Source organism: Drosophila virilis, unplaced genomic scaffold (genome assembly GCF_030788295.1).
Source record: "Drosophila virilis strain 15010-1051.87 unplaced genomic scaffold, Dvir_AGI_RSII-ME tig00001625, whole genome shotgun sequence".
Classification (NCBI taxonomy): Eukaryota; Metazoa; Arthropoda; class Insecta; order Diptera; family Drosophilidae; genus Drosophila; species Drosophila virilis.
The window spans coordinates 566,029-638,117 of NW_027212850.1; the positions used below are offsets into that span (position 1 = coordinate 566,029).

The following is a 72,089-nucleotide window of genomic DNA, read 5'->3' on the forward strand; positions in this document are numbered from 1 at the left end:
ATACGTAACATAGATAGCGACACAATAATAACATAGCTAGGGCTACACATGATGATCTTATCCTGTTACAATGTCAAACAAAACGGCAAATCTTTCGCGCTCAAAATTTATATTTAAATCATCGTATGGATATGTGTCTAAGTTTAAATAAACTTTTAAATTTAATAAATTGTTTGTAATCTTTTTCCCTCCGAAATAAATACGAATAATGCAAATCGAGGATGTTCTCTATTAGCTGCTAGCTTTACATTCCAAGTGTGTTGAGCGCCATCTGTGAGTGATGGATTCATATAACAGTCCCAGCTGAGGAATGCTATTGGGAGAAAATTTCCACTTTTAACCACATTAAACATTTGGAGTTTTGCTTGATCATTTAATATTATATGTGGAATTTTCCAGGATATCTTGAAATATTGAGCATATACTCAACGGTGCCAACCTTAGTTTGAAATACGCCACTCATATTCTTATTCATGAGCAGTATCAGCTCATGTTTACAATTTAATAGGATTTTGTTATAGTCTTCAGCAAACCCGAGTAAACATTTAGGAGGTACATTAAAATTAAAAAACCCCTTATCACTTATTTTCGATAGTTCGCGACTTTCATCTTTAAGCCATCCAGCGTTCTCAAGCATTTCACTCTCTTAATTTAAATTTATTTAAAGAAACATAGTTTTTTATAGTTGAAGTAACTCCAACCAATCGAGTGCGATCAATTTCACTTCCATTTAGTTCGTATCGAATTTCATCAAATAAATTTGTCATGCACTTATTTTTAAGTGTGCCTGTATCAACTGATGTATCAGCATCCGTAGTAGCCGTAGCAACCGAACCTTCTATGCTATGAAACTTTCATGTGGTAAAACATACAAATGCTGGTTTTGAATTGTAATTCGAACTTCATCGTTTACATTGAATGATTGAAGATAGGGTGTATAAGTATGACTTTCCTTTTTATACCCTGAACCCATTAAAAATGGGTATAAGGGTATATTGTGTTTGTGCGAAATCCAAATGTATGTAACAGGCAAAAGGAAGCATCTCCGTAAGTATATATATTCTTGATCAGCATCAATAGTCGATTCGATCTAGCCATGTCCGTCCGTCCGTATGTATGAACGCAAGGATCTCAGAACCTATGAGAGCTAGAGACTTGAAATTTTCGATGTAGGTGCTCCTAGTTCCTGCGCAGATCGAGTTTATTTCCGATAATCGATAACTTACTCCGTTTCGAAGCAATCGATATCGTTATCATGTTTTTTCGGCAATTTTGGTAAATAATAAGAGCTAGAGTCACCAAACTTGACATATGGCTTCTAAAATAGAATTTATATGCATTTGATGTTGGAAGAAGAGGGTTCAGGGTATCCCCTAGTCGGGAGCTCCCGACTAGAACCTCTTACTTGTTCCTTATACTATCGTCGGAATAAGGGTTTTCACGAACATTTAAAATGCTGTTGGTGGCCATTGTTTTCTAGCTTTAAAATCTAGAGATCTTAAGAATATTTTATTTGCTGGTGTAAGTGCTCTCCTAGTTGACCCTCGTTCTACAATGGAATATGAGCGACTATTTCGTATTACTGGCTTCCACAAGTTTTTATTATTGTAAATTATCATTCTCGTGGTCTCAAATGTAAGCGAAGAGTTACTTTTTCTTTACGCAAGTTAATCAAGTCACAGTCTTGATCAATTATTCGTTTCGTTAATGTGTTTATCTCTCTGGTGTTTGATGGCAAGTAAATAAGGTTGTGTGGGAACTCATTCATTTTACATCCCGGTGCAACGTTGAGAGCAAATTCATGAAGCGTATGCGATAAGATATTGTTTACATATGATCCGTTAATAATATTACACTCCAATCGAGATGTATTCACTTTAAAAATATTTACCCCTAAATCTGAGGTATGAGTAACGTTCGGTACTAGAACACTTTTTTAAATCCAAGTAATTGACCAATCGAATGATTTTTATTAAAATGTTTTGGCATACTTTTACTCATCACCGTCACTTGAAGTGTATTGTTATTGCTTTCAATTGTGAGATCAGAGTGATGAGTATTCGTTCTATCAAATTATCTATGATGAAATCAACAATGTCCTCAAGCTCGTATGATCCTACAGGTATCTCAAACGTATGTTGCCCAAAATGAAATAGATGATTAGTCCGATCAACATTTGGAATTGAATTGTACATATGAATACAACTAGACAGCATTCGTAATCTTTTGACAATTCAATGGAAGGAAAGCAATAAGTATGCAGTTAAAATTGCCCCTTTCCTAGTTTATGTTATTGTTGTTACCATTTTGAGAAACGAATGTTAAATGAATCAAAATTTATTTAATTTTATAGTTTTATAATATAATTTTATTATAGTGAATTATTTAAATTATAAAGAAATGTATCAAATCCTATTCTATATCTTCCATTGTCTATTGCGTCATCCTTGCTTATCAAAAGAAACCCATATTTATTTTTCCAGCATAATTGACAAATTTTTATAAATGTTTCGAATTCATATCGACACCCACATGATCTTGATAAATGTGGATCATATTAAGTTGATTTTGATTGAATATTATTATTAAATTGGCATTATCGCGCACAAGATGCTTTGGTATGCGTGTATACGTTTGAAATAAATAAAATGAGTCGATGTTTTTATGTCGACCCATGCAAAAGTATGAACGTATATAATCTTGTTTTTCACATGCTACATCATCAAATATCATTACCAAGCTATCCTTAGCTTTCTCAGGTGGTATAACACCTTCGTTCTTAGAAAACGTGAAATATCCCATTCCTTTTATTGGGGTCACTAATTTTGGTTGATATAATGATTTTGAGTATAAGTAAATATTTTTAAATTTTATTATTATTATTAAATTATCCATTTAGACTCTCTATTAATCTGATCATAAGATTTGTCTTTCCGCAATTAGATGGACCTACAATTATTTCTCTAATTGAGTTTGGTAATAGCACACTGTGTCGAATATTATTTTATTTGGAAGAAAAATCAATAATTTTCACTTCTATACTCTTTTTTTGGTTCTTTAAATGCATATTTTATGATTTTATTCTCGCTAAATGAATATAATTCACTGATATACCTTCACCGATTAAGTATCAATTAAAATGTCTCTTTGTTTTTTTTAAAACCAAACCCCTATTGTGGAGGTAGTCTAGTTAATAACATAATTAATAGCCTTCCGATTGAATTGCATTTACCGGGCTATCAATTTTGTGGCCCAGGTACGAAACTCAAAGAATGCCGACAGCGTGGTGATAAAGGCATTAACCCATTAGACGCAGCTTGCAGGGAGCACGATATGGCATATTTAGAAAACAAAGAATTAGCCAAACGGCACATAGCTGATGTAAATTTAGCCGATAAGCTTTGGGAGATAGTCAAAGCGTCTAATAGCAGCATTGGAGAAAAAAGTGCTGCATATTTCGTTACGAACGCAATGAAAACAAAAAAAAAATTCGGTATGGGTATCACTAGAAGAAATGAAAAAAAAAAAACAAGAGGTTCTAGTCGGGAGCTCCCGACTAGGGGATACCCTGAACCTTCTTCTTCCAACATTAAATGCATATGTATTCTATTTTATTAGCTATGTGTCAAGATTGGTGACTCTTGCTCTTATTTTTTACCAAAATTGCCCAAAAAACAGGATATCGATATCGATTTTTATCGATTGCTTGGAAACGGAGTAAGTTATCGATTATCGGAAATAAACTCGATCTGCGCAGGAACTAGAAGCACCTAAATCTAAAATATTAGTCTCTAGCTTTTATAGGTTCTGAGATCCTTGCGTTCATACATACGGACGGACGGACAGACAGACAGACGGACATGGCTAGTTCGACTCGGCTATTGATGCTGATCAAGAATATATATACTTTATGGGGTCGGAGAAGCTTCCTTCTGCCTGTTACATACATTTGGATTTCGCACAAATACAATATACCCTTATACCCATTTTTAATGGGTTCAGCGTATAAAAAGATTCGCACAAAAAGGAAAAGGTTCATTGAGGTGGTTAAAGCATCTGATAAGCTATTGAAAAGGGAAAGACCCCTTGATGTTGAGAGTGCAATTAAAATAGCTCGAAAAGCTATACACAAATCAATTGATTAAAAAAAAAAACAATGAAATAGCAGTTCCTCGAGTGATTAGCGTTCCCAAATTTGGTGGCTTCTGACCGCTAATGCCCATCTTAACAGCCTTAGGAGCACTTGGTGGACTTTCATCGGGTGGCGCATCTATTGCAAGAACAATTACAAACGCTAAAAATGCCAGACAACAACTAGAGGAGAATAAGCGGCATGACCGCTCAATGGAAGCTATTGCGTTAGGCAAGGGATTATATCTAAAGCCATATCGAAAGGGCTACGGAATAACAACTAATCATTATGCAAAAAACTTCTAAGTCAACTACCCAATAAGCCTCTCTCAAATATTGATATAATAAAATTTGCTCGTAAGCATATTTCATATTTCAGAGGTGTATATATGAGAGATTCTCTTTCCAAAAATAAGTGTGAAAATGGGTGTGGTATTATAAATTTAGACTCATCGGCTGGAGGTGGGTAGCTTATATTAAAAATGAAAGAGAGAAGGAATATTTTGATAGTTTTTGAAATTTACAACCTCCTCAAGAATTTATTCATTATTTAGGAAAAAACATTAAATACAACTATAATCGGCTTCAACTTTTGAACAGCTATAACTGTGGACATCTCTGTTTACAGTTTTTATTAACACAATAATAAACGCTGCAGTGTGCAGGCAGATATTTAAAGGGAAGCTCTCAAAATGTTTTGGGTGCAAAGACTTACTGCAGATGATAGATACTGCACTTGTTATGGAGGATGAGCAAAATTGTATATTGCTCAACGGAAAGCTACTGCTCTATAGCTACAGGTGTATTCCACCTGAAAATGGACAGAAAACTCTTATATTTTCTCTAAGGCGTGGAGAATCTCCACCATATTTTGTTCCATAATCATTTTCAGTTAAACAATGTCAACATATTGCAATTTGCGTTTAGGGTGGCTGCGTAACGTTTGTTGACACAAGCTATGTGCCAGAACAACGTTACAAGATATATAAGAATCCCTAGATATGTTTGAAAAAAAATGCTGTTCCACAAAAATATTACTTCAAAAATAATTCCAGAGAAATATATAGTAGAGGCAGACCTTTAAAATCAGTGCAACTCAGAGTAATATTTCAACATTAAGAATCGCTCGAGATGTATGAAAAACTAATAATTGACAACTCCACTTAACAAAATGCTGTTCCTCAAAAATAATTTCAGCATACAAAGGCAGGCCTATAAAATCAGTGCAGCTCAGAGTATAATTTCAACATTAAGAATCGCTCGTGATGTTTGAAAAAATTATTTCAACATTAAGAATCGCTCGAGATGTTTGAAAAGCTAATCGTTGAAGACTCCAGGCAGGACTATAAAATCAGTGCAGCTCAGAGTATTACTTCATTAAGTAAGAAACTATTTAGGCAGCATCATCTTCATCCTCAAAAGTTGTATCAAGTGGCCACCCTCGTCGAAGCTCCCAGACAGTTGGAGCATCAACATCAGCATCAGCAGCAGCCGCAGTAGTAATCGCACCAATTGGAGATGCAGGACATTGATGTCCTTAATGATTTTTATTCAAAAGGGGTTTCGCCCAACCATGGAAGAAAATGTGATGTACGATATTGTACGGGCATGGATAAAGAAAACAAAAGAGCTGCAGGCCGCAGTTTTACAATCTGTGATTACACATCGCAGTCCCAACAGCAGAAACTGTTGATTATTATTATACAGGATAAATAATATAATTTTGTATTATCTTTTATACCCTGAACCCATTAAAAATGGGTATAAGCGTATATTGTATTTGTGGGAAATCCAAATGTATGTAACAGGTAGAAGGAAGCATCTCCGACCCGATAAAGTATATATATTCTTGATCAGCATCAATAGTCGAGTCGATCTAGCCATGGCCGTCTGTCTGTCCGTCCGCCCGTCCGTCCGTATGTATGAACGCAAGTATCTCAGAACCGACTAGAAACTCTTACTTGTTTATATATATAGATGAATGAAAATAAAAGACATTTAAACATATATTCAAAATCTCTTTCTTTTTTTCTATACATATATATTTACAACTTACTCTATTTCAGTAGAATTTAATATTATTTATCATTATTTTCTTACAGACAAAAAACACTAACTGTTTTTTACAGAACAAATAGCAAATATAAATATAATATATAGTGACATATCCAGAGTCGCACCCACCCTTTAACAAACATTTTCCCGAATACGTATCCGCACAAGAACCTTCGCGTCACTAGTAGTCTAATAACATTGACCCTTTGGGTAATAAAGCTACTACAGTTAATAACGAAAAAAACGAGAAAGAAGGGCTATCTTCGGCACGCCAAAGATCTAATACCCTTGCAGACCCAACCCTTTCATAATGTTCATAGTGCTTTGCCCCTATCTAAGAAGTACCGGGAAAATAGTAAATGCCGAGTTTGGTCAAAATATCTTGATAAACAAAATGTTTTTTCATACAACTTAATTTTCGACCGATCATTCCTCTGGCAGCTACATGATATAGTGGTCCGATCTTAATAGGATTTTCCACACATATGAGGAGTAAAGTAAATCTAATAAATGCCGAGTTTGGTCAAGATATCTTGAATAACAAAATGTTTTTTCGTACAAAAACTTAATTTTCGACCGATCGTTCCTATGGCAGCTATATGATATAATGGTCCGATCTTAATAGGATTTTGCATATATATGAGGAGTAAAGTAAAACTAATAAGTGCCGAGGTTGGTCAAGATATCTTGATAAACAAAATGTTTTTTCATACATAAACTTAATTTTCGACCGATCGTTCCTATGGCAGCTATATGATATAGTGGTCCGATCCAGCTGGTTTTCACATAAGTGCTGCGTGCAACAGAAAGAGGGAGTTCTGCAAAGTTTTATTAAGATAGCTTGAAAACTGAGGGACAAGTTCGCATAGAAACAGACAGACGGACATGGCTATATCGACTCGGCTGTTGATGCTGATTAAGAATATATATACTTTATGGGGTCGGAGATGTCTCTTTCTATGCGTTACACATTTCACGACAAAATTATAATACCCTCTGCAAGGGTATAAAAAAACATTTAAACAATATTCCATCACAAACTATAATCTAAAAGAAAGTGCAAAGAAATAAAAGTGCAAACTCAAATAACAAAAAAGTTCAAAAACTACAAACTCAAAACTATTTAAACGAGAAAAAAGGACTATCTTCGGCACGCCGAAGATTTAATACCCTTGCAGACCGAAGCTTTTCTATTAAGTGCGAATTTAAGCTTTTTGGTCTGGCTTCCCTCCATGTCCATGTCAAAAAAAAAAAAATGTGATCGAGAGCGAACAGCCGAAGAATATTTTTATATATATATATATATATATATATATATATGTTTTTGATCCATCACACAAAAGATAAATTTATCAAAAGTTTCCTAGCTATTGAAAACAAAAATACCATCGTGGTAGCGATATGCCGTTTCATACACCTGGGCTCTTTTATTGTCCAGTCCGTTAGTCGAAAATACCCAATCTATTTCAGTTAGCTGTTTTGTTGTAGATACCCCACGCAAAAGAGATGAAATACCAAGCTCGTTCAATCTAATTTCTAACTGGTCTCGAACTCTAGCCCGGCATGAATTGAAATCTCCCAAAATAACTATTTTACTGTGCCTATCAAGCTCCTGCTCTAAGTGTTCTAAAAATAATTTACGAAATTTGGAAAAGGACGGGTTTCTATAAACAACTACATATTTGGTATCTAAGTGTTGAAATATAAGGATCTGGCAAACTTTATTATGTTCCAGATTAATATTTACCACAGACAATATTTCAGCACTTTGTGCAATGTACAACTTTGCATAAACAATTATGCCACCTGGTGGTCTAGTGCTACCTGTACACATGCTACCATCGATTCGACCGAGTATGTCAAAGCCGTCTATATTATATACTTGCCCTTCTCTACTCCAAGTCTCAACGAAACATAAAATATCTGCTGCTTTTATTATAAAATCATTTGAAATGTCTAAACTATCATTATGCAATCCCTCAATATTATGGAAATATGTCAAAATATTTCCTTCTACTCTCTCAAAATATATCTGATGGTGGGTGGTCAATTTTTTCTCGCCCCAGAGTTTTTCCAACTCAATATAGACGGGGTCGGTAGCTTGTATTTCTCTAGGCGGATTAAACTTTCCTATAAGGAAAAGCCCAGATGCATTAATCGCTGTGCTACAAGCTACGTATAATGCTGCACGGCTCACGCCATCTTGCAAATGCACTGCAACTTTTTTGTAGGTTGCTCCCTGACTCTTGTGGATGGTTATGGCTTCAGCAGGAACCACTGGAAATTGCAAGCGTTCAATTGTTACTTGGTCATTTTTCCTATATTGAAATGTTCTTAAAACTCTTTCAATTGGTGTCCAATCAGACTGCAAAGGATTTGTTTTTTTTTTTCTCTTGCTTGCGCTCCCACAGTTGCTTCTGTAAATTTAAGCCAAAGCGTCGAAACTAACACATCAGATCCGCAGGCTGTATAGTCAATATGCCTAAGCTGTCCACTTGCTCCATTGACCAAACCAACATTGGTATTTATATTGACGGTAATCACATAAATAGCTGTGGTTTTGAGCTTAAGCAGATGGGGAAGGCCTTGGGTTTCGGAAGTCTTGAATGCCTTAATATTTTTTTAAAATATTTAGCTTGTTCCTTTCAGATATTGATTTGGCCTTCAGCATATCTTTAGATTTTGAAGTATATTCTTCAGTAATAATTTGGATAAGTCGGATATTATTGTAGTCGCTCGCTTTCTCATTTGAGTTACAAGTTGTCGAAAATAATCAGATCGGGATATATTTATGCTATACCTTCTCCACCGAAGAATAAGAGAGTGCCTACGTTCTCTCAAAATTCCTGATCTATTTTTGAGTACCATGGGACTCCCGTCATTGGCATTGTCCTCCCGCTCTTCATCATAATTTTCCTCCTCGTAGTCTCCTGTTGAATGGGCATTTAGCGACTTAGAATATTTAAATTTGGCAGCAAAGTCAGCTAGGCACAAATTATTTAATTCGTCCGGTCTTTGAACATAATGATCTAGAAAGTTTGGTAAGAAATAATCTTTTGAATCTGAAGATACTGTTTCTAAATCTCTCTGGGCTTTCACCATACCAACTCTTTGATCAGGATGCGAAGTGTTTACAAAAATCTCGCCATGGCTACATCCTGACATACGGAGTCCAAGGATGTTGTATGAAGCCTCCAGCGCAGATATTTCTGTTCCATTGATGAACTTATTGCCGATATGTTGTAGTTTTTGCTTAACTGAATTGTTATTACTACTTATCTCGCTCATGGCTTCTCGCAATAATTGAGAAACCCCTCTATTCGATTTGTTTATGTAGTTTATTATATAACTTCAACAAGCAAACGCATCTAGTATGTATTGAATATCCATGTTGGCTCTATATAGCTTCAATATATCTTTATTATATGCATTCAACATTTTGTCACAGTATTTTCTACGCAAAAATATTTGCGGCTTTTTAAGACTCGATCTCAGTGCAAATTTATATCCAATATAATAAAACTATCAAAATTATTTAAGCTTAAGGCTTCAGCGCCCGAAACTGAACTATCCAGTAGCTCTTTGATTTTCTTCCACATGTCTTGATGCCTTCTCAGATTTGAATCTTCCTCTTCTAGGGGGTATAGTATCTCAGTCTGAGGCATGGGAGGGTATGGCATGTTAAAACGACAAATTGTATGCCTATTTATTTCTCTTTGGCATGAAAAGCTATGTCTGTGCTGTTGGTACTTAATTACCTCTTCCAAATCTGGATTATCTCCGTTTGTTGTAATGAATCTGTCAATAAATTCTATAACCTGACGGCTACTTTGGGAACTATTCTCATTAAGTTTAGGAGCGCTGCTTAGCCAATACATGCCATGTGAATGTGGCGATCCCCTATGTTGGAATTCAATTCTCCAACAAAAGTGAGAGAGTTGATATTCTCCAAAATATCTGTTTTAAATAATATCAACAGCTGCCCAAACCTATAGTCAAAATATCTTGAGCAAGTCACAGGATCAGACCGAATTAGTCGAGCTTTTTCGGAACTTGAAAGATTCGCTGCTTCTTCCTCACTAAGGACTCTATTATCCAAAATGAGAGATAGAATGACCTACAGCTCACTCCATTTGGTTTTAGCAGCAGAAAGCGTTATGAAAAAAGTTGGTAGTCCAAACTGACGAATCATTGCCAGCACTTTTTTCTTCTCAGCCTCCCAATGTGCTGAAGCAGATCGCAGGCCCTTAAGAGCATGATATCCGTCATCATGCTGCACAAGATTGCTGACAAAACCTTCATCTCTCAAGTTACCAACGGTGATATTGGCGTTTCTTGATTTTTTCCGAAGGCAGATAGAAATAGAACTTTTTATGCGTGTGAGCTAATAACATTTATACATATACAGAATTTTTGGTACTTTCGCGCAACGACGATCGTAATACCGAATCTGTGATTTGGCCTTTCGATAATAAGTACTTTTGCTTTTACAAATTTCGCCACATGAAATGGTTGGGAGCGATAATTCTTCAGCATCCTCATCTGTCGTCATATCAATTGGTCGTCGACCCTCACCTGGAGCCATTGCAATACGACCAATTATAGCATTGTTTTCTATTGACTCATTATCCAACAAAGTTTCCTGTCCACCTGGATTAAGATCAGAAGTGTCGTGTCCTTCTGAATCTGGTTCCATTCGGCAGCGAAGAAGGCTATCCACAGCTGTTATATCAGCTGGATCAGCAACAAAAGGGACTTATTCATTGTGAGCATTTACACCTAGCCAGTTGGAAGCAACTGAAATATTGTACTTAAGATATAATTCTCTGTTTATTAAATACCGCAACGCTTCGAGCACACGAGCGGGCCTAATTGTCTCAGTCATGAAATTATGCGCATATTCCAGCTTACGCTTCAAATGAATTTGTACTACATGACTGTTTTCAAAGGTGCGCGGAAGAGCTGTCACAGTTTCCGAAACAGAAATTGGTACGTTGACCACAGCTCCTCTAACTGCACATTGCCGCTCATAGCCAAGAGAAATTATCCGCATAAATGGGATTCTTGGCGAAATTAAACGCTCTTCAAGACACGTTAAGTCTTTAAGACAGTCTGGAATCTCAGGAAAGTTGAACCCCTCGGACATACAGAGACTCGGAATCTTGCCGGACGATATGTGTCGGCGACAAGTGGAGCAAAACAAATAGTCTTCAGATAGACTTGGGAACTTATTGGACAGATAAAATGCTTTTGAAATATCCATGTTTGGAAGCTTTGCCGATAGGTTTATTTTATTCAAAAGCTTTACTTGGAAAGGAAACCAAGTTCCTCCGCATGATATGCATATTTCTGTAGGGCCTTTCTTAATATTTTCCAGGTATTTATCTCTGGCAGAAAAAACTCTACGCTGTCTTTGCAAGTCACGCTGTTGCTCGCGCTGTTCAGTTGACATTTCTTCTCTAGCATCTCTATTTCTCTGAGATTGCTGAGCTGACTGTATGGCACGATTTTGAAAACTATTTCTAAAGTTTATAACTCGAGCTTCAGCCATATTTCGTAATTCGTTCTCTCTTATACGATCCTGGTTTCTAGTAACTCGTCTTTGAGAGGAATTGACGACTTGTTCTCTGCGTCTTGCAATAATATTTTGACGAGCATTTCGCCGATTTAAGACGTCTCTTTCACGCTCTCTAGTGCGATATGCTTCATTTTGCCGACGAATGTTATGTTGAACTGTATTAGCGTCCTGCTCTAGCTCTCGAACATTAACATTCAGTCTTCGCGCTACATGAGCAGAAGCATCACGTATACGCTCAGATGCACGATATTGTTCATTTTGTCGACGCACAGTGTGTTCCACTGTGTTAATTTCCTGCTCTTGCACTCTAAATTCTAAGTTCTGTCGCCTGCATCTCGCTGGCGTTCTGATTCGCGGTACTCCACGTTTTGGCTTCGCACAGTGTGTTCCACTGTGTTCAATTCCTGCTCTTGCAGTCTTATTTCTAAATCCTGTCGCCTTGTAACGTGGGCTGCTGCATCTCGCTGGCGTTCTGACTCGCGGTACTCCACGTTTTGGCGTCGCACAGTGTGTTCCACTGTTTTCAATTCCTGCTCTTGCAGTCTTATTTCTAAATCCTGTCGCCTTGTAACGTGGGCTGCTGCATCTCGCTGGCGTTCTGACTCGCGGTACTCCACGTTTTGGCTACGCACAGTGTGTTCCACTGTGTTCAATTCCTGCTCTTGCAGTCTTATTTCTAAATCCTGTCGCCTTGTAACGTGGGCTGCTGCATCTCGCTGGCGTTCTGACTCGCGGTACTCCACGTTTTGGCGTCGCACAGTGTGTTCCACTGTTTTCAATTCCTGCACTTGCAGTCTTATTTCTAAATCCTGTCGCCTTGTAACGTGGGCTGCTGCATCTCGCTGGCGTTCTGACTCGCGGTACTCCACGTTTTGGCTACGCACAGTGTGTTCCACTGTGTTCAATTCCTGCTCTTGCAGTCTTATTTCTAAATCCTGTCGCCTTGTAACGTGGGCTGCTGCATCTCGCTGGCGTTCTGACTCGCGGTACTCCACGTTTTGGCGTCGCACAGTGTGTTCCACTGTGTTCAATTCCTGCTCTTGCAGTCTTATTTCTAAATCCTGTCGCCTTGTAACGTGGGCTGCTGCATCTCGCTGGCGTCCTGATTCGCGGTACTCCACGTTTTGGCTACGCACAGTGTGTTCCACTGTGTTCAATTCCTGCTCTTGCAGTCTTATTTCTAAATCCTGTCGCCTTGTTACGTGGGCTGCTGCATCTCGCTGGCGTTTTGATTCGCGGTACTCCACGTTTTGGCGACGCACAGTGTGTTCCACTTTGTTAATTTCCTGCTCTTGCACTCTAAATTCTCTTGCAGCCTTATTTCTAAATCCTGTCGCCTTGTAACGTGGGCTGCTGCATCTCGCTGGCGTTCTGACTCGCGGTACTCCACGTTTTGGCGTCGCACAGTGTGTTCCACTGTGTTCAATTCCTGCTCTTGCAGTCTTATTTCTGAATCCTGTCGCCTTGTAACGTGGGCTGCTGCATCTCGCTGGCGTCCTGATTCGCGGTACTCCACGTTTTGGCTACGCACAGTGTGTTCCACTGTGTTCAATTCCTGCTCTTGCAGTCTTATTTCTAAATCCTGTCGCCTTGTAACGTGGGCTGCTGCATCTCGCTGGCGTTCTGACTCGCGGTACTCCACGTTTTGGCGTCGCACAGTGTGTTCCACTGTGTTCAATTCCTGCTCTTGCAGTCTTATTTCTAAATCCTGTCGCCTTGTAACGTGGGCTGCTGCATCTCGCTGGCGTCCTGATTCGCGGTACTCCACGTTTTGGCTACGCACAGTGTGTTCCACTGTGTTCAATTCCTGCTCTTGCAGTCTTATTTCTAAATCCTGTCGCCTTGTAACGTGGGCTGCTGCATCTCGCTGGCGTTCTGACTCGCGGTACTCCACGTTTTGGCTACGCACAGTGTGTTCCACTGTGTTCAATTCCTGCTCTTGCAGTCTTATTTCTAAATCCTGTCGCCTTGTAACGTGGGCTGCTGCATCTCGCTGGCGTTCTGACTCGCGGTACTCCACGTTTTGGCGACGCACAGTGTGTTCCACTGTGTTCAATTCCTGCTCTTGCAGTCTTATTTCTACATCCTGTCGCCTTGTAACGTGGGCTGCTGCATCTCGCTGGCGTTCTGATTCGCGGTACTCCACGTTTTGGCGAAGCACAGTGTGTTCTACTGTGTAATTCCTGCTCTTGCAGTCTAATTTCTAAATCCTATCTCCTTGTAGCATGGGCTTCTGCATCGCGCTCACGCTCTAGGGTACGGTACTCCAGATTTTGTCGCCGAACAGCATGGTCTGCTGTATTTTGTGTCTGCTCCAGAGCTCGCACATCCTCATCCTGTCTTTGCGTTGCGCGAGCTGCTGCATCAAGATCCCTTTCATCCTGTCGAAATCGAGCATTTCTTCTTCTTTTAGATCGGGCCAGGGCGTCAGTATTACTCACGAGTGTCAGCTAAACCTTGAGAATTTCGAAGGCAAACGCTTTCAGTATTCTCTATGTAGTAGACACGACTAAGATTAATGGCATCTTGACGCCTTTGATTAGCGGATTTTTTAGACGCGCGCGGCATTTTAAAAAAACTGAAGAAATTATTCCCAAATATTTCGAAAATTAAAGTTATGTTAAGATAACAAAGAATAATTAAATATGAATCGAAACTTAAGATAGATACTGAAAAAGAAAATAATTATAATATTAACTTATTTGTTAATTTAATTGTTAGTTTGAATATATATATATATTCTATATATATATTATTATATTTAAATATATATAAATATGTATTGAAAAAGGAAAATAATTTAAATCAATAAGTTTTTAAAAAGACTATCTAAGCTTTTCGAATAAACTTGCGATTTTTCCAGTTAGATAAAATCCAGTACAACAGGTGTAGTGCAAACATCCAGAAAATATATTGCAAAGCAATGCCAGAGTCACAACGCTTACACGAACACCAACACTCACGTATTATTGGTCCACCGCTAGCAAGTGCGCCTCACACTCTTGCACAAAATGTTTACACACGCACACACACAGGTTGTTAGTCTAAGGGGGAGGTGAGGTCTAACGACGAATCAACGCACACATACACACACAAATGTTCACTAGCACTGGCGGGGAATAATTGCCGATTTTTCGCCGCAAACCCGATTATAGATTGTTATATTAAATATTCTTCAAAGAACTGAAATAACCGAAGAACAATAAGTCCGAAGACAATCAGAAAGCTCACCACGTGTTCCAACAGAAATTAAGTCAAGATAGATCCCAAAATCCTTTAAACTATCAAAATCAGTCCCATTCACGCTTGAATGCGCCAAACCCTCCGACTAAACGTCAAAGAGATAGCCACAGTTGGCAGATGAAAATGGATACATCCGAAAATTTTCATCAGCAAGCCTCGGAACAAACAGAAGAAATCCATTCATAAAATTGATTATGAATGACGAAGTTCTTAAATGTGTCATTGATACAGGTTCAACCATAAATCTAATGAAAACAAACCGCTTAAATTTTCCAGTTTACAACGAAACATTAAAGGGTCACACCATAAATGGTGTTATTGAATTAAAACAAAATTTCTCCGAGTAAACAAAAATTCTATATTCACGACTTCTCAGAGCATTATGATGTTCTGATTGGGAGAGAATACCTTGAAGCATGTCAAGCAAAAATAGACTATGCACAAGGATCCGTAACCTTAGGAGAATTTAAATTTTGTTTTACATATAATGACGAAGAGATCGAAGAGGACATGACCGCTCAAGAGTGCCTTGATCCACCCTCAACAGAGGACCATTTAACTTCGGTATTAATAATGAATTAATAGAAAACATTGAGTTTAGGCTAGAGCACCAAAACTCAGAAGAAAATTAAAAAATTAAAAAAGTTTTACATGAATTTCGTGATATCCAGTACCATGAAGGTGACAAGTTGATTTTCACTAGTACAATTAAACACAAAATTCTAACAAACCATGAGGACCCAATTTACAAGCGTCCATACAAATATCCTCAAATATACGATGAGAAAGTAAATAAACAAATAAGCGATATGATAAAACAAAATATCATACGTAAATCTAAATCCCCTTACTGCTCACCAGTAATAATCGTTCCAAAGAAAAACGATGCATCTGGAAAGCAAAAGTTCCGGTTAGTCATAGATTACCGCAATCTCAATGAATTAACTATTAATGATAAATACCCTATCCCGATCATGGATGAAATATTAGACAAACTTGGAAAATGTTAATATTTCACAACCATTGATCTAGCCAAAGGCTTCCACCAAATCCAAATGGATCCTGGTTCAATACCCAAGACCGCATTTTCGACTAAACATGGCCATTACGAGTACACTCGCATGCCATTTGGTCTTAAGAATGCACCTGCAACGTTCCAACGTTGTATGAACAATCTCTTAGAAGATTTAATTTTTAAGAATTGTCTGGTCTACTTAGACGACATTATTATTTTTTCCACTTCATTGGAGGAACACATTTTGTCGCTACAAAAAGTATTTAAGAAGCTTAGAGAAGCTAACTTAAAACTACAGTTGGATAAATGACGTCTCTTTCACGCTGTCTAGTGCGATATGCTTCATTTTGCCGACGAATGTTATGTTGAACTGTATTAGCGTCCTGCTCTAGCTCTCGAACATTAACATTCAGTCTTCGCGCTACATGAGCAGAAGCATCACGTATACGCTCAGATGCACGATATTCTTCATTTTGTCGACGCACAGTGTGTTCCACTGTGTTAATTTCCTGCTCTTGCACTCTAAATTCTAAGTCCTGTCGCCTTGTAATGTGGGCTGCTGCATCTCGCTGGCGTTCTGACTCGCGGTACTCCACGTTTTGGCGTCGCACAGTGTGTTCCACTGTGTTCAATTCCTGCTCTTGCAGTCTTATTTCTAAATCCTGTCGCCTTGTAACGTGGGCTGCTGCATCTCGCTGGCGTCCTGATTCGCGGTACTCCACGTTTTGGCTACGCACAGTGTGTTCCACTGTGTTTAATTCCTGCTCTTGCAGTCTTATTTCTAAATCCTGTCGCCTTGTAACGTGGGCTGCTGCATCTCGCTGGCGTTCTGATTCGCGGTACTCCACGTTTTGGCGACGCACAGTGTGTTCCACTTTGTTAATTTCCTGCTCTGGCACTCTTAATTCTCTTGCAGCCTTATTTCTAAATCCTGTCGCCTTGTAACGTGGGCTGCTGCATCTCGCTGGCGTTCTGATTCGCGGTACTCCACGTTTTGGCGACGCACAGTGTGTTCCACTGTGTTCGTGTATGCTTCTGCATCGCGCTCACGCTCTAGGGTACGGAACTCCAGATTTTGTCGCCGAACAGCATGGTCTGCTGTATTTTGTGTCTGCTCCAGAGCTCGCACATCCTCATCCTGTCTTTGCGTTGCGCGAGCTGCTGCATCAAGATCCCTTTCATCCTGTCGAAATCGAGCACTTCTTCTTCTTTTAGATCGGGCCAGGGCGTCAGTATTACGCTCTACTTCACGAATATCACCGTTGCACTTACGAGTGTCAGCTAAACCTTGAGAATTTCGAAGGCAAACGCTTTCAGTATTCACTATGTAGTAGACACGACTACGATTAATAGCATCTTGACCCCTTTGATTAGCAGATTTTTTAACGCGCGCGGCATTTTTAAAAAACTGAAGAAATTATTCCCAAATATTTCGAAAATTAAAATTATGTTAAGATAACAAAGAATAATTAAATATGAATCGAAACTTAAGATAGATACTGAAAAAGAAAATAATTATAATATTAACCTATTTGATAATTTGATTGTTAGTTTGAATATATATATATATTCTATATATATATTATTATATTTAAATATATATAAGTATGTATTGAAAAAGGAAAATATTATAAATCAATAAGTCTTTAAAAAGACTTTCTAAGCTTTTCGAATAAACTTGCGATTTTTCCAGTTAGATAAAATCCAGTACAACAGGTGTAGTGCAAACATCTAGAAAATATATTGCAAAGCAATGCCAGAGTCACAACGCTTACACGAACACCAACACTCACGTATTATTGGTCCACCGCTAGCAAGTGCGCCTCTCACTCTTGCACAAAATGTTTACACACGCACACACACAGGTTGTTAGTCAAAGGGGGAGGTGAGGTCTAACGACGAATCAACGCACACATACACACACAAATGTTCACTAGCACTGGCGGGGAATAATTGCCGATTTTTCGCGGCAAACCCGATTATAGATTGTTATATTAAATATTCTTCAAAGAACTGAAATAACCGAAGAATTATTTAATTTCAGTTGCACTGGATCTTATTATAACGAATATTAAGTTTGATTTGTTTTAAATTTAAGAAAAACGCAAATTCTTAGAATCGTAATCGCAATCGAGAATCGACGACCGCACAAATCGATGGTTGGTTGAAGAGTGAATGGCAATTTCGTTTGTCTCGCCTGATAATAGGCGAATTCGCTTTTTCAAAAGCTCCCTTTGAAAGTTCACTGAACATTTTCATTGCGCGCACTTCCAGCGACATTTGAATGCAAAAGATCATTTATCGAATCAATAATATAATAGTTTTATATTACGGTTGTATAACTAAAAGCATACATACTTATGCGTAAGTGTAGATATATATTTATATATATTACGAATATACAACTTAATGTATTTGCGCTTCGGTCATATATGTAAATAATATTAAATTAAATAATATTAAAAAATAAAACAACATATTTTAATTTGTTTATATAGATTAAAAATAGATTTACGATAGGACTTCCATGTATAGGTAATTTGACCAATTTTTGAACATATATAATTTATATATGTATATGAACATAACTTATATAATACATATGACATACCGCCGGACAGAAAAACAGGTAGGCGGATATTACTTAGTCGATTCAGCTTGCCGTCCTAATCAAGAATATATATACTTTATGGGGTCAAAACCGACTCATTCCTTGATTACCATTTTAAAATTTAATTCCATGGGACAATTATTTTAAGGGCTTCTCAGTGAAACTTTTTACAGCGAGAATCGAAAATCGATTACTTAAAATATGTTGCAAAGCATGCACTCTCAATTTTACATTTCGCCACTGCGCAAGGTACTACCTATTGAAAAAGCTCATTGTAACACTGAATAGTGCGCGCGTAACTATTTATATTTGAAATGCTTAAGGTAACATAATAAATACTCATCTTTTGTATTACAATTAAATTATTCTTCTGCAATATAACTACAAACCCCTAATTTTTACAAACGTTTGCGAATATTTGACTTAAGCGCAACTTTTTTGCTGAAAAACGTATGCTTTTTAGCCTCCTTTCTAAACATATTCTAAATCAACCACTTGTAGAAATAACAAAAAGAGCTTATATTACTCCGACGTTAATAATCATTCCACTGGTGACTCATAATGCTCATATCTAAGAAGCACAGGAAACAAATTTGTTTGTTCAAAATATCGTAAAAGCCAAACAATTTTTTCATTCAACAACTTCATTTTCGACCGATTGTTCCTATGGCAGCTATATGATATAGTGTTCCGATCTTAATGGAATTTTGCATATATATGAGTAGTATAGTAACATTAATAAATTCCGAGTTTGTTCGAGATATCTTGAAAAAAAACATTTTTTTCATACAACAACTTAATTTTCGACCGATCGTTCCTATGGTAGCTATATGATATAGTGGTCCGATCTTAATAGGATTTTGCATATATATGAGTAGCTTAGTAAAACTATTAAATGCCGAGTTTGGTCAAGATATCTTGACTATCTTAAGAAAAACGCAAATTCTTAGAATCGTAATCGCAATCGAGAATCGACGACCGCACAAATCGATGGTTGGTTGAAGAGTGAATGGCAATTTCGTTTGTCTCGCCTGATAATAGGCGAATTCGCTTTTTCAAAAGCTCCCTTTGAAAGTTCACTGAACATTTTCATTGCGCGCACTTCCAGCGACATTTGAATGCAAAAGATCATTTATCGAATCAATAATATAATAGTTTTATATTACGGTTGTATAACTAAAAGCATACATACTTATGCGTAAGTGTAGATATATATTTATATATATTACGAATATACAACTTAATGTAATTGCGCTTCGGTCATATATGTAAATAATATTAAATTAAATAATATTAAAAAATAAAACAACATATTTTAATTTGTTTATATAGATTAAAAATAGATTTACGATAGGACTTCCATGTATAGGTAATTTGACCAATTTTTGAACATATATAATTTATATATGTATATGAACATAACTTATATAATACATATGACATACCGCCGGACAGAAAAACAGGTAGGCGGATATTACTTAGTCGATTCAGCTTGCCGTCCTAATCAAGAATATATATACTTTATGGGGTCAAAACCGACTCATTCCTTGATTACCATTTTAAAATTTAATTCCATGGGACAATTATTTTAAGGGCTTCTCAGTGAAACTTTTTACAGCGAGAATCGAAAATCGATTACTTAAAATATGTTGCAAAGCATGCACTCTCAATTTTTCATTTCGCCACCGCGCAAGGTACTACCTATTGAAAAAGCTCATTGTAACACTGAATAGTGCGCGCGTAACTATTTATATTTGAAATGCTTAAGGTAACATAATAAATACTCATCTTTTGTATTACAATTAAATTATTCTTCTGCAATATAACTACAAACCCCTAATTTTTACAAACGTTTGCGAATATTTGACTTAAGCGCAACTTTTTTGCTGAAAAACGTATGCTTTTTAGCCTCCTTTCTGAACATATTCTAAATCAACCACTTGTAGAAATAACAAAAAGAGCTTATATTACTCCGACGTTAATAATCATTCCACTGGTGACTCATAATGCTCATATCTAAGAAGCACAGGAAACAAATTTGTTTGTTCAAAATATCGTAAAAGCCAAACAATTTTTTCATTCAACAACTTCATTTTCGACCGATTGTTCCTATGGCAGCTATATGATATAGTGTTCCGATCTTAATGGAATTTTGCATATATATGAGTAGTATAGTAACATTAATAAATTCCGAGTTTGTTCGAGCTATCTTGAAAAAAAACATTTTTTTCATACAACAACTTAATTTTCGACCGATCGTTCCTATGGTAGCTATATGATATAGTGGTCCGATCTTAATAGGATTTTGCATATATATGAGTAGCTTAGTAAAACTATTAAATGCCGAGTTTGGTCAAGATATCTTGACAAACAAAATCTTTTTTCATACAAAAACTTAATTTTCGGCCGATCATTCCTATGGCAGCTATATGATATAGTGGTCCGATCTTAATAGAATTTTGCATATATATGAGTAGTATAGTAGCATTAATAAATGCCGAGTTTGTTCGAGATATCTTGAAAAAAAACATTTTTTTCATACAACAACTTAATTTTCGACCGATCGTTCCTATGGCAGCTATATGATATAGTGGTCCGATCCAGCTGGTTTTGACATATGTGCTGCGTGCAACAGAAATAGGGACTTCTGCAAAGTTTCATTAAAATAGCTTTAAAACTGAGGGACTAGTTCGCATAGAAACAGACAGACGGACATGGCTATATCGACTCGGCTGTTGATGCTGATTAAAAATATATATACTTTATGGGGTCGGAGATGTCTCCTTCTATGCGTTACACATTTCACGACAAAATTATAATACCCTCTGCAAGGGTATAAAAATTATCAGAACAACACCTCAACCAGGCCCTTTCACAACTAAGACAGGCGCCAAGCTTTGACGGATCAACGGAAAATCTAAACGGTTTCATTAAAAGGATCGATAACATCCTACACCTTTATCCAACCCGAGATGTTAGACAACACAGCATCTTATACGGAGCCATCGAATTGCAAGTCACTGGAGATGCTCAGAGAATTTCACAAAGAACAGCAGCCAACACTTGGCAGGAGCTGAGAAACGCATTGATTGAAGAGTATAAAGTGCAAACACCATTTGAAGAACTCATTCGACGCTTATACAACACGAATTACCAAGGAAACGTTCATAAGTTCATCGAGGATCTCGAAAATAAATCTTTTGTTATATTAAATAAGTTAGTGTTAGAAAATATACCTAGCAAGACGACACTTTATACAAATGCTATGAATAACACAATCAAACATGTTATTACAAAAAAATTACCAGATAGGCTTTTCATGATGTTAGCCAGATACGACATTACGTCGACACAAAAACTAAAGCAAGAAGCTCAAAGAGAGGGATTATCTGAAAATAGCGTTAATGAAAAACCTAAAAATAATAATGTTCAGGGAAATCAAAATAACAATTGTAGGAACATGGGAAATTATCAGCAAAATGCTAACCCAACCACCAGTTCAAGTGGTTATTCCAACACGAATCAGTTATCACGTACAAAATAAACAGCACAATAAGTCCGAAGACAATCAGAAAGCTCACCACGTGTTCCAACAAAAATTAAGTCAAGATAGATCCCAAAATCCTTTAAACTATCAAAATCAGTCCCATTCACGCTTGAATGCGCCAAACCCTCCGACTAAACGTCAAAAAGATAGTAACAGTGGGCAGATGAAAATGGATACATCCGAAAATTTTCATCAGCAAGCCTCGGAACAAACAGAAGAAATCCATTCATAAAATTGATTATGAATGACGAAGTTCTTAAATGTGTCATTGATACAGGTTCAACCATAAATCTAATGAAAACAAACCGCTTAAATTTTCCAGTTTACAACGAAACATTAAAGGTTCACACCATAAATGGTGTTATTGAATTAAAACAAAATTTCTCCGAGTAAACAAAAATTCTATATTCACGACTTCTCAGAGCATTATGATGTTCTGATTGGGAGAGAATACCTTGAAGCATGTCAAGCAAAAATAGACTATGCACAAGGATCCGTAACCTTAGGAGAATTTAACTTTTGTTTTACATATAATGACGAAGAGGTCGAAGAGGACATGACCGCACAAGAGTGCCTTGATCCACCCTCAACAGAGGACCATTTAACTTCGGTATTAATAATAAATTAATAGAACACATTGAGTTTAGGCTAGAGCACCAAAACTCAGAAGAAAATGAAAAAATTAAAAAAGTTTTACATGAATTTCGTAATATCCAGTACCATGAAGGTGACAAGTTGATTTTCACTAGTACAATTAAACACAAAATTCTAACAAACCATGAGGACCCAATTTACAAGCGTCCATACAAATATCCTCAAATATACGATGAGGAAGTAAATAAACAAATAAGCGATATGATAAAACAAAATATCATACGTAAATCTAAATCCCCTTACTGCTGACCAGTAATAATCGTTCCAAAGAAAAACGATGCATCTAGAAAGCAAAAGTTCCGGTTAGTCATAGATTACCGCAATCTCAATGAATTAACTATTAATGATAAATACCCTATCCCGATCATGGATGAAATATTAGACAAACTTGGAAAATGTTAATATTTCACAACCATTGATCTAGCCAAAGGCTTCCACCAAATCCAAATGGATCCTGGTTCAATACCCAAGACCGCATTTTCGACTAAACATGGCCATTACGAGTACACTCGCATGCCATTTGGTCTTAAGAATGCACCTGCAACGTTCCAACGTTGTATGAACAATCTCTTAGAAGATTCTATTTTTAAGAATTGTCTGGTCTACTTAGACGACATTATTATTTTTTCCACTTCATTGGAGGAACACATTTTGTCGCTACAAAAAGTATTTAAGAAGCTTAGAGAAGCTAACTTAAAACTACAGTTGGATAAATGACGTCTCTTTCACGCTGTCTAGTGCGATATGCTTCATTTTGCCGACGAATGTTATGTTGAACTGTATTAGCGTCCTGCTCTAGCTCTCGAACATTAACATTCAGTCTTCGCGCTACATGTGCAGAAGCATCACGTATACGCTCAGATGCACGATATTCTTCATTTTGTCGACGCACAGTGTGTTCCACTGTGTTAATTTCCTGCTCTTGCACTCTAAATTCTAAGTCCTGTCGCCTTGTAACGTGGGCTGCTGCATCTCGCTGGCGTTCTGACTCGCGGTACTCCACGTTTTGGCGTCGCACAGTGTGTTCCACTGTGTTCAATTCCTGCTCTTGCAGTCTTATTTCTAAATCCTGTCGCCTTGTAACGTGGGCTGCTGCATCTCGCTGGCGTCCTGATTCTCGATACTCCACGTTTTGGCTACGCACAGTGTGTTCCACTGTGTTCAATTCCTGCTCTTGCAGTCTTATTTCTAAATCCTGTCGCCTTGTAACGTGGGCTGCTGCATCTCGCTGGCGTTCTGATTCGCGGTACTCCACGTTTTGGCGACGCACAGTGTGTTGCACTTTGTTAATTTCCTGCTCTTGCACTCTAAATTCTCTTGCAGCCTTATTTCTAAATCCTGTCGCCTTGTAACGTGGGCTGCTGCATCTCGCTGGCGTTCTGATTCGCGGTACTCCACGTTTTGGCGACGCACAGTGTGTTCCACTGTGTTCAATTCCAGCTCTTGCAGTCTAATTTCTAAATCCTGTCTCCTTGTAGCGAGGGCTTCTGCATCGCGCTCACGCTCTAGGGTACGGTACTCCAGATTTTGTCGCCGAACAGCATGGTCTGCTGTATTTTGTGTCTGCTCCAGAGCTCGCACATCCTCATCCTGTCTTTGCGTTGCGCGAGCTGCTGCATCAAGATCCCTTTCATCCTGTCGAAATCGAGCACTTCTTCTTCTTTTAGATCGGGCCAGGGCGAATCACGAATATCACCGTTGCACTGACGAGTGTCAGCTAAACCTTGAGAATTTCGAAGGCAAACGCTTTCAGTATTCTCTATGTAGTAGACACGACTACGATTAATGGCATCTTGACGCCTTTGATTAGCGGATTTTTTAGACGCGCGCGGCATTTTAAAAAACTGAAGAAATTATTCCCAAATATTTCGAAAATTAAAGTTATGTTAAGATAACAAAGAATAATTAAATATGAATCGAAACTTAAGATAGATACTGAAAAAGAAAATAATTATAATATTAACTTATTTGATAATTTAATTGTTAGTTTGAATATATATATATTCTATATATATATTATTATATTTAAATATATATAAATATGTATTGAAAAAGGAAAATATTATAAATCAATAAGTTTTTAAAAAGACTATCTAAGCTTTTCGAATAAACTTGCGATTTTTCCAGTTAGATAAAATCCAGTACAACAGGTGTAGTGCAAACATCCAGAAAATATATTGCAAAGCAATGCCAGAGTCACAACGCTTACACGAACACCAACACTCACGTATTATTGGTCCACCGCTAGCAAGTGCGCCTCACACTCTTGCACAAAAGGTTTACACACGCACACACACAGGTTGTTAGTCTAAGGGGGAGGTGAGGTCTAACGACGAATCAACGCACACATACACACACAAATGTTCACTAGCACTGGCGGGGAATAATTGCCGATTTTTCGCGGCAAACCCGATTATATATTGTTATATTAAATATTCTTCAAAGAACTGAAATAACCGAAGAAATATTTAATTTCAGTTGCACTGGATCTTATTATAACGAATATTAAGTTTGATTTGTTTTAAATTTAAGAAAAACGCAAATTCTTAGAATCGTAATCGCAATCGAGAATCGACGACCGCACAAATCGATGGTTGGTTGAAGAGTGAATGGCAATTTCGTTTGTCTCGCCTGATAATAGGCGAATTCGCTTTTTCAAAAGCTCCCTTTGAAAGTTCACTGAACATTTTCATTGCGCGCACTTCCAGCGACATTTGAATGCAAAAGATCATTTATCGAATTAATAATATAATAGTTTTATATTACGGTTGTATAACTAAAAGCATACATACTTATGCGTAAGTGTAGATATATATTTATATATATTACGAATATACAACTTAATGTATTTGCGCTTCGGTCATATATGTAAATAATATTAAATTAAATAATATTCAAAAATAAAACATCATATTTTAATTTGTTTATATAGATTAAAAATAGATTTACGATAGGACTTCCATGTGTAGGTAATTTGACCAATTTTTGAACATATATAATTTATATATGTATATGAACATAACTTATATAATACATATGACATACCGCCGGACAGAAAAACAGGTAGGCGGATATTACTTAGTCGATTCAGCTTGCCGTCCTAATCAAGAATATATATACTTTATGGGGTCAAAACCGACTCATTCCTTGATTACCATTTTAAAATTTAATTCCATGGGACAATTATTTTAAGGGCTTCTCAGTGAAACTTTTTACAGCGAGAATCGAAAATCGATTACTTAAAATATGTTGCAAAGCATGCACTCTCAATATTTCATTTCGCCACCGCGCAAGGTACTACCTATTGAAGAAGCTCATTGTAACACTGAATAGTGCGCGCGTATATTTGAAATGCTTAAGGTAACATAATAAATACCCATCTTTTGTATTACAATTAAATTATTCTTCTGCAATATAACTACAAACCCCTAATTTTCACAAACGTTTGCGAATATTTGACTTAAGCGCAACTTTTTTGCTGAAAAACGTATGCTTTTTAGCCTCCTTTCTGAACATATTCTAAATCAAGCACTTGTAGAAATAACAAAAAGAGCTTATATTACTCCGACGTTAATAATCATTCCACTGGTGACTCATAATGTTCAAAATATCGTAAAAGCCAAACAATTTTTTCATTCAACAACTTCATTTTCGACCGATTGTTCCTATGGCAGCTATATGATATAGTGTTCCGATCTTAATGGAATTTTGCATATATATGAGTAGCTTAGTAAAACTATTAAATGCCGAGTTTGGTCAAGATATCTTGACAAACAAAATCTTTTTTCATACAACAACTTCATTTTCGACCGATCATTCCTATGGCAGCTATATGATATAGTGGTCCGATCTTAATAGAATTTTGCATATATATTAGTATAGTAACATTAATAAATTCCGAGTTTGTTCGAGATATCTTGAAAAAAAACATTTTTTTCATACAACAACTTAATTTTCGACCGATCGTTCCTATGGTAGCTATATGATATAGTGGTCCGATCTTAATAGGATTTTGCATATATATGAGGAGCTTAGTAAAACTATTAAATGCCGAGTTTGGTCAAGATATCTTGACAAACAAAATCTTTTTTCATACAAAAACTTAATTTTCGACCGATCATTCCTATGGCAGCTATATGATATAGTGGTCCGATCTTAATAGAATTTTGCATATATATTAGTATAGTAACATTAATAAATGCCGAGTTTGTTCGAGATATCTTGAAAAAAAAAAACATTTTTTTCATACAACAACTTAATTTTCGACCGATCGTTCCTATGGCAGCTATATGATATAGTGGTCCGATCCAGCTGGTTTTGACATATGTGCTGCGTGCAACAGAAATAGGGACTTCTGCAAAGTTTCACTTAGATAGCTTTAAAACTGAGGGACTAGTTCGCATAGAAACAGACAGACGGACAGACGGACATGGCTATATCGACTCGGCTGTTGATGCTGATTAAAAATATATATACTTTATGGGGTCGGAGATGTCTCCTTCTATGCGTTACACATTTCACGACAAAATTATAATACCCTCTGCAAGGGTATAAAAATTATCAGAACAACACCTCAACCAGGCCCTTTCACAACTAAGACAGGCGCCAAGCTTTGACGGATCAACGGAAAATCTAAACGGTTTCATTAAAAGGATCGATAACATCCTACACCTTTATCCAACCCGAGATATTAGACAACACAGCATCTTATACGGAGCCATCGAATTGCAAGTCACTGGAGATGCTCAGAGAATTTCACAACGAACAGCAGCCAACACTTGGCAGGAGCTGAGAAACGCATTGATTGAAGAGTATAAAGTGCAAACACCATTTGAAGAACTCATTCGACGCTTATACAACACGAATTACCAAGGAAACGTTCATAAGTTCATCGAGGATCTCGAAAATAAATCTTTTGTTATATTAAATAAGTTAGTGTTAGAAAATATACCTAGCAAGACGACACTTTATACAAATGCTATGAATAACACAATCAAACATGTTATTACAAAAAAATTACCAGATAGGCTTTTCATGATGTTAGCCAGATACGACATTACGTCGACACAAAAACTAAAGCAAGAAGCTCAAGGAGAGGGATTATATGAAAATAGCGTTACTGCAAAACCTAAAAATAATAATGTTCAGGGAAATCAAAATAACAATTGTAGGAACATGGGAAATTATCAGCAAAATGCTAACCCAACCACCAGTTCAAGTGGTTATTCCAACACGAATCAGAGTTATCACGTACAAAATAAACAGCACAATAAGTCCGAAGACAATCAGAAAGCTCACCACGTGTTCCAACAAAAATTAAGTCAAGATAGATCCCAAAATCCTTTAAACTATCAAAATCAGTCCATTCACGCTTGAATGCGCCAAACCCTCCGACTAAACGTCAAAGAGATAGCCACAGTTGGCAGATGAAAATGGATACATCCGAAAATTTTCAAACAGAAGAAATCCATTCATAAAATTGATTATGAATAACGAAGTTCTAATGTGTCATTGATACAGGTTCAACCATAAATCTATTGAAAACGAACCGCTTAAATTTTCCAGTTTACAACGAAACATTAAAGGTTCACACCATAAATGGTGTTATTGAATTAAAACAAAATTTCTCCGAGTAAACAGAAATTCTATATTCACGACTTCTCAGAGCATTATGATGTTCTGATTGGGAGAGAATACCTTGAAGCATGTCAAGCAAAATAGACTATGCACAAGGATCCGTAACCTTAGGAGAATTTAACTTTTGTTTTACATATAATGACGAAGAGGTCGAAGAGGACATGACCGCACAAGAGTGCCTTGATCCACCCTCAACAGAGGACCATTTAACTTCGGTATTAATAATGAATTAATAGAACACATTGAGTTTAGGCTAGAGCACCAAAACTCAGAAGAAAATGAAAAAATTAAAAAAGTTTTACATGAATTTCGTGATATCCAGTACCATGAAGGTGACAAGTTGATTTTCACTAGTACAATTAAACACAAAATTCTAACAAACCATGAGGACCCAATTTACAAGCGTCCATACAAATATCCTCAAATATACGATGAGGAAGTAAATAAACAAATAAGCGATGTGATAAAACAAAATATCATACGTAAATCTAAATCCCCTTACTGCTCACCAGTAATAATCGTTCCAAAGAAAAACGATGCATCTGGAAAGCAAAAGTTCCGGTTAGTCATAGATTACCGCAATCTCAATGAATTAACTATTAATGATAAATACCCTATCCCGATCATGGATGAAATATTAGACAAACTTGGAAAATGTTAATATTTCACAATAGCCAAAGGCTTCCACCAAATCCAAATGGATCCTGGTTCAATACCCAAGACCGCATTTTTGACTAAACATGGCCATTACGAGTACACTCGCATGCCATTTGGTCTTAAGAATGCACCTGCAACGTTCCACCGTTGTATGAACAATCTCTTAGAAGATTTAATTTTTAAGAATTGTCTGGTCTACTTAGACGACATTATTATTTTTTCCACTTCATTGGAGGAACACATTTTGTCGCTACAAAAAGTATTTAAGAAGCTTAGAGAAGCTAACTTAAAACTACAGTTGGATAAATGACGTCTCTTTCACGCTGTCTAGTGCGATATGCTTCATTTTGCCGACGAATGTTATGTTGAACTGTATTAGCGTCCTGCTCTAGCTCTCGAACATTAACATTCAGTCTTCGCGCTACATGAGCAGAAGCATCACGTATACGCTCAGATGCACGATATTCTTCATTTTGTCGACGCACAGTGTGTTCCACTGTGTTAATTTCCTGCTCTTGCACTCTAAATTCTAAGTCCTGTCGCCTTGTAACGTGGGCTGCTGCATCTCGCTGGCGTTCTGACTCGCGGTACTCCACGTTTTGGCGTCGCACAGTGTGTTCCACTGTGTTCAATTCCTGCTCTTGCAGTCTTATTTCTAAATCCTGTCGCCTTGTAACGTGGGCTGCTGCATCTCGCTGGCGTCCTGATTCGCGATACTCCATGTTTTGGCTACGCACAGTGTGTTCCACTGTGTTCAATTCCTGCTCTTGCAGTCTTATTTCTAAATCCTGTCGCCTTGTAACGTGGGCTGCTGCATCTCGCTAGCGTTCTGACTCGCGGTACTCCACGTTATGGCGACGCACAGTGTGTTCCACTTTGTTAATTTCCTGCTCTTGCTCTCTAAATTCTCTTGCAGCCTTATTTCTAAATCCTGTCGCATTGTAACGTGGGCTGCTGCATCTCGCTGGCGTTCTGATTCGCGGTACTCCACGTTTTGGCGACGCACTGTGTGCTCCACTGTGTTCAATTGCTGCTCTTGCAGTCTTATTTCTAAATCCTGTCGCCTTGTAACGTGGGCTGCTGCATCTCGCTGGAGTTCTGATTCGCGGTACTCCACGTTTTGGCGACGCACAGTGTGTTCCACTGTGTTCAATTCCTGCTCTTGCAGTCTAATTTCTAAATCCTGTCTCCTTGTAGCGAGGGCTTCTGCATCGCGCTCACGCTCTAGGGTACGGTACTCCAGATTTTGTCGCCGAACAGCATGGTCTGCTGTATTTTGTGTCTGCTCCAGAGCTCGCACATCCTCATCCTGTCTTTGCGTTGCGCGAGCTGCTGCATCAAGATCCCTTTCATCCTGTCGAAATCGAGCACTTCTTCTTCTTTTAGATCGGGCCAGGGCGTCAGTATTACGCTCTAATTCACGAATATCACCGTTGCACTCACGAGTGTCAGCTAAACCTTGAGAATTTCGAAGGCAAACGCTTTCAGTATTCTCTATGTAGTAGACACGACTACGATTAATGGCATCTTGACGCCTTTGATTAGCGAATTTTTAGGCGCGCGCGGCATTTTAAAAAAACTGAAGAAATTATTCCCAAATTTTTCGAAAATTAAAGTTATGTTAAGATAACAAAGAATAATTAAATATGAATCGAAACTTAAGATAGATACTGAAAAAGAAAATAATTATAATATTAAGTTATTTGATAATTTAATTATTAGTTTGAATATATATATATTCTATATATATATTATTATATTTAAATATATATAAATATGTATTGAAAAAGGAAAATATTATAAATCAATAAGTTTTTAAAAAGACTATCTAAGCTTTTCGAATAAACTTGCGATTTTTCCAGTTAGATAAAATCCAGTACAACAGGTGTAGTGCAAACATCCAGAAAATATATTGCAAAGCAATGCCAGAGTCACAACGCTTACACGAACACCAACACTCACGTATTATTGGTCCACCGCTAGCAAGTGCGCCTCTCACTCTTGCACAAAATGTTTACACACGCACACACACAGGTTGTTAGTCAAAGGGGGAGGTGAGGTCTAACGACGAATCAACGCACACATACACACACAAATGTTCACTAGCACTGGCGGGGAATAATTGCCGATTTTTCGCGGCAAACCCGATTATATATTGTTATATTAAATATTCTTCAAAGAACTGAAATAACCGAAGAATTATTTAATTTCAGTTGCACTGGATCTTATTATAACGAATATTAAGTTTGATTTGTTTTAAATTTAAGAAAAACGCAAATTCTTAGAATCGTAATCGCAATCGAGAATCGACGACCGCACAAATCGATGGTTGGTTGAAGAGTGAATGGCAATTTCGTTTGTCTCGCCTGATAATAGGCGAATTCGCTTTTTCAAAAGCTCCCTTTGAAAGTTCACTGAACATTTTCATTGCGCGCACTTCCAGCGACATTTGAATGCAAAAGATCATTTATCGAATCAATAATATAATAGTTTTATATTACGGTTGTATAACTAAAAGCATACATACTTATGCGTAAGTGTAGATATATATTTATATATATTACGAATATACAACTTAATGTATGTGCGCTTCGGTCATATATGTAAATAATATTAAATTAAATAATATTAAAACATAAAACAACATATTTTAATTTGTTTATTTAGATTAAAAATAGATTTACGATAGGACTTCCATGTATAGGTAATTTGACCAATTTTCAACATATATAATTTATATATGTATATGAACATAACTTATATAATACATATGACATACTGCCGGACAGAAAAACAGGTAGGCGGATATTACTTAGTCGATTCAGCTTGCCGTCCTAATTAAGAATATATATACTTTATGGGGTCAAAACCGACTCATTCCTTGATTACCATTTTAAAATTTAATTCCATGGGACAATTATTTTTAGGGCTTCTCAGTGAAACTTTTTACAGCGAGAATCGAAAATCGATTACTTAAAATATGTTGCAAAGCATACACTCTCAATTTTTCATTTCGCCACCGCGCAAGGTACTACCTATTGAAAAAGCTCATTGTAACACTGAATAGTGCGCGCGTAACTATTTATATTTGAAATGCTTAAGGTTACGTAATAAATACCCATCTTTTGTATTACAATTAAATTATTCTTCTGCAATATAACTACAAACCCCTAATTTTCACAAACGTTTGCGAATATTTGACTTAAGCGCAACTTTTTTGCTGAAAAACGTATGCTTTTTAGCGTCCTTTCTGAACATATTCTAAATCAACCACTTGTAGAAATAACAAAAAGGGCTTATATTACTCCGACGTTAATAATCATTCCACTGGTGACTCATAATGCTCATATCTAAGAGGCACAGAAAACAAATTTGTTTGTTCAAAATATCGTAAAAGCCAAACAATTTTTTCATTCAACAACTTCATTTTCGACCGATTGTTCCTATGGCAGCTATATGATATAGTTATCCGATCTTAATGGAATTTTGCATATATATGAGGAGCATAGTGAAACTAATAAATGTCGAGTTTGGTCAAGATATCTTGATAAACAAAAGGTTTTTTCATACAAAAACTTAATTTTCGACCGATCGTTCCTATGGTAGCTATATGATATAGTGGTCCGATCTTAATAGGATTTTGCATATATATGAGGAGCTTAATAAAACTAATAAATGCCGAGGTTGGTCAAGATATCTTGACAAACAAAATCTTTTTTCATACAAAAACTTAATTTTCGACCGATCATTCCTATGGCAGCTATATGATATAGTGGTCCGATCTTAATAGGATTTTGCATATATATGAGGAGCTTAGTAAAACTAATAAATGCCGAGTTTGGTCAAGATATCTTAAAAAACAAAATGTTTTTTCATACAAAAACTTAATTTTCGACCGATCGTTCCTATGGCAGCTATATGATATAGTGGTCCGATCTTAATAGGATTTTGCATATATATGAGGAGTAAAGTAAAACTAATAAGTACCGAGTTTGGTCAAGATATCTTGAAAAACAAAATGTTTTTTCATACAAAAACTTAATTTTCGACCGATCATTCCTATGACAGCTATATGATATAGTGGTCCGATCTTAATAGAATTTTGCTTATATATTAGTATAGTAACAATAATAAATGCCGAGTTTGTTCGAGATATCTTGAAAAAAAAAAACATTTTTTTCATACAACAACTTAATTTTCGACCGATCGTTCCTATGGCAGCTATATGATATAGTGGTCCGATCCAGCTGGTTTTGACATATGTGCTGCGTGCAACAGAAATAGGGACTTCTGCAAAGTTTCACTTAGATAGCTTTAAAACTGAGGGACTAGTTCGCATAGAAACAGACAGACGGACATGGCTATATCGACTCGGCTGTTGATGCTGATTAAGAATATATATACTTTATGGGGTCGGAGATGTCTCCTTCTATGCGTTACACATTTCACGACAAAATTATAATACCCTCTGCAAGGGTATAAAAATTAACAATACCTCAACCAGGCCCTTTCACAACTAAGACAGGCGCCAAGCTTTGACGGATCAACGGAAAATCTAAACGGTTTCATTAAAAGGATCGATAACATCCTACACCTTTATCCAACCCGAGATGTTAGACAACACAGCATCTTATACGGAGCCATCGAATTGCAAGTCACTGGAGATGCTCAGAGAATTTCACAAAGAACAGCAGCCAACACTTGGCAGGAGCTGAGAAACGCATTGATTGAAGAGTATAAAATGCAAACACCATTGGAAGAACTCATTCGACGCTTATACAACACGAATTACCAAGGAAACGTTCATAAGTTCATCGAGGATCTCGAAAATAAATCTTTTGTTATATTAAATAAGTTAGTGTTAGAAAATATACCTAGCAAGACGACACTTTATACAAATGCAATGGATAACACAATCAAACATGTTATTACAAAAAAATTAACAGATAGGCTTTTCATGATGTTAGCCAGATACGACATTACGTCGACACAAAAACTAAAGCAAGAAGCTCAAAGAGAGGGATTATATGAAAATAGCGTTACTGCAAAACCTAGAAATAATAATGTTCAGGGAAATCAAAATAACAATTGTAGGAACATGGGAAATTATCAGCAAAATGCTAACCCAACCACCAGTTCAAGTGGTTATTCCAACACGAATCAGAGTTATCACGTACAAAATAAACAGCACGTGTTCCAACAGAAATTAAGTCAAGATAGATCCCAAAATCCTTTAAACTATCAAAATCAGTCCCATTCACGCTTGAATGCGCCAAACCCTCCGACTAAACGTCAAAAAGATAGTAACAGTGGGCAGATGAAAATGGATACATCCGAAAATTTTCATCAGCAAGCCTCGGAACAAACAGAAGAAATCAATTCATAAAATTGATTATGAATGACGAAGTTCTTAAATGTGTCATTGATACAGGTTCAACCATAAATCTAATGAAAACAAACCGCTTAAATTTTCCAGTTTACAACGAAACATTAAAGGTTCACACCATAAATGGTGTTATTGAAGTAAAACAGAATTTCTCCGAGTAAACAAAAATTCTATATTCACGACTTCGCAGAGCATTATGATGTTCTGATTGGGAGAGAATACCTTGAAGCATGTCAAGCAAAAATAGACTATGCACAAGGATCCGTAACCTTAGGAGAATTTAACTTTTGTTTTACATATAATGACGAAGAGGTCGAAGAGGACATGACCGCACAAGAGTGCCTTGATCCACCCTCAACAGAGGACCATTTAACTTCGGTATTAATAATGAATTAATAGAAAACATTGAGTTTAGGCTAGAGCACCAAAACTCAGAAGAAAATGAAAAAATTAAAAAAGTTTTACATGAATTTCGTGTTATCCAGTACCATGAAGGTGACAAGTTGATTTTCACTAGTACAATTAAACACAAAATTCTAACAAACCATGAGGACCCAATTTACAAGCGTCCATACAAATATCCTCAAATATACGATGAGGAAGTAAATAAACAAATAAGCGATATGATAAAACAAAATATCATACGTAAATCTAAATCCCCTTACTGCTCAACAGTAATAATCGTTCCAAAGAAAAACGATCCATCTGGAAAGCAAAAGTTCCGGTTAGTCATAGATTACCGCAATCTCAATGAATTAACTATTAATGATAAATACCCTATCCCGATCATGGATGAAATATTAGACAAACTTGAAAAATGTTAATATTTCACAACCATTGATCTAGCCAAAGGCTTCCACCAAATCCAAATGGATCCTGGTTCAATACCCAAGACCGCATTTTCGACTAAACATGGCCATTACGAGTACACTCGCATGCCATTTGGTCTTAAGAATGCACCTGCAACGTTCCAACGTTGTATGAACAATCTCTTAGAAGATTTAATTTTTAAGAATTGTCTGGTCTACTTAGACGACATTATTACTTTTTCCACTTCATTGGAGGAACACATTTTGTCGCTACAAAAGGTATTTAAGAAGCTTAGAGAAACTAACTTAAAACTACAGTTGGATAAATGCGAGTTTATGAGAAAAGAAACTGAATTTCTCGGTCACATCATCACAACTGAGGGTATAAAACCAAACCCCAACAAGATACAAGCAATTGTCAAATTCCCAGTTCCAAAAACCCCAAAAGAAATCAAATCATTTCTAGAATTATGTGGTTTGTATAGGAAATTTATACCAAATTTCGCTAATATAGTAAAACCATTAACACTTAAATTAAAAAAGGGAGCAAAAATCAATATAAATGATAAAGACTACGAATTAGCGTTTAAAAAGCTTAAAGTACTTATAACATCTGACACAATTTTAATATACCCTAACTTTGAAAAACCATTTTCATTAACTACAGACGTGAGTAATATGGCAGTAATATAGGGGCCGTCCTTTCGCAAGAGCATAAGCCTATATGCTATGCAAGTAGAACTCTTAACGAGCATGAGATAAATTATTCAACGATTGAAAAAGAATTATTAGCAATCGTTTGAGCCACTAAATAGTTTAGGTCCTATCTCTTTGGTCGACAATTTCAAATCCTTAGTGATCACAGACCACTCGTCTAGTTAAATAACATGAAAGAACCTAACATGAAATTACAACGATGGAAAATCAAGCTCAATGAGTTTGATTTCCAAATTAAATACGTCCCAGCAAAAGAAAATTATGTGGCAGATGCTCTGTCCAGAATTCATAGGGCTAATAAAGAAAAACTAATAAATAACCTCAACAAAAAACGAACAAATTATGAAATTGACGCTAGATACAAACATTCATCATTAGTTAAATTAAAGACGACAACCCCGTTCAAAAAAACAGGAGAACTAAGACAAATCGACGACAAACATTTTGAGGAAACAGAGGCAGGAAAATAACACATTACAAAACCAAATTCAACAAGTAAGAGGTTCTAGTCGGGAGCTCCCGACTAGGTGATACCCTGAACCCTCATATTCCAACACCAAATAAATTAATAAAAAAAAGTTCCCTTGCAACAGACCTCATTACTTACTGTCGACTCTACTCAACAGCCACATTAGCAAAAAAAAAATAATAATACTTTCCGCGGTAGGCCTCGAACTCGCGACAGACCGCACCACTTGCTATGCCTCTACTCAGCAGCCACACAAACAATTAAGTACTTATGATAAAAAAGGAACTAAAATAACATTACAACGAGAAAGAAGGGCTATCTTCGGCACGCCGAAGATTTAATACCCTTGCAAACCGAAGCTTTTCTATTAAGTGCGAATTTAAGCTTTTTGGTCTGGCTTCCCTCCATGTCCATGTCACAAAAAAAAAAATTTGATCGAGAGCGAACAGCCGAAGAATATTTTTATATATATATATATATATATATATATATATGTTTTTGATCCATCACACAAAAGATAAATTTATCAAAAGTTTCCTAGCTATTGAAAACGAAAATACCATCGTGGTAGCTATATGCCGTTTCATACACCTGGGCTCTTTTATTGTCCAGTCCGTTAGTCGAAAATACCCAATCTATTTCAGTTAGCTGTTTTGTTGTAGGTACCCCACGCAAAAGAGATGAAATACCAAGCTCGTTCAATCTAATTTCTAACTGGTCTCGAACTCTAGCCCGGCATGAATTGAAATCTCCCAAAATAACTATTTTACTGTGCCTATCAAGCTCCTGCTCTAAGTGTTCTAAAAATAATTTACGAAATTCGGAAAAGGACGGGTTTCTATAAACAACCTCATATTTGGTATCTAAGTGTTGAAATATAAGGATCTGGCAAACTTTATTATGTTCCAGATTAATATTTACCACAGACAATATTTCAGCACTTTGTGCAATGTACAACTTTGCATAAACAATTATGCCACCTGGTGGTCTAGTGCTACCTGTACACATGCAAGTCACTGGAGATGCTCAGAGATTCGACCGAGTATGTCAAAGCCGTCTATATTATATACTTGGCCTTTTCTACTCCAAGTCTCTACGAAACATAAAATATCTGCTGCTTTTATTATAAAATCATTTGAAATGTCTAAACTATCATTATGCAAGCCCTCAATATTATGGAAATATGTCAAAATATTTCCTTCTACTCTCTCAAAATATATCTGATGGTGGTCAATTTTTTCTCGCCCCGGAGTTTTTCCAACTCAATATAGACGGGGTCGGTAGCTTGTATTTCTTTAGGCGGATTAAACTTTCCTATAAGGAAAAGCCCAGATGCATTAGTCGCTGTGCTACAAGCTACGTTTAATGCTGCACGGCTTATGCCATCTTGCAAATGCACTGCATCTTTTAGGTAGGTTGCTCCCTGACTCTTGTGGATGGTTATGGCTTCAGCAGGAACCACTGGAAATTGCAAGCGTTCAATTGTTACTTGGTCATTTTTCCTATATTGAAATGTTCTTAAAACTCTTTCAATCGGTGTCCAATCAGAGTGCAAAGGATTTGTTTTTTTTTTGGCTCTTGCTTGCGCTCCCACGGTTGCTTCTGTAAATTTAAGCCAAAGCGTCGAAACTAACACATCAGATCCGCTGGCTGTATAGTCAATATGCATAAGCTGTCCACTTGCTCCATTGCCGAAACCAACGTTGGTATTTATATTGACGGTAATCATATAAATAGCTGTGGTTTTGAGCTTAAGCAGATAGGGAAGGCCTTGGGTTTCGGAAGTCTTGAATGCCTTAATATTTTTTTAAAATATTTAGCTTGTTCCTTTCAGATATTGATTTGGCCTTTAGCATATCTTTAGATTTTGAAGTATATTCTTCAGTAATAATTTGGCTAAGTCGGATATTATTGTAGTCGCTCGCTTTCTCATTTGAGTAGAACAATCTTATAGCATCGTTGGGAATATTATTTATTTCGGAAGGCAAAACAATTCTCTGTTGAATAAGCAGCTTGTCCGTGTCAGTCATTTTCCTTCTGACATATTATTTAATGCGATGGCAAAGGCGCAATCCGCACGTTGCCGCATTATTTCGGTCAATTCCAAATATTGAAATGAATCCCAAAGTGGTGCTCCCAAAATTATGCTATATGGGTCTCTCGAGTTTGGAGCAAAAATCCATCTATCGCCAACTGGTGGAAGCTGCTTTAGTTCACCAAATGCCAATATTGAAATTCCGCCAAAGTATGTATTATTTCTAAAAATTTGCTTTAGACGAAGATCCAAGAACGACAACATTTTTGCACCCACCATTGAAATTTCATCAATAATAATAAGCTTTAAGTCTATAAGCTTTGAGTGCATAGTGTTGATTGCGTCGTTGCTAAGGGGTCTTAATTCCATTGAATATTGGTTAACAGGCAAAGAGAACACGGAATGGAGAGTGAGTCCACCAATTCCAAAGGCTGCTTTGCCAGTTGGGGCACACAGCAATATCTTTGCAGAATCAGAGTCAAAACCAACTCTGGTGTTAACTCTTAAAGTTAGTGACTGATATATAGTTGATATCAGCCTACAATTTCCAGCACCCGCCCCACCTCCAACGTATTCATAAAATATTTGCATAACATTCATATTATGCATAATGTGAGCGTAATATTGTCGTTGTTTACTATTAAGTGATCGCACCATTAAATTAAGCTCATTTTCTGGAACTTGTGCAGGTAATTTAATCATTCGGATTGCATTTTCATCACAGTTGCCTTCATGCACATTATCTTCAAATACGTTAATGTTTCAGGCACTTCTGATACTGCAAATCCCCTGAATTCTTCACCAAGCAACTGAGATGCTGAAATTTCTTGTCCATCATTATTGTCATTGTTGGCTTCTTGGATCTCAGCTAAGACTTCTTGAAAATGAGCCTCATCCAAATATTCATATCGTTTTCTATTTGATTCGATGATTTGAAATTGTGCATTGAACGTTTGCTCATTATCGGTGCTAAGAATATCCACTTGCTCATTTCGCCAAGGGAAAAGAGCATTACAAGTTGTCGAAAATAATCAGATCGGGATATATTTATGCTATACCTTCTCCACCGAAGAATAAGAGAGTGCCTACCTTCTCTCAAAATTCCTGATCTATTTTTGAGTACCATGGGACTCCCGTCATTGGCATTGTCCTCCCGCTCTTCATCATAATTTTCCTCCTCGTAGTCTCCTGTTGAATGGGCATTTAGCGACTTAGAATATTTAAATTTGGCAGCAAAGTCAGCTAGGCAGAAATTATTTAATTCGTCCGGTCTTTGAACATAATGATCTAGCAAGTTTGGTAAGAAATAATCTTTTGAATCTGAAGGTACTGTTTCTAAATCTCTCTGGGCTTTCACCATACCAACTCTTTGATCAGGATGCGAAGTGTTTACAAAAATCTCGCCATGGCTACATCCTGACATATGAAGTCCAAGGATGTTGTATGAAGCCTCCAGCGCAGATATTTCTGTTCCATTGATAAACTTATTGCCGATATGTTGTAGTTTTTGCTTAACTGAAATGTTATTAATACTTATCTCGCTCATGGCTTCTCGCAATAATTGAGAAACCCCTCTATTCGATTTGTTTATGTAGTTTATTATATAACTTCAACAAGCAAACGCATCTAGTATGTATTGAATATCCATGTTGGCTCTATATAGCTTCAATATATCTTTATTATATGCATTCAACATTTTGTCACAGTATTTTCTACGCAAAAATATTTGCGGCTTTTTAAGACTCGATCTTAGTGCAAATTTATATCCAATATAATAAAACTATCAAAATTATTTAAGCTTAAGGCTTCAGCGCCCGAAACTGAACTATCTAGTAGCTCTTTGATTTTCTTCAACATCTCTTCCAAATCTGGATTATCTCCGTTTGTTGTAATGAATCTGTCAATAAATTCTATAACCTGACGGCTACTTTGGGAACTATTCTCATTAAGTTTAGGAGCGCTGCTTAGCCAATACATGCCATGTGAATGTGGCGATCCCCTATGTTGGAATTCAATTCACCAATAAATGTGACAGAGTTGATATTCTCCAAAAATATCTGTTTTAAATAATTTCAACAGCTGCCCAAACCTATATTCAAAATATCTTGAGCAAGTCACAGGGTCAGACCGAATTAGTCGAGCTTTTTCGGAACTTGAAAGATTCGCTGCTTCTTCCTCACTAAGGACTCTATTATCCAAAATGAGAGATAGAATGACCAGCAGCTCACTCCATTTGGTTTCAGCAGCAGAAAGCGTTATGAAAAAAGTTGGTAGTCCAAACTGACGAATCATTGCCAGCACTTTTTTCTTCTCAGCCTCCCAATGTGCTGTAGCAGATCGCAGGCCCTTAAGAACATGATATCCGTCATCATGCTGCACAAGATTGCTGACAAAACCTTCATCTCTCAAGTTACCAACGGTGATATTGGCGTTTCTTGATTTTTTCCGAAGGCAGGTAGAAATAGAACTTTTTATGCGTGTGAGCTCATAACACTTATACATATACAGAATTTTTGGTACTTTCGCGCAACGACTATCGTAATACCGAATCTGTGATTTGGCCTTGCCACAATAAGTACTTTTGCTTTCACAAATTTCGCCACATGAAATGGTTGGGAGCGATAATTCTTCAGCATCCTCATCTGTCGTCATATCAATTGGTCGTCGACCCTCACCTGGAGCCATTGCAATACGACCAATTATAGCATTGTTTTCTATTGACTCATTATCCAACAAAGTTTCCTGTCCACCTGGATTAAGATCAGAAGTTTCGTGTCCTTCTGAATCTGTTTCCATTCGGCAGCGAAGAAGGCTATCCACAGCTGTTATATCAGCTGGATCAGCAACAAAAGGGACTTCTTCATTGTGAGCATTTACACCTAGCCAGTTGGAAGCAACTGAAATATTGTGCTTAAGATATAATTCTGTGTTTATTAAATACCGCAACGCTTCGAGCACACGAGCGGGCCTAATTGTATCAGTCATGAAATTATGCGCATATTCCAGCTTACGCTTCAAATGAATTTGTACTACATGACTGTTTTCAAAGGTGCGCGGAAGAGCTGTCACAGTTTCCGAAACAGAAATTGGTACGTTGACCACAGCTCCTCTAACTGCACATTGCCGCTCATAGCCAAGAGAAATTATCCGCATAAATGGGATTCTTGGCGAAATTAAACGCTCTTCAAGACACGTTAAGTCTTTAAGACAGTCTGGAATCTCAGGAAAGTTGAACCCCTCGGACAGACAGAGACTCGGAATCTTGCCGTACGATATGTGTCGGCAACAAGTGGAGCAAAACAAATAGTCTTCAGATAGACTTGGGAACTTATTGGACAGATAAAATGCTTTTGAAATATCCATGTTTGGAAACTTTGCCGATAGATTTATTTTATTCAAAAGCTTTACTTGGAAAGGAAACCAAGTTCCTCCGCATGATATGCATATTTCTGTAGGGCCTTTCTTAATATTTTCCAGGTATTTATCTCTGGCAGAAAAAACTCTACGCTGTCTTTGCAAGTCACGCTGTTGCTCGCGCTGTTCAGTTGACATTTCTTCTCTAGCATCTCTATTTCTCTGAGATTGCTGAGCTGACTGTATGGCACGATTTTGAAAACTATTTCTAAAGTTTATAACTCGAGCTTCAGCCATATTTCGTAATTCGTTCTCTCTTATACGATCCTGGTTTCTAGTAACTCGTCTTTGAGAGGAATTGACGACTTGTTCTCTGCGTCTTGCAATAATATTTTGACGAGCATTTCGCCGATTTAAGACGTCTCTTTCACGCTCTCTAGTGCGATATGCTTCATTTTGCCGACGAATGTTATGTTGAACTGTATTAGCGTCCTGCTCTAGCTCTCGAACATTAACATTCAGTCTTCGCGCTACATGAGCAGAAGCATCACGTATACGCTCAGATGCACGATATTCTTCATTTTGTCGACGCACAGTGTGTTCCACTGTGTTAATTTCCTGCTCTTGCAGTCTTATTTCTAAATCCTGTCGCCTTGTAACGTGGGCTGCTGCATCTCGCTGGCGTTCTGATTCGCGGTACTCCACGTTTTGGCGACGCACAGTGTGTTCCACTGCGTTCAATTCCTGCTCTTGCAGTCTAATTTCTAAATCCTGTCTCCTTGTAGCATGGGCTTCTGCATCGCGCTCACGCTCTAGGGTACGGTACTCCAGATTTTGTCGCCAAACAGCATGGTCTGCTGTATTTTGTGTCTGCTCCAGAGCTCGCACATCTTCATCCTGTCTTTGCGTTGCGCGAGCTGCTGCATCAAGATCCCTTTCATCCTGTCGAAATCGAGCACTTCTTCTTCTTTTAGATCGGGCCAGGACGTCAGTATTACGCTCTACTTCACGAATATCACCGTTGCACTCACGAGTGTCAGCTAAACCTTGAGAATTTCGAAGGCAAACGCTTTCAGTATTCTCTATGTAGTAGACACGACTACGATTAATGGCATCTTGACGCCTTTGATTAGCGGATTTTTAGACGCGCGCGGCATTTTAAAAAAAACGGAAGAAATTATTCCCAAATATTTCGAAAATTAAAGTTATGTTAAGATAACAAAGAATAATTAAATATGAATCGAAACTTAAGATAGATACTGAAAAAGAAAATAATTATAATATTAACTTATTTGATAATTTAATTGTTAGTTTGAATATATATATATTCTATATATATATTATTATATTTAAATATATATAAATATGTATTGAAAAAGGAAAATATTATAAATCAATAAGTCTTTAAAAAGACTTTCTAAGCTTTTCGAATAAACTTGCGATTTTTCCAGTTAGATAAAATCCAGTACAACAGGTGTAGTGCAAACATCTAGAAAATATATTGCAAAGCAATGCCAGAGTCACAACGCTTACACGAACACCAACACTCACGTATTATTGGTCCACCGCTAGCAAGTGCGCCTCACACTCTTGCACAAAATGTTTACACACGCACACACACAGGTTGTTAGTCTAAGGGGGAGGTGAGGTCTAACGACGAATCAACGCACACATACACACACAAATGTTCACTAGCACTGGCGGGGAATAATTGCCGATTTTTCGCCGCAAACCCGATTATAGATTGTTATATTAAATATTCTTCAAAGAGCTGAAATAACCGAAGAACAATAAGTCCGAAGACAATCAGAAAGCTCACCACGTGTTCCAACAGAAATTAAGTCAAGATAGATCCCAAAATCCTTTAAACTATCAAAATCAGTCCCATTCACGCTTGAATGCGCCAAACCCTCCGACTAAACGTCAAAGAGATAGCCACAGTTGGCAGATGAAAATGGATACATCCGAAAATTTTCATCAGCAAGCCTCGGAACAAACAGAAGAAATCCATTCATAAAATTGATTATGAATGACGAAGTTCTTAAATGTGTCATTGATACAGGTTTAACCATAAATCTAATGAAAACAAACCGCTTAAATTTTCCAGTTTACAACGAAACATTAAAGGTTCACACCATAAATGGTGTTATTGAATTAAAACAAAATTTCTCCGAGTAAACAAAAATTCTATATTCACGACTTCTCAGAGCATTATGATGTTCTGATTGGGAGAGAATATCTTGAAGCATGTCAAGCAAAAATAGACTATGTACAAGGATCCGTAACCTTAGGAGAATTTAACTTTTGTTGTACATATAATGACGAAGAGGTCGAAGAGGACATGACCGCACAAGAGTGCCTTGATCCACCCTCAACAGAGGACCATTTAACTTCGGTATTAATAATGAATTAATAGAAAACAATGAGTTTAGGCTAGAGCACCTAAACTCAGAAGAAAATGAAAAAATTAAAAAAGTTTTACATGAATTTCGTGTTATCCAGTACCATGAAGGTGACAATTTGACTTTCACTAGTAAAATTAAACACAAAATTCTAACAAACCATGAGGACCCAATTTACAAGCGTCCATACAAATATCCTCAAATATACGATGAGGCAGTAAATAAACAAATAAGCGATATAATAAAACAAAATATCATACGTAAATCCAAATCCCCTTACTGCTGACCAGTAATAATCGTTCCAAAGAAAAACGATGAATCTGGAAAGCAAAAGTTCCGGTTAGTCATAGATTACCGCAATCTCAATGAATTAACTATTAATGATAAATACCCTATCCCGATCATGGATGAAATATTAGACAAACTTGGAAAATGTTAATATTTCACAACCATTGATCTAGCCAAAGGCTTCCACCAAATCCAAATGGATCCTGGTTCAATACCCAAGACCGCATTTTCGACTAAACATGGCCATTACGAGTACACTCGCATGCCATTTTGTCTTAAGAAAGCACCTGCAACGTTCCAACGTTGTATGAACAATCTCTTAGAAGATTTAATTTTTAAGGATTGTCTGGTCTACTTAGACATTATTATTTTTTCCACTTCATTGGAGGAACACATTTTGTCGCTACAAAAGGTATTTAAGAAGCTTAGAGAAACTAACTTAAAACTACAGTTGGATAAATGCGAGTTTATGAGAAAAGAAACTGAATTTCTCGGTCACATCATCACAACTGAGGGTATAAAACCAAATCCCAACAAGATACAAGCAATTGTCAAATTCCCAATTCCAAAAACCCCAAAAAAAAATTAAATCATTTCTAGGATTATGTGGTTTCTATAGGAAATTTATACAAAATTTCGCTAATATAGTAAAACCATTAACACTTAAATTAAAAAAGGGAGCAAAAATCAATATAAATGATAAAGACTACGAATTAGCGTTTAAAAAGCTTAAAGTACTTATAATATCTGACCCAATTTCAATATACCCTAACTTTGAAAAACCATTTTCATTAACTACAGACGTGAGTAATATGGCAGTAATATAGGGGCCGTCCTTTCGCAAGAGCATAAGCCTATATGCTATGCAAGTAGAACTCTTAACGAGCATGAGATAAATTATTCAACGATTGAAAAAGAATTATTAGCAATCGTTTGAGCCACTAAATAGTTTAGGTCCTATCTCTTTGGTCGACAATTTCAAATCCTTAGTGATCACAGACCACTCGTCTGGTTAAATAACATGAAAGAACCTAACATGAAATTACAACGATGGAAAATCAAGCTCAATGAGTTAGATTTCCAAATTAAATACGTCCCAGCAAAAGAAAATTATGTGGCAGATGCTCTGTCCAGAATTCATTCACAACCCCGTTCAAAAAAACAGGAGAACTAAGACAAATCGACGACAAACATTTTGAGGAAACAGAGGCAGGAAAATAACACATTACAAAACCAAATTCAACAAGTAAAAGGTTCTAGTCGGGAGCTCCCGACTAGGTGATACCCTGAACCCTCATATTCCAACACCAAATAAATTAATAAAAAAAAGTTCCCTTGGCAGGGCTCGAATTTGCAACAGACCGCATTACTTACTGTCGACTCTACTCAACAGCAACATTAGCAAAAAAAAAATAATAATACTTTCCGCGGTAGGCCTCGAACTCGCGACAGACCGCACCACTTGCTATGCCTCTACTCAGCAGCCACACCAACAATTAAGTACTTATGATAAAAAAGGAACTAAAATAACATTACAACGAAAAAGAAGGGCTATCTTCGGCACGCCGAAGATTTAATACCCTTGCAAACCGAAGCTTTTCTATTAAGTGCGAATTTAAGCTTTTTGGTCTGGCTTCCCTCCATGTCCATGTCAAAAAAAAAATATGTGATCGAGAGCGAACAGTCGAAGAATATTTATATATATATATATATATATATATATCAATAGCTAGGAAACTTTTGATAAATTTATCTTTTGTGTGATGGATCAAAAACATATATATATATATATACATATATATATATATGTTTTTGAAAACGAAAATACCATCGTGGTAGCTATATGCCGTTTCATACACCTGGGCTCTTTTATTGTCCAGTCCGTTAGTTGAAAATACCCAATCTATTTCAGTTAGCTGTTTTGTTGTAGATACCCCACGCAAAATAGATGAAATACCAAGCTCGTTCAATCTAATTTCTAACTGGTCTCGAACTCTAGCCCGGCATGAATTGAAATCTCCCAAAATAACTATTTTACTGTGCCTATCAAGCTCCTGCTCTAAGTGTTCTAAAAATAATTTACGAAATTCGGAAAAGGACGGGTTTCTATAAACAACCTCATATTTGGTATTTAAGTGTTGAAATATAAGGATCTGGCAAACTTTATTATGTTCCAGATTATTTACCACAGACAATATTTCAGCACTTTGTGCAATGTACAACTTTGCATAAACAATTATGCCACCTGGTAGTCTAGTGCTACCTGTACACATGCAAGTCACTGGAGATGCTCAGAGATTCGACCGAGTATGTCAAAGCCGTCTATATTATATACTTGGCCTTTTCTACTCCAAGTCTCTACGAAACATAAAATATCTGCTGCTTTTATTATAAAATCATTTGAAATGTCTAAACTATCATTATGCAAGCCCTCAATATTATGGAAATATGTCAAAATATTTCCTTCTACTCTCTTAAAATATATCTGATGGTGGGTGGTCAATTTTTTCTCGCCCCGGAGTTTGTCCAACTCAATATAGACGGCGTCGGTAGCTTGTATTTCTCTAGGCGAATTAAACTTTCCTATAAGGAAAAGCCCAGATGCATTAGTCGCTGTGCTACAAGCTACGTATAATGCTGCACGGCTTATGCCATCTTGCGAATGCACTGCATCTTTTAGGTAGGTTGCTCCCTGACTCTTGTGGATGGTTATGGCTTCAGCAGGAACCACTGGAAATTGCAAGCGTTCAATTGTTACTTGGTCATTTTTCCTATATTGAAATGTTCTTAAAACTCTTTCAATCGGTGTCCAATCAGAGTGCAAAGGATTTGTTTTTTTTTGGCTCTTGCTTGCGCTCCCACAGTTGCTTCTGTAAATTTAAGCCAAAGCGTCGAAACTAACACATCAGATCCGCAGGCTGTATAGTCAATATGCATAAGCTGTCCACTTGCTCCATTGCCGAAACCAACGTTGGTATTTATATTGACGGTAATCATATATTTAGCTGTGGTTTTAAGCTTAAGCAGATAGGGAAGGCCTTGGGTTTCGGAAGTCTTGAATGCCTTAATATTTTTTTAAAATATTTAGCTTGTTCCTTTTAGATATTGATTTGGCCTTCAGCATATCTTTAGATTTTGAAGTATATTCTTCAGTAATAATTTGGCTAAGTCGGATATTATTGTAGTCGCTCGCTTTCTCATTTGAGTAGAACAATCTTATAGCATCGTTGGGAATATTATTTATTTCGGAAGGCAAAACAATTCTCTGTTGAATAAGCAGCTTGTCCGTGTCAGTCATTTTTCTTCTGACATATTATTTAATGCGATGGCAAAGGCGCAATCCGCACGTTGCCGCATTATTTCGGTCAATTCCAAATATTGAAATGAATCCCAAAGTGGTGCTCCCAAAATTATGCTATATGGGTCTCTCGAGTTTGGAGCAAAAATCCATCTATCGCCAACTGGTGGAAGCTGCTTTAGATCACCAAATGCCAATATTGAAATTCCGCCAAAGTATGTATTATTTCTAAAAATTTGCTTTAGACGAAGATCTGTTGAAATTTCATCAATAATAATAAGCTTTAAGTCTATAAGCTTTGAGTGCATAGTGTTGATTGCGTCGTTGCTAAGGGGTCTTAATTCCATTGAATATTGGTTAACAGGCAAAGAGAACACGGAATGGAGAGTGAGTCCACCAATTCCAAAGGCTGCTTTGCCAGTTGGGGCACACAGCAATATCTTTGCAGAATCAGAGTCACAACCAACTCTGGTGTTAAATCTTAAAGTTAGTGACTGATATATAGTTGATATCAGCCTACATTTTCCAACACCCGCCCCACCTCCAACGTAATCATAAAATATTTGCATAACATTCATATTATACATAATGTGAGCGTAATATTGTCGTTGTTTACTATTAAGTGATCGCACCATTAAATTAAGCTCATTTTCTGGAACTTGTGCAGGTAATTTAATCATTCGGATTGCATTTTCATCAGAGTTGCCTTCATGCACATTGTCTTCAAATACGTTAATGTTTCGAGCAACTTCTGATACTGCAAATCCCCTGAATTCTTCACCAAGCAACTGAGATGGTGAAATTTCTTGTCCATCATTATTGTCATTGTTGGCTTCTTGGATCTCAGCTAAGACTTCTTGAAAATGAGCCTCATCCAAATATTCATATCGTTTTCTATTTGATTCGATGATTTGAAATTGTGCATTGAACGTTTGCTCATTATCGGTGCTAAGAATATCCACTTGCTCATTTCGCCAAGGGAAAAGAGCATTACAAGTTGTCGAAAATAATCAGATCGGGATATATTTATGCTATACCTTCTCCACCGAAGAATAAGAGAGTGCCTACGTTCTCTCAAAATTCCTGATCTATTTTTGAGTACCATGGGACTCCCGTCATTGGCATTGTCCTCCCGCTCTTCATCATAATTTTCCTCCTCGTAGTCTCCTGTTGAATGGGCATTTAGCGACTTAGAATATTTAAATTTGGCAGCAAAGTCAGCTAGGCACAAATTATTTAATTCGTCCGGTCTTTGAACATAATGATCTAGAAAGTTTGGTAAGAAATAATCTTTTGAATCTGAAGATACTGTTTCTAAATCTCTCTGGGCTTTCACCATACCAACTCTTTGATCAGGATGCGAAGTGTTTACAAAAATCTCGCCATGGCTACATCCTGACATACGGAGTCCAAGGATGTTGTATGAAGCCTCCAGCGCAGATATTTCTGTTCCATTGATGAACTTATTGCCGATATGTTGTAGTTTTTGCTTAACTGAATTGTTATTACTACTTATCTCGCTCATGGCTTCTCGCAATAATTGAGAAACCCCTCTATTCGATTTGTTTATGTAGTTTATTATATAACTTCAACAAGCAAACGCATCTAGTATGTATTGAATATCCATGTTGGCTCTATATAGCTTCAATATATCTTTATTATATGCATTCAACATTTTGTCACAGTATTTTCTACGCAAAAATATTTGCGGCTTTTTAAGACTCGATCTCAGTGCAAATTTATATCCAATATAATAAAACTATCAAAATTATTTAAGCTTAAGGCTTCAGCGCCCGAAACTGAACTATCCAGTAGCTCTTTGATTTTCTTCCACATGTCTTGATGCCTTCTCAGATTTGAATCTTCCTCTTCTAGGGGGTATAGTATCTCAGTCTGAGGCATGGGAGGGTATGGCATGTTAAAACGACAAATTTTCTGCTTATTTATTTCTCTTTGGCATGAAAAGCTATGGCTGTGCTGTTGGTACTTAATTACCTCTTCCAAATCTGGATTATCTCCGTTTGTTGTAATGAATCTGTCAGTAAATTCTATAACCTGACGGCTACTTTGGGAACTATTCTCATTAAGTTTAGGATCGCTGCTTAGCCAATACATGCCATGTGAATGTGGCGATCCCCTATGTTGGAATTCAATTCACCAATAAAAGTGAGAGAGTTGATATTCTCCAAAAATATCTGTTTTAAATAATTTCAACAGCTGCCTAAACCTATATTCAAAATATCTTGAGCAAGTCACAGGGTCAGACCGAATTAGTCGAGCTTTTCGGAACTTGAAAGATTCGCTGCTTCTTCCTCACTAAGGACTCTATTATCCAAAATGAGAGATAGAATGACCAGCAGCTCACTCCATTTGGTTTCAGCAGCAGAAAGCGTTATGAAAAAAGTTGGTAGTCCAAACTGACGAATCCTGCCAGCACTTTTTTCTTCTCAGCCTCCCAATGTGCTGTAGCAGATCGCAGGAACATGATATCAGTCATCATGCTGCACAAGATTGCTGACAAAACCTTCATCTCTCAAGTTATCAACGGTGATATTGGCGTTTCTTGATTTTTTCCGAAGGCAGGTAGAAATAGAACTTTTTATGCGTGTGAGCTCATAACACTTATACATATACAGAATTTTTGGTACTTTCGCGCAACGACTATCGTAATACCGAATCTGTGATTTGGCCTTGCCACAATAAGTACTTTTGCTTTCACAAATTTCGCCACATGAAATGGTTGGGAGCGATAATTCTTCAGCATCCTCATCTGTCGTCATATCAATTGGTCGTCGACCCTCACCTGGAGCCATTGCAATACGACCAATTATAGCATTGTTTTCTATTGACTCATTATCCAACAAAGTTTCCTGTCCACCTGGATTAAGATCAGAAGTTTCGTGTCCTTCTGAATCTGTTTCCATTCGGCAGCGAAGAAGGCTATCCACAGCTGTTATATCAGCTGGATCAGCAACAAAAGGGACTTCTTCATTGTGAGCATTTACACCTAGCCAGTTGGAAGCAACTGAAATATTGTGCTTAAGATATAATTCTGTGTTTATTAAATACCGCAACGCTTCGAGCACACGAGCGGGCCTAATTGTATCAGTCATGAAATTATGCGCATATTCCAGCTTACGCTTCAAATGAATTTGTACTACATGACTGTTTTCAAAGGTGCGCGGAAGAGCTGTCACAGTTTCCGAAACAGAAATTGGTACGTTGACCACAGCTCCTCTAACTGCACATTGCCGCTCATAGCCAAGAGAAATTATCCGCATAAATGGGATTCTTGGCGAAATTAAACGCTCTTCAAGACACGTTAAGTCTTTAAGACAGTCTGGAATCTCAGGAAAGTTGAACCCCTCGGACAGACAGAGACTCGGAATCTTGCCGGACAATATGTGTCGGCGACAAGTGGACCAAAACAAATAGTCTTCAGATAGACTTGGGAACTTATTGGACAGATAAAATGCTTTTGAAATATCCATGTTTGGAAACTTTGCCGATAGATTTATTTTATTCAAAAGCTTTACTTGGAAAGGAAACCAAGTTCCTCCGCATGATATGCATATTTCTGTAGGGCCTTTCTTAATATTTTCCAGGTATTTATCTCTGGCAGAAAAAACTCTACGCTGTCTTTGCAAGTCACGCTGTTGCTCGCGCTGTTCAGTTGACATTTCTTCTCTAGCATCTCTATTTCTCTGAGATTGCTGAGCTGACTGTATGGCACGATTTTGAAAACGATTTCTAAAGTTTATAACTCGAGCTTCAGCCATATTTCGTAATTCGTTCTCTCTTATACGATCCTGGTTTCTAGTAACTCGTCTTTGAGAGGAATTGACGACTTGTTCTCTGCGTCTTGCAATAATATTTTGACGAGCATTTCGCCGATTTAAGACGTCTCTTTCACGCTCTCTAGTGCGATATGCTTCATTTTGCCGACGAATGTTATGTTGAACTGTATTAGCGTCCTGCTCTAGCTCTCGAACATTAACATTCAGTCTTCGCGCTACATGAGCAGAAGCATCACGTATACCCTCAGATGCACGATATTGTTCATTTTGTCGACGCACAGTGTGTTCCACTGTGTTAATTTCCTGCTCTTGCACTCTAAATTCTAAGTTCTGTCGCCTGCATCTCGCTGGCGTTCTGATTCGCGGTACTCCACGTTTTGGCTTCGCACAGTGTGTTCCACTGTGTTCAATTCCTGCTCTTGCAGTCTTATTTCTAAATCCTGTCGCCTTGTAACGTGGGCTGCTGCATCTCGCTGGCGTTCTGATTCGCGGTACTCCACGTTTTGGCGACGCACAGTGTATTCTACTGTGTTCAATTCCTGCTCTTGCAGTCTTATTTCTAAGTCCTGTCTCCTTGTAGCATGGGCTTCTGCATCGCGCTCACGCTCTAGGGTACGGTTCTCCAGATTTTGTCGCCGACCAGCATGGTCCGCTGTATTTTGTGTCTGCTCCAGAGCTCGCACGTCCTCATCCTGTCTTTGCGTTGCGCGAGCTGCTGCATCAAGATCCCTTTCATCCTGTCGAAATCGAGCACTTCTTCTTTTAGATCGGGCCAGGGCGTCAGTATTACGCTCTACTTCACGAATATCACCGTTGCACTCACGAGTGTCAGCTAAACCTTGAGAATTTCGAAGGCAAACGCTTTCAGTATTCTCTATGTAGTAGACACGACTACGATTAATGGCATCTTGACGCCTTTGATTAGCGGATTTTTTAGACGCGCGCGGCATTTTAAAAAAACTGAAGAAATTATTCCCAAATATTTCGAAAATTAAAGTTATGTTAAGATAACAAAGAATAATTAAATATGAATCGAAACTTAAGATAGATACTGAAAAAGAAAATAATTATAATATTAACTTATTTGATAATTTAATTGTTAGTTTGAATATATATATATTATTATATTTAAATATATATAAATATGTATTGAAAAAGGAAAATATTATAAATCAATAAGTCTTTAAAAAGACTATCTAAGCTTTTCGAATAAACTTGCGATTTTTCCAGTTAGATAAAATCCAGTACAACAGGTGTAGTGCAAACATCCAGAAAATATATTGCAAAGCAATGCCAGAGTCACAACGCTTACACGAACACCAACACTCACGTATTATTGGTCCACCGCTAGCAAGTGCGCCTCACACTCTTGCACAAAATGTTTACACACGCACACACACAGGTTGTTAGTCTAAGGGGAAGGTGAGGTCACAACGCACACATACACACACAAATGTTCACTAGCACTGGCGGGGAATAATTGCCGATTTTTCGCGGCAAACCCGATTATATATTGTTATATTAAATATTCTTCAAAGAACTGAAATAACCGAAGAATTATTTAATTTCAGTTGCACTGGATCTTATTATAACGAATATTAAGTTTGATTTGTTTTAAATTTAAGAAAAACGCAAATTCTTAGAATCGTAATCGCAATCGAGAATCGACGACCGCACAAATCGATGGTTGGTTGAAGAGTGAATGGCAATTTCGTTTGTCTCGCCTGATAATAGGCGAATTCGCTTTTTCAAAAGCTCCCTTTGAAAGTTCACTGACCATTTCATTGCGCGCACTTCCAGCGACATTTGAATGCAAAAGATCATTATCGAATCAATAATATAATAGTCTTATATTACGGTTGTATAACTAAAAGCATACATACTTATGCGTAAGTGTAGATATATATTTATATATATTACGAATATACAACTTAATATATATGCGCTTCGGTCATAAATGTAAATAATATTAAATTAAATGGTATTAAAACATTAAACAACATATTTTAATTTGTTTATTTAGATTAAAAATAGATTTACGATAGGACTTCCATGTACAGGTAATTTGACCAATTTTTGAACATGTATAATTTATATATATATGTGAACATAACTTATATAATACATATGACATACCGCCAGACAGAAAAACAGGTAGGCGGATATTACTTAGTCGATTCAGCTTGCCGTCCTAATCAAGAATATATATACTTTATGGGGTCAGAAGCGATTCCTTCCTTGACTACCATTTTAAAATTTAATTCCATGGGACAATTATTTTTAGGGCTTCTCAGTGAAACTTTTACAGCGAGAATCGAAAATCGATTACTTAAAATATGTTGCAAAGCATGCACTCTCAATTTTTCATTTCGGGCAAGGTACTACCTATTGAAAAAGCTCATTGTAACACTGAATAGTGCGCGCGTAACTATTTATATTTGAAATGCTTAAGGTAACATAATAAATACCCATCTTTTTTATTACAATTAAATTATTCTTCTGCAATATAACTACAAACCCCTAATTTTCACAAACGTTTGCGAATATTTGACTTAAGCGCAACTTTTTTGCTGAAAAACGTATGCTTTTTAGCCTCCTTTCTGAACACATTCTAAATCAACCACTTGTAGAAATAACAAAAAGAGCTTATATTACTCCGACGTTAATTATCATTCCACAGATGACTCATAATGCTCATATCTAAGAGGCACAGGAAACAAATTTGTTTGTTCAAAATATCGTGAAAGCCAAACAATTTTTTCATTCAACAACTTAATTTTCGACCGATTGTTCCTATGGCAGCTATATGATATAGTGTTCCGATCTTAATGGAATTTTGCATATATATGAGGAGTAAAGTAAAACTAATAAGTGCCGAGGTTGGTCAAGATATCTTGATAAACAAAAGGTTTTTTCATACAAAAACTTAATTTTCGACCGATCGTTCCTATGGTAGCTATATGATATAGTGGTCCGATCTTAATAGGATTTTGCATATATATGAGGAGCTTAGTAAAACTAATAAATGCCGAGTTTGGTCAAGAAATCTTGACAAACAAAATCTTTTTTCATACAAAAACTTAATTTTCGACCGATCATTCCTATGGCAGCTATATGATATAGTGGTCCGATCTTAATAGAATTTTGCATATATATGAGTAGTATAGTAGCATTAATAAATGCCGAGTTTGTTCGAGATATCTTGAAAAAAAACATTTTTTTCATACAACAACTTAATTTTCGACCGATCGTTCCTATGGCAGCTATATGATATAGTGGTCCGATCCAGCTGGTTTTCACATATGTGCTGCGTGCAACAGAAAGAGCGACTTCTGCAAAGTTTCATTAAGATAGCTTTAAAACTGAGGGACTAGTTCGCATAGAAACAGACAGACGGACAGACGGACATGGCTATATCGACTCGGCTGTTGATGCTGATCAAGAATATATATACTTTATGGGGTCGGAGATTTCTCCTTCTTTGCGTTACACATTTCACGACAAAATTATAATACCCTCTGCAAGGGTATAAAAAAAGATGCAATTACCATGCTATTAGAATGCGCAGCAGACGCGCATGAATGTGTGTGTGTTAGTTAACCACTGACTATTGGTATGTGCTGACCCAGCGTTCTGGGGAAGCCAATGACCAGAGTCATGTGGCGACGGATATGTCGCAACTATGTCACCGGCCGCGACGGTCATCCGACACCGCACACGAGGCGCTAACGATGAACTTTTGCAAGAGCGGCGGCAGCGGTTCTACAGCAGCAACGGCGGCTCTGGGGCAGCGACGGCGGCTCTGCAGGCATTGCTTAGATTGATAAAGATTGTATTTTTTAGTCTAAGTTAGGAAACAATAAAAGCGCGACGTATCGTCCCTTAAAGTCTCCCGTTAGTTAACTCATTTTTTATATGCATTTTTAAATGCAACCGGCAAACCCAAAGTTGCAGACATAAATGTACTAATTGGCGCCCAACCTAAAAAACCCAATACAAAAAAAAAAACCGATAAAACGGTTTCAAAAACTCCAGTTGTGACGGCAGCGGTGGAATTCATCAAAATACACAAATACACAACAATAGAATCATGTAAGTGATTTGTGAAGTAAGAATAGAAAATTTCGAGAACAATTTTTTTTTCGAATACGCACAAATTAATTTTGTTAAAGTAAGAAAAGGAGTGTCTATTTCTGATTGAGAAAAAAATTTATGAGAATTATTTTTTTAAAAAAAATAAAAAATAAAAATAAAAATCCCATTAGCTTAACCTTTTATGTGTTGTTCGGTTTCATACAGAGGTTCAAATTCGCATGAGCGACTGTGACTCCGACGTAGACGCGCATGAACACTACGATAGCGACGACAGTATTTTAGCGAGGTTAATAGGGGGATTTGGAACATTGCAGGTTTCAGGTTGTGTCACCCCAACTGAACATAATACAGAAACAGACTCAGTTATGGACCCAGAGCAGTTGCGTGCGATAATTGAGGCCGCAGTGCGGAGCGCACTCACAGCGCAGGCGCAAGAATTCGCGAATAGGGAAGCTACGCTAAGGCAAGAGCTTCAACAACAAATTGCGCAGGTATCGAATAAGCTAAGAAACACACAACCTTCAGTCCCGGTAGTAAAGGTTTACAGGGAAGTTGAAATCATAGACGGGGTGGAATGTAATGAGCCGCTCGACGTGGTAAAATGTCTTACCGAGTTCCATGGGACTCAAGACACTTACGTGTCCTGGAGGCAGGCCGCGCATGCCGCCTATAAAATTTTCAAAAAATACGACGGTAGTTCACGTCACTACCAAGCCACCGCAATCATTAGGAGTAAAGTGAGAGGCCCGGCAGACGCGGTTCTCGCCTCGTTTAACACGCCGTTAAACTTTGAGGCCATCATAGCGAGGATGGACTTCACTTATAGTGATAAGCGGCCTATCCATGTAGTTGAACAGGAAATGGGTACGCTTAGGCAGGGCGGCATGTCCATTCTACAGTACTACGATGAGGTTGAAAAGAAACTCACGTTACTCACAAATAAAGCCCATATGTCATATGACAGCAATCTGGCAGCGGGAATGTGTGAAAAATTCAGGGGTGACGCACTTCGCGCATTTATCTCTGGATAAAAACGCAGTCTAGCCGATGTGTTGTTTTCGGCTCACCCCTCGGATCTACCGACGGCACTAGCGCTAGCCCAGGAGGTCGAGGCTAATCACGAGAGATATGCCTTCGCGACAAGTTTTGCTAGGGGGCAGGAAGAGCGATCTCGTCCAGAGCAGCGCCCACAAGGGCGCCAGCAACAACAACAGCAAGAAAAAAAGCAATTCTCTCAGGGTGGCCAGGGCAAGAATCCTCATTTCAAGAAGCAGAACGGCCAATCCACAGACAAAGCCCAGAATAGAGCTGGGGCCGATGCCCCAGTTCCCATGGAAGTCGACCCTTCTTCTTCCAGGTTTAGGCAACCCACAAACTTTTCGAATTCCCAGGGCTCGGCTAAGTTTAACGCCAGCCAAGGTCAGGGAAATAAACGCTCCGCCGGATCGGAACGCGCGACAGGCCAAAGGAGGCAAAGGGTAGACCACGTCCAGGCGAGCGAGGCCGAGAGCGCAGGGTACACCGACGCGGCACAAGAGGCGTCAGACGAACAACAAGACGAACATAGCCCTGATTATGATAGCGATAGCGCTAATTTTTTAGGGGAAGGTCCCTGCTACCGTTCATTCGACGGAGAATAGCGGGGGTAGATATGAGATTTTTAATCGACACGGGTGCGTCAAAAATTACACCAGACCGCACAAACGCCTTAAAGGCGTCGTCCCGGTCGAGTCCAAGGGTAGCCGCGATGAACCAGAATCTGACGCGGCCACGATTCACAGTGAATTGTCCCTGTCTTACACAATCGATTCGACGGAGAAGCCCTTAAACTGCTTCCGAAACCAGGTTGTATTAGAGGAATCTCGCTTTCCTTTAAAAAGAAATTTCATACTTTTCGGCAAGAAAACCCGCCATTTGATAAACTTTACCGATACGGTCATCCTCATCGAAACGATAAAGGCCATCATTAACCCAAACGTGGTTAATGCGTTTCACTGTACTCTCCCAATCTTGGCCAGTTTTCAGCACGAGTTGGTAAGAGCTTTTCCGACTACGAAGTTTTGGTATTGCAAAAACTTCGTGGCCGACGTGTTCGACGTCAGTGAAAGAAGAGAAATCATCACTAGGGAACACAACCGAGCCCATAGGGCGGCTCAGGAGAATGTAAAACAGGTCATGACGGAGTACTATTTCCCTAAAATGACCAAATTAGCTAATGAAGTGGTGCTTAACTGTAGAATTTACGACAGCAAAATACGACAGACACCCAAAGAAGCAGGAACTCGGCCAGACGCCACTTCCCTCACAGACTGGAGAAATGTTGCACATTGACATTTTCTCCACGGACAAAAAGTTCTTCCCTACTTGTGTTGACAAGTTCTCGAAGTTTGCGGTAGTCCAGCCTATCGCGTCTCGAACGATAGAAGACACGAGACCACCTCTGCTGGTCTTAATGCATATTTTCCCTTCGGCTAAGCAAGTGTATTGCAACAATGAGCTCGCATTCAAGTCAGAGACTATCAGGTCTCTGCTATTGAATAACTACGGCGTAAGCGTGATAAATGCGCCTCCCTTCACAACACGTCCAACGGTCAGGTAGAGCGCTTTCACAGCACTCTTCTGGAGATAGCTAGGTGCTTAAAGCTCCAAAGGGGTATAGTTGACACAGTCGACCTTATCCTGCAGGCCACTATCGAGTATAACAATTCCATTCACTCAGTGGTTGAGAAGAAGCCTAAGGACATCCAGCTTGACTCGCTTCCGGAATCCACCCACGAGGTTAGAGGCAGGATAGAAAGGGCCCAAATCCAGCAGAACGCTAGGGTTAATAAAATGCGTTGGAACAGAGTCTTCGAGGTAGGAGAAAAGGTCCTGGTAAAGACGAACCGCAGACTAGGCAACAAGCTATCGCCTTTGTGCATTGAAAAAAAGGTTGAAGCGGACTTGGGGACAACGGTCCTCATTGGGGGGAGGGTGGTCCACAAGGACAACCTCCGTTGAATTGAAAGCACAGTTTTTTTCATTACCATTCCGATAACAGTAGTTTCAACATTTTAGGATTACGTTCACCATACTTTCAATCATGTCCATGACAACGGCTCGGGTGACGGACTACTCGCACGCGGACTACATACCGATTATGGACGGGGACATTCTACTTTGGGACAGTTACGGATACTTACGTCACACTACCAATCTCACGGACTATAGGACAATGACTGAGGAGACCATGAAGCTGACGCGAATGTTTCCACAATCCCATATGAGGAAATTGCTGGAAATTGACACTGGACATGTACTGGACATGTTTTCCGCTCTCGATGTGCACCATCGCAAGGTAAGAAGCCTTGACTTCTTGGGAACAGCCCTTAAGGTTGTAGCGGGCACCCCGGACGCAAACGACTTCAGGAAAACAGAACTGACTCAGATGCAGCTGGTCACTGCAAGCAACAGACAAATTTCTATAAATTCCAGGATGCAGGAAAAGATCAATCAACTGACCGACACCGTTAACAGAATTATTAAGTCCTCAAAAGAAAAGCTGGCCGACACTGGCCACCTTTTTGAAACCTTAAGCACACGCAATAGAATGATAATAACAGAAATAGGGAACCTTATGCTTACTTTAACCCTAGAAAAAATTAACGTAATAAACCCAACAATAATAGATCATTCTGATCTTATGAATATTCTCACTGACCAAATCACAGGGACCCCTATCACTGACATATTGAAAGTATCTAATATTAAGGTAGAGCGTAAGGATGATGTAATAAGTTTGATAATCGAATTCCCTATAATAAGTAAGCAATGCAGGAAGATAACAATTTTCCCAGTCGCCCACAACGGTTCTGTGCTCCAACTCCACGACAATCTTGTGGCCGATTGCGACGGACAGATGTTGGCCGTAGCCAATTGCTCACAAACTGCGACTGCCACATTCTGCAAGCGTTCCAAGAGCATCAGTTGCGCACAAGGCCTGCATGCAGGGGGTACAGCCCATTGCCAAACGCTGCCGAGTCATCTTGCCCCTGTCACCATAGTGGACGACGGCATCATCGTCATTAACGATCGTAGCGCAATACTCACCTACGACGATTGCACTGCAATGAAGATAGATGGGACAAACCTCGTCACCTTCTCGTCCTATGCCACCGTTAATGGCACGCGATACTTCAATCGCAAGAGCGTGCAAAATCGGTTCCCGGTGGTAGCGGCATCACCGTTGCTTAACATCAGCGGCCATGACTCGATACTCAGCCTTCCCTACATTCACCGCCTGAGTGAAAACAACCTTAACTACATCAAAGAGGTCAGAGACAGTATTGCAGTCGGAAATACATTGGCGATTTCCTTCGGCATAATGCTGTTGGCCTGTGCTGTGGGGGCTGGAGTCTACTGGCTCGATAGGCTGACAATCAAGCGTCGAAACTCCCGGAAGATCTCGAAGATATTGGAAAACTTAAATGCGACCGAGGACGGTCGATCTTCGAGAGGGGGAGTAGTTAACCACTGACTATTGGTATGTGCTGACCCAGCGTTCTGGGGAAGCCAATGACCAGAGTCATGTGGCGACGGATATGTCGCAACTATGTCACCGGCCGCGACGGTCATCCGACACCGCACACGAGGCGCTAACGCTGTACTTTTGCGAGAGCGGCAGCAGCGGTTCTACAGCAGCAACGGCGGCTCTGGGGCAGCGACGGCGGCTCTGCAGGCATTGCTTAGATTGATAAAGATTGTATTTTTTAGTCTAAGTTAGGAAACAATAAAAGCGAGACATATCGCCCCTTAAAGTCTCCCGTTAGTTAACTCATTTTTTATATGCATTTTTAAATGCAACCGGCTAACCCAAAGTTGCAGACATAAATGCACTAATTTGTACATGTATACAGAAATTCTTAAAGATGCTGCCCCATTCAATTGCGCAGTTGCATATAACTTTGGTTTTTCTTAACCGATCTTTATGAAATTTTCTACAGTATATCTTATTGTACCATAGAATATTTGTGTATTCTGAAAAAATCAATTGCATTTAAATTGTGGTTTAAATTGGTTGGCAATAAAAGTTGGTTTATTAACTTGATTTATAGCTGTGGGGTGGTAGCAGAGAGGTGGCGATAGGTATGAAATGAAAGATACTTGAAATATCTATAATATTCTAGAAGCAACATATCATGTTTGGTGCCTCTATCTCTTATTATTTACCCAATTTGCTAAAAAAAACAGGATGTCGATATTTTTATCGATTGCTTGAAAACGGAGTAAGTTATCGATTATCGGAAACAAACTCGATCTGCGCGGGTACTAGGAGCATCTACATCTAAAATTTCAAGTCTTTAGCTCTTATAGGTTCTGAGATCCTTGAGCTCATACATACGGACGGACGGACGGACGGACGGACAGACAGACGGACATGGCTAGATCGACTCGGCTATTGATGCTGATCAAGAATATATATACTTTATGGGGTCGGAGATGCTTCCTTCTGCCTGTTACATACATCAGCTTAAACTAATTATTATAATTTTACTATCAATAACTGTAAACCATATAAATGCACAAAGCATTTAAATTAATCCTATCAAAGCCCATAACGGCTATCTCGTATTTAAAACAAGAACCATAGACATTCCGACAGTTTACAAATTCCACTGTTTAACGGTTAATATAACAAAAACCAAAGAAACTTTTAACAACTTAATCTTAACAAAGTAAAGAATTTAATAACCTAATACAAATCGAATACCTAGTAGAAAAATTAAACAGAAATAAACGGCTTAAAAATAGCCAAACGCAGCAAAAGAGGTTTAGTTAACATAGTAGGAACAGTATTTAAATACTTATTTGGAACATTAGATCAAGAAGACAAAACAGAAATTGAACAAAGAGTAAGCAACTTAGCAGAAAACAGCGTTCAGGTTAACGAATTAAATCACATAATAGAAGCTTTAAACAAAGGAATAGAAATCATGAACGAACTAGATCAAGAGAAACAAAAAGGAAAGAAATTAGATATCCTTATATATAACTTACAACACTTTACAGAATATATAGAAGACATTGAGATGGGAATGCAGCTCACAAGATTAGGCATTTTTAACCCGAAATTATTAAAACATGACTATTTGTTGCATGTTAATTCTGAGAAATTGTTGAATACAAAAACTTCCATTTGGTTTAAATCAGATACAAACGAAATACTGATAATATCCCATATTCCTCAAGGAATAATAAAAAGCCCGGTATTCGAAATAATTCCATACCCGGATGATAATAATAACATTTTGACAGAAATAGCTCATGAAAAATATTTTACCCAAGACAAACAAGATTATAGCTAAGAAACAAAAAAATTAATTAATAATGAATGTTTGACACGAAATTTAAACCAAATAATATCAGGATGTAGTTATACTAAAATGTTGCAAAATTTTCAAATCAACTAGGTAGAACCAAATATAATTTTAACTTGAAATATACTAAAAACTATATTAAATCATAATTGTATAAATAACAAAATAACAATAGAATGAAACAATATAATAAAAATCTTTAATTGTTCACTGCAAATTAATGATATTTCAATTTCAAACAATGTGTTAGATTATACTCAAAGCATTTACGTTATAAAATTAGAACCACTTTCGTTTGTACAAACGAAACAAATTATAAATGAACATACAAAATTTAACAATGTATTCCAGATAATTACAATAACCATATTTGTAATCATATCAATAAGTTTAACACTGTATTTGACATATAAGTTCAAAAACATACCTAAGAAATTAATTATAAAATATAAAAAAAACACAAAGTAGAAGAAACACCTACAATAATAGGAAATACACCAAATATTCGCCACTGTCAATGTTCCCATCAGAGCACTATCCCACGCATAATTGCTGACGCAGCTCAAACTTCACTCAATTTTGACTCAAACTCTCTCAAAGCGAAGTTTGCTAAGCGACCGCAACAGTTAGATAAGTTAGTTCATATTCGGGAAGCAAATCTGAATGTACTCAACAAAAGTAGCCGTTAGTGAAAATAATAAATATAGACACTTAACGTGTAAAACTTAATTATATATATATACCTTTCCTTTTTTTATTTTAAACGGTATACACAATCTCCCTCTCTCTCTATTGCATAAAAAATGAAAAAGAGGCATATATATAGTTACATACTCTATTATATGTCTTTAATATTTAGTCATCTGTTTAACTGCTGACAGGGCAGTCACCTGTATATCAGCTATTCTTAACATGCTGTTCAACTGTTATAAAACTGTTCATAGCAGGCTGTTTAACTGCTATAAAATCGAATAAAAGATAAGTTATTGCTCTAAAACTGTATAGCAGATCAGAAAATGAATAAGAATTAACTAAAGGAATTATCAAAGACTGTAAATGTTTTGAAAAAACAAATTTTTAAATTAGGTAAAGCTGAATCCGCTTTACAACTGGAAGAAACATTAAGACCCATAACAGCCCCATTGCAGAAACTCGCTACTAAGAGTAATAAATAAAAAAAGCAGTTTGAAACCGAAGAAAGAAGAGCACGCCAAGTACACGCCACTTATTTCAAATACTGGAATTAAGCCAGATTTAGATAGTTCGCATTTTAGACGACGGAAACTAGATGATGAGAATGATTATGATGATGATGATCATGATGATGATGATTTTATTGATGCTTATACAAGAATCAACCAAACTGATGTCTATGCTGATGTTAATGATATTACAGTTAATCAACTTTACTCTCAATCTAATGTTAGACTTGAAAATATGTTTAATCTCAGTGAATTAGCTAGAGAAGAGATACTTGATAAAGCGTATGAACCATATAAATCTAGATCTAGATCTCCATTCTTAAGATATTCTAATAAAAACTTCTGCTCACAGAAAAAATAACCTGATGGACAACTTAAAGGAAATCGTTCGAAAAAATATTTAACTGTAGATAAACATATTTTACCAAAATTATCTCAAGAAGTTCTTTTTCATAAAACAGTACCAATTGCCATATCAACTCCAAATCAATAAAAATCATCTATATCCGGTAGTGGTATAATGAAGCTCAATACAAATAAACCAAACTATATTTACTGGGATGATCCTAATGAAATTGTTGGTCGATTAAAGATTCTAATCGTCTTACAAACAGCTGGTCATAGTAATCATAACAATGAGATAATTTCAATAGTTGAAGAGCTTCAAAAAGCAATAATGATCGAATAAATTTATAAAAAGGGAAACATTTTTGTATTTAATTGACATTATTTAAATGAGTATCGACAAGTTTGGACATTACTCCTCAGCTAAAGAGAGAGATTCTATTGACAATAAACTTTATGTTCATAATATATTATACAAATCAAAAGAGGATTTGGAGCTTCTCATACATAATAAAGTTGATGAAGTAGATAAATCTATAAGCGAATGTTTAAATAAAGTTAATATTGAAATATATATAAATAAAGTTAATATTGATTTAGATTATTAATATAGATATTTATATATATATATATTTATATATATATATATATATATATATATATATATATATATATATATTAATATTGATTTAGATTTTTAATATAGATATTTATATATATATATATATTTATATATATATATATATATATATATATATATATATATATATATATATATATATATCTATATTAATAATCTAAATCAATATATATATATATATATATATAGTAGTTACATACTCTATTATTTGTTATTAATATTCAGTCATATCTTTATCTGCTAACAGGTCAGCCTGTCAGCCTGTGTATCAGTTATTAATAACAGGCTGTTTAACAGCTATAAAACTGGTCATAACAGGCTGTTTAACTGCTATAAAACCGTTCCTAACAGGCTGCTTAACTGCTATAAAACCGAATAACATATTTGTTCCTGCTGTAAAACTGCATAGTAGATCAGAAAATGGATGAGAATTTACTAAAGGAATTATCAAAGAATAGAAATATTTAAAAAAAAACATTAAAGCCCAATTCAGCTCCATTGCAAAAACTCGTTACTAAGAGTAATAAATTAAATAATAAATTTTGGAAACCGAAGAGAGAAGAGCAGTTGTACACGCCACTTATTTAAAATACTGTAATTAAGCCAGAGTTAGATAGTTCGTATTTTAGAAGACGGAAACTAGATAAATTAATGGAAAACTTGAAGAGAATAATATAAGCTTTGAGAAAATCTTACAAGAATCAAAAAACTCTTTGTATACGTATATTAATAGTGAAAATAATGAATTGAGAGAAAAAAAGTTAAAATTTTAAATTAAAAAGTATACATATAAATATAAATAACTTTAATGAACTAAAGACGTTGTTGATTACTTATATCAATAACGAAAATATTGCGCTGAGAGAATATATAAATAAGGGAGATTCTAAAATTAGGGAGTCAACTACAATGTTGAAAGATTACCTTAAGACAACAGAGCTATTATAAAAACAATAAATATTCAATGGTTTAGCTATTCACAACATGTCTGTAGACAAGTTTGGTCACTTTTCAAGTGATACTGAGAATTTTAAGAAAAATGGTGCTAATTTCTTGGGTCTGTTTATGGATAACGATCAAAACATTGATTTCCAAAGTAAACGTCTTAAAAACGCCGGGAACCCGATTCAAGAAAAGTTAGCAGTTAACTATCGTGTTTTGGAAAGTAAGGTCGTTGGATTAGCACAAGACTTGCAAACGCTCATTAGAAAAGAAAACTTCAATCTAGAAAAGAGTATTATCACTCAGTCTACGAGTAGCGAAAAGAATCTGAAAGAATATTGTGAAAAAATAATAGCTGACCTAAATGAAAAAATAGCAAGTCTCAAGGATTGTGTATTTAAATACTATACTACTCCGAAAAAATACAAATTGAAGGCGAGAAAATACTATTTAAAGCTTTTCAACAAACCCGACTAGGGGATACCCTAAACCCTCCTCTCCCAACATCAAATGCATATATATATTTTATGTTAGAAGCTATATGTCAAGTTTGGTGACTCTAGCTCTTGTTATTTACCAAAAAACAGGATATCGATATCGATTTTTATTGCTTGGATTGATCGCTTGGAAACGGAGTAAGTTATCGATTATCGGAAGCAAACTCGATCTGCGCGGGCACTAGAAGCACCTACATCTAAAAATTTCAAGTCTGTAGCTCTTAAAGGTTCTGAGATCCTTGCGTTCATACATACGGGCAGACGGACAGACAGACAGACGGACATGGCTAGATCGACACGGATATTGGTGCTGATCAAGAATATATATACTTTATGGGGTCGGAAATGCTACCTTCTGCCTGTTACATACATTTGGATTTTGCACAAATATAATATACCATTATACCTATTTTTAATTGGTTCAGGGTAAAATAAAAGAAATCTACTACTAAGTATTAAACCAATTGTTAGTCAAAATTGCATTAACAAAAATTCCATTGCCTACTTGTGGGCACACAAAAAAATAGACAAATAATATTTGATAACAAGCGCCACTACAAGATATCAACCCTATTAAATCAAATAATGAATACTTACTCTTTAAAATAATTATGAGCACCACATATGACAAACAAATGATACCGACAAACAACTAGAAATACAGAATACATATTTATTATTTAACAGAATAGATGCAAAGTGAAATAAGCGGTATCCGCATAGTAAAAAAAATAAAATAGGCTTACTCAATTTTGTTCGAACAAAATACATATACTTATGTGGAATTCTAGATAACAACGATAAAGAAGAACTTAAAGAAAAAATTAATTCAATGGCTCAAAATAGTATTCAAATAATCGAACTCGCCCATGTAAGTGAAGCAGTCAGCCATGGAATAGAAAGAGTAAGCAAAGAAAGAGAAGAATCTAATCTACTGGAACTACTAGCATTTAACTTACAACAATTTACAAAATATATAGAAGAGTTAGAAATGGGAATGCAACTAACTAGATTAGGAATATTTAATCCAAAATTACTTAAACATGATTATCTCAAACTCGTTAATTTGGAAAAGCTACTTAATATAAAAACATCTTCTTGGCTTAGATCTAATACGAATGAAATTTTAGTCGTTTTACACATTTCTATAGAAATAAATAAAACCCCATTGTACGAAAAAATACCCCACCCAGACTATGATCAAAATATTTTACAAGACGCAACACTATACAAATATTACTCACATAATAAAAATCTATACAACAAGGACAAGAAAAAACTGACTATTAACCCAATGCTTATTAAGCAGATTTTCACACTAACATCTTATAACACAAACTTACTATATTGAACCGAATATACTTATAACGTGGAACTTACTAAAAATTACATTGAATCAAAATTGTTTAAAATATAATATCTTAATTGAGGGAAATAATATAATAAAAATACATAATTGCTCAGTAATACGTAATGAGATATCTATAAGCAGATTAAACACAAAGTATATACATAAGAATTAATATTACTAAATTAAAACCACTTTCGTACATTCAAAGAAGAGAAATAATTTTCAAACATTCGTACATACAAAGAAATGAAAATATTTCAAATTATAATAATTACAGTATTTGTAATTTAAAAATATACCCAAACGACTATTTATTAAGAAACTAAATGTTATTGATGAGCCACCTGTACAACCGCCAGTTGAACTTGAAATTTAAAAAAAATGAGCAAGAAAATTAAAGAGTAGAATGCCTTCTGCAGCCGAACTCAGATAATGTCAACAATCTCTATATATATAACTGTGTCTCCTGACTGACTGACTGATTGGTGAAAATTTCACTGTAGTTACCTTATGTGATGAAGGTGCACGTTAAGACGAGGTTTCGGGAAATTCCACCCGCAGGTATGAAGAAATCTCGAAAAACGTTTGAAAACGGAGTAAGTTATCGATTATCAGAAACAAACTCGATCTGCGCGGGTACTAGGAGCATCTACATCTAAAATTTCAAGTCTTTAGCTCTTATAGGTTCTGAGATCCTTGAGCTCATACATATGGACGGACGGACGGACGGACGGACAGACAGACGGACATGGCTAGATCGACTCGGCTATTGATGCTGATCAAGAATATATATACTTTATGGGGTCGGAGATGCTTCCTTCTGCCTGTTACATACATTTGGATTTTGCACAAATACAATATACCCTTATACCCATTTTTAATGGGTTCAGGGTATAAAAAGAAAATGAAGACTAATCAAAGAAAATATAACAATTACAGGTTAACAACAGACGCGATCAAAACATACAAGCACCAGCTTAAACTAATTATTATAATATCAATAACTGTAAACCATATAAATGCACAAAGCATTTAAATTAATCCTATCAAAGCCCATAACGGCTATCTCGTATTTAAAACAAGAACCATAGACATTCCGACAGTTTACAAATTTTACTGTTTAACGGTTAATATAACAAAAACCAAAGAAACTTTTAACAACTTAATTGAACAAAGTAAAGAATTTAATAACCTAATACAAATCGAATACCTAGTAGAAAAATTAAACAGAAATAAACGGCTTAAAAATAGCCAAACGCAGCAAAAGAGGTTTAGTTAACATAGTAGGAACAGTATTTAAATACTTATTTGGAACATTAGATCAAGAAGACAAAACAGAAATTGAACAAAGAGTAAGCAACTTAGCAGAAAACAGCGTTCAGGTTAACGAATTAAATCACATAATAGAAGCTTTAAACAAAGGAATAGAAATCATGAACGAACTAGATCAAGAGAAACAAAAAGGAAAGAAATTAGATATCCTTATATATAACTTACAACACTTTACAGAATATATAGAAGACATTGAGATGGGAATGCAGCTCACAAGATTAGGCATTTTTAACCCGAAATTATTAAAACATGACTATTTGTTGCATGTTAATTCTGAGAAATTGTTGAATACAAAAACTTCCATTTGGTTTAAATCAGATACAAACGAAATACTGATAATATCCCATATTCCTCAAGGAATAATAAAAAGCCCGGTATTCGAAATAATTCCATACCCGGATGATAATAATAACATTTTGACAGAAATAGCTCATGAAAAATATTTTACCAAAGACAAACAAGATTATAGCAAAGAAACAAAAAAATTAATTAATAATGAATGTTTGACACGAAATTTAAACCAAATAATATCAGGATGTAGTTATACCAAAATGTTACAAAATTTTCAAATCAACTAGGTAGAACCAAATATAATTTTAACTTGAAATATACCAACAACTATATTAAATCATAATTGTATAAATAACGAAATAACAATAGAATGAAACAATATAATAAAAATCTTTAATTGTTCACTGCAAATTAATGAAATTTCAATTTCAAACAATGTGTTAGATTATACTCAAAGCATTTACGTTATAAAATTAGAACCACTTTCGTTTGTACAAACGAAACAAATTATAAATGAACATACAAAATTTAACTATGTATTCCAGATAATTACAATAACCATATTTGCAATCATATCAATAAGTTTAACACTGTATTTGACATATAAGATCAAAAACATACCTAAGAAATTAATTATAAAATATAAAAAAAAACCCAAAGTAGAAGAAACACCTACAATAATAGGAAATACACCAAATATTCGCCACTGTCAATGTTCCCATCAGAGCACTATCCCACGCATAATTGCTGACGCAGCTCAAACTTCACTCAATTTTGACTCAATCTCTCTCAAAGCGAAGTTTGCTAAGCGACCGCAACAGTTAGATAAGTTAGTTCATATTCGGGAAGCAAATCTGAATGTACTCAACAAAAGTAGCCGTTAGTGAAAATAATAAATATAGACACTTAACGTGTAAAACTTAATTATATATATATACCTTTCCTTTTTTTATTTTAAACGGTATACACAATCTCCCTCTCTCTCTATTGCATAAAAAATGAAAAAGAGGCATATATATAGTTACATACTCTATTATATGTCTTTAATATTTAGTCATCTGTTTAACTGCTGACAGGGCAGTCACCTGTATATCAGCTATTCTTAACATGCTGTTCAACTGTTATAAAACTGTTCATAGCAGGCTGTTTAACTGCTATAAAATCGAATAAAAGATAAGTTATTGCTCTAAAACTGTATAGCAGATCAGAAAATGAATAAGAATTAACTAAAGGAATTATCAAAGACTGTAAATGTTTTGAAAAAACAAATTTTTAAGTATTAAATTAGGTAAAGCTGAATCCGCTTTACAACTGGAAGAAACATTAAGACCCATAACAGCCCCATTGCAGAAACTCGCTACTAAGAGTAATAAATAAAAAAAAGCAGTTTTGAAACCGAAGAAAGAAGAGCACGCCAAGTACACGTCACTTATTTCAAATACTGGAATTAAGCCAGATTTAGATAGTTCGCATTTTAGACGACGGAAACTAGATGATGAGAATGATTATGATGATGATGATCATGATGATGATGATTTTATTGATGCTTATACAAGAATCAACCAAACTGATGTCTATGCTGATGTTAATGATATTACAGTTAATCAACTTTACTCTCAATCTAATGTTAGACTTGAAAATATGTTTAATCTTAGTGAATTAGCTAGAGACGAGATACTTGATAAAGCGTATGAACCATATAAATCTAGATCTAGATCTCCATTATTAAGATATTCTAATAAAAACTTCTGCTCACAGAAAACATAACCTGATGGACAACTTAAAGGAAATCGTTCGAAAAAATATTTAACTGTAGATAAACATATTTTACCAAAATTATCTCAAGAAGTTCTTTTTCATAAAACAGTACCAATTGCCATATCAACTCCAAATCAATAAAAATCATCTATATCCGGTAGTGGTATAATGAAGCTCAATACAAATAAACCAAACTATATTTACTGGGATGATCCTAATGAAATTGTTGGTCGATTAAAGCTTCTAATCGTCTTACAAACAGCTGGTCATAGTAATCATAACAATGAGATAATTTCAATAGTTGAAGAACTTCAAAAAGCAATAATGATCGAATAAATTTATAAAAAGGGAAACATTTTTGTATTTAATTGACATTATTTAAATGAGTATCGACAAGTTTGGACATTACTCCTCAGCTAAAGAGAGAGATTCTATTGACAATAAGCTTTATGTTCATAATATATTATACAAATCAAAAGAGGATTTGGAGCTTCTCATACATAATAAAGTTGATGAAGTAGATAAATCTATAAGCGAATGTTTAAATAAAGTTAATATTGAAATATATATAAATAAAGTTAATATTGATTTAGATTATTAATATAGATATTTATATATATATATATTTATATATATATATATATATATATATATATATATATATATATATATATACTTATAACGTGGAACTTACTAAAAATTACATTGAATCAAAATTGTTTAAAATATAATATCTTAATTGAGGGAAATAATATAATAAAAATCCATAATTGCTCAGTAATACGTAATGAGATATCTATAAGCAATTTAAACTCAGATTAAACACAAAGTATATACATAAGAATTAATATTACTAAATTAAAACCACTTTCGTACATTCAAAGAAGAGAAATAATTTTCAAACATTCGTACATACAAAGAAATGAAAATATTTCAAATTATAATAATTACAGTATTTGTAATTTAAAAATATACCCAAACGACTATTTATTAAGAAACTAAATGTTATTGATGAGCCACCTGTACAACCGCCAGTTGAACTTGAAATTTAAAAAAAAAAATGAGCAAGAAAATTAAAGAGTAGAATGCCTTCTGCAGCCGAACTCAGATAATGTCAACAATCTCTATATATATAACTGTGTCTCCTGACTGACTGATTGGTGAAATTTTCACTGTAGTTACCTTATGTGATGAAGGTGCACGTTAAGACGGGGTTTCGGGAAATTCCACCCGCAGGTATGAAGAAATCTCGAAAAACGTTTGTATGAAACCTTTATGCTTACCATCCGATTGGCCTCAAACTCAATTTCAAAGTTATTTGTTCAAATTCATTTGAGGCGTGTTTCACACTTTTCCAACAATGTATTCCTTGGTGGAAATGGGGGTCAAAGATTTGGTGGGTGACGTTTTGCGCTCAAATTCATTTAGAAAACTCTATATCAAAAATCATTTGAGACGTGTTTCACATTTTTCCCAAAATCTTAACTCCTGCGGTAGAAATGCGATTCAAAGATTTTTTCGGCGAAGCTTTAAGTGGTGTCCGATTTGCTTCAAACTTATTTTTAAAGCTCTACATAAGAACTTAATGAATACGTGT

General features: G+C 36.5%; 2 protein-coding genes across 2 annotated transcripts; both read right to left on the reverse strand.

Annotated features, from left to right (window-relative positions):
* Positions 1-12,078: 12,078 nt before the first annotated feature.
* Positions 12,079-29,850, reverse strand: LOC138911580 (trichohyalin-like). The gene is made up of 8 exons (XM_070210965.1): positions 29,614-29,850; positions 24,045-24,469; positions 23,690-23,970; positions 16,969-17,309; positions 16,508-16,909; positions 14,013-14,145; positions 12,967-13,933; positions 12,079-12,892 (listed from the first exon to the last, which is right to left on the reverse strand). Exons 1-8 carry the CDS (start codon positions 29,848-29,850, stop codon positions 12,079-12,081), a joined length of 3,600 nt encoding a protein of 1,199 aa, XP_070067066.1.
* A 59-nt stretch (positions 29,851-29,909) lies between these two features.
* LOC138911581 (trichohyalin-like) lies at positions 29,910-49,411 on the reverse strand. Its single transcript, XM_070210966.1, has 6 exons — positions 49,291-49,411; positions 48,955-49,053; positions 42,456-42,944; positions 41,220-41,441; positions 39,634-39,732; positions 29,910-30,586 (listed from the first exon to the last, which is right to left on the reverse strand). The coding sequence occupies exons 1-6, from the start codon at positions 49,409-49,411 to the stop codon at positions 29,910-29,912; spliced, it is 1,707 nt and encodes a 568-aa protein (XP_070067067.1).
* Between the last annotated feature and the right edge of the window lie 22,678 nt (positions 49,412-72,089).

Excerpts from the sequence above, each read along its gene's own strand:
- LOC138911580 (XM_070210965.1), bottom strand. The coding sequence starts at position 29,850 with ATGGAGTATCGCGAATCAGGACGCCAGCGAGATGCAGCAGCCCACGTT. Across the intron at positions 23,971-24,044 it reads AGCGAGATGCAGCAGCCCAC|CCAAAACGTGGAGTATCGAG; the intron begins GTTACAAGGCGA and ends CACTGTGCGTAG. Across the intron at positions 14,146-16,507 it reads TTAACACAGTGGAACACACT|GATGAAAGGGATCTTGATGC; the intron begins GTGCGTCGACAA and ends CGATTTCGACAG.
- LOC138911581 (XM_070210966.1), bottom strand. The coding sequence starts at position 49,411 with ATGAGCGAGATAAGTAGTAATAACAATTCAGTTAAGCAAAAACTACAA. Across the intron at positions 42,945-48,954 it reads ATCAGGAATTTTGAGAGAAC|GTTTAGCTGACACTCGTGAG; the intron begins GTAGGCACTCTC and ends GAAATTCTCAAG. Across the intron at positions 39,733-41,219 it reads TCGTATTGCAATGGCTCCAG|GAGACTACGAGGAGGAAAAT; the intron begins GTGAGGGTCGAC and ends CCCATTCAACAG.